This window comes from Colletes gigas, unplaced genomic scaffold, assembly GCF_013123115.1.
Source record: "Colletes gigas isolate AHSC1104 unplaced genomic scaffold, ASM1312311v1 Colletes_gigas_Sc00102, whole genome shotgun sequence".
Classification (NCBI taxonomy): domain Eukaryota; kingdom Metazoa; phylum Arthropoda; class Insecta; order Hymenoptera; family Colletidae; genus Colletes; species Colletes gigas.
Genome location: NW_025106728.1, coordinates 70,557 through 142,645, shown reverse-complemented (window position 1 = coordinate 142,645; position 72,089 = coordinate 70,557). Strand labels below are relative to the sequence as shown.

The window sequence follows — 72,089 nt, the reverse complement described above, 5'->3', positions numbered from 1 at the left end:
AGTATTAGTACAAAAAAATTCATATATCAATAGAACACTTTCTCGTCTAAAATATGTAATTTAATCTGTCAATAGATGTAAATATTGTACACAGAGAATTTCGAACTCCAATCGTGCACATCATAAACCTTGTTATCATAATATCCGTAACTATATGCAAAGACTGCATATGTTCTTTTTATTGAAGAAATCTGCTTCCACTGTTCAGAGTTATTAAAGTGTGAGATTTTTAAACTAAGCACGTATATTCATTTAACGTAGAAGAAATAAAACAGTAGGGTATTTAAGCGAATACACAGCTAGAGAAACGATGGAGTAGAAACTATTCCATAATTGCTTTTGTGTATATTTTAAGTGAAAATATTTTGGAAATATATTAAATAGATTTTCATTGTTATATAGTTGAAAATTGGAAAAATATATAATGAATAAAATAAAAAAAAGATGTGCTTTAAACGGGGCGCGAACCAGCATTAAAAAGTTTGCAGCGTATCTACAATCAAGCATCTTACTCACTGCTCCATCGTATCTCTTGCAAATAATGCTCATACTTCTGAATATAACACGCATACCACCTTTAATTTGGCGACATATTTTTGTTTTTCTATTCCATACACCGTTCTACTCAACATAGAATTGTTTAAAACCATAGAATATAGTTATCCATTAAAGGGAATACAAAAATTCAAAGTATAAGTCCGTCGAAAAAATCGAATTTCGATTTTTGCTACTACGGCACACGCTACCAAAAAATCGGAAAAAATTCTTGAACACGTATCTCGATAACCACAATGCACCAGATTTTTAACGTAATTTTCATACTCGATTAAATAGGGGAAATAGGCACAAATTCGCTAATCCGGATTTTCCCTATAACTACCCTTCCGAACAAGATAGAGGGTTGAAACTTGGCACAGAATGTTTTTTTCTGATGCTCTATCGATGGGCCCATCATATGGACCGTTTATTTTGAAAGTGGTGTAAGTCCATTTTCTCTTGTTTCGAGAAAATTAAAGGTTAACATGTTAATTAAAAAATGTAGGCAAATTATATGAAGTCTGACCATGTTTCTACTGTTTTATCAATATGTAATTTGGTTATACAAATTTGTTTTAGGCGTATTTTACTAAACTGATGTATACTTACGGGCTGCAAATGGACTTACACCACTTTCAAAATTAGACAATTGTAAAAATCGATTAATTTCAATTTTGAAAAATCAAGTATCACTTAAAATATACTTCATATTAATCCAATTTTGTTTACAAATAATGACACGACATAAAATTGAAGTAGTATTTTTAATTTTAGACTCTAATTACAGATTATTGCTGTATATATTTGTTTACAATAGTGTTATTGAATTGTTTTTTTTCGTAATATATTAAAACACTTATTGTAGTTAGTAGAAACATAAACTTTATTTATTTCACACACATAGTTTTTTGCAAAATAAGTGATAAAGTCAAGAATGTCGAAATTTAACATCGCAAAAATATTCGGACATAACAGTTTACTGGCTGTAGTAAGTCGTTGGATCCAGTCGGTTATTTTGCTAGTGTACACTGTTTGTAAACATAACGTCTAGCGTGCATCCAACAGTCAGTACTGTTATTGACATCGTTAATAGTAGACGTATTATTAGTGAATATGGGACGAAAAGGCAAAAATACATCCTTTGAAATTCGACAACTGGTTATTTACCACAAAGAAAAGAGAAAATCATATCGAGAAATAGCCAAATTGCTAAATGTAAGCAAGAGTACTGTAGCAGATATTGTACACAGGTATATTCATGAAGATCGAATCGATTCAATTCGGCAAAAGGGACGTCCAAAATTATTAGATTCTCGCGAAGAACGCAAGATTGTTAGAAAAATAAAGAATGATCCTAAAGAAAGTGCTATAAAGTTAGCTGCCGAATTATTCCAAGAATCTGGAAAGAAAGTGCATCCCGACACAGTGCGTCGGGTATTAAAAAACCATGGATACTGTTGAGTATTAAGGTACATTTCCATTCGATACGTTTCATGAGAGTGGTACCATGAGTGAGACAACGCCATCTGGTGTAGGTGTGCGCGCTAGCTAAAGGGGAAGAACCGACGTGAACTAAGAGCGAGAACCGAAGTCGCATAATGTGAAGACGCAATATAATAAACTAGTAAAATAGATCGGTAGAACGTTTATTTTAACCACGCATCTATATTTAAACATGGTAGCAGAGGTCCGTGGTTGATAAAAGTACAAAGGTTGAGAAGTTTAGTAAAGTGGAAAGAAAACGAAAGTTCGAAAAACAGCGACCACGTGTTGAAACAATGGCGAACATGAAAGTTGACGACGTAGTAATTCCGATATTCGATGGGTCGGACTACAACAACTGGAAAATACGAATACTGAAATTCCTGCAATATAAAAAGTGCAAGGAAGTTGTCGTCAGAGAGAGAATAGAAACAGACAAGCAACCAGATTGGGACGACAAAGACATAAAGGCAACAAATTATATCTATAGTGCCATTACTAATAAGCAACTAGAGTACGTGAGCGAACTTGGAACTGCGTACGAAATAATGAAAAAGTTCGATGAAATGTATCTAAAAAAATCAACAGCCTTACAAATAGTGCGACGAAGCAATTTGGAAAATATTAAATTGAAAGATTTCTCTGAGGTTACTAAATTTTTTGATGAATTTGAGAAGGCTGTAAACGAACTAAAAGGAGCAGGGGCTCAAGTGAGTGAACAAGAAAAACTGAATTACATGCTAAAAGCGCTACCGAAAGCATACAGTCATATTGGGGATATTATAGATGTGGTACCCGAAGCAGAGAGGACTGTGGATTATGTGAAGAGTAAAATAAAGTTGAAAGAAGCAGAGGAAAGGAAACCTCAAACAGAAAATATAGAAGAAACGACTACCAAGTCAAACGTATTCAATGCAGCTTCGATACCGACGGTTGGAAATAAGCAAACTTGCTTCAACTGTGGCAAACATGGCCATTTTCAGAAGGAGTGTCGTTCGTTCAAACCTGGATCGTTCCGTGGAAATTATCGACCATTTCGTCGTGGACGTGGAAGACACCAACACAGAGGAAATTATTATAGTGTTCGAAATGAGTATAAAAGACCTCAAGAGAAGGATGCACAAGGAAGCTGTTTTGTAACAGAGGTAAACATGTCAAACATAACCTACAAAAGTGTAGTAAATGGAATGCAGCTGGAGTGGTTGCTGGACAGTGGGTGCACTGACCATATTGTAAATGAAGATATATATTTCGATAAATGCGTTGCACTTAAAACTCCAGTAAACGTGAAGGTCGGCGATGGTCGCATACTGCAAGCAATCAAGCTAGGAAAAATAACAACATTCTTCCCAGTATACAATAAAAGGGTGAAAGTAGTGCTACCAAATGTGTACCTTGTAAAATATCCATTATATAATCCCTTGATAATATCCAAAGGAGACATTACCAAAATTTACAATCAAAATAGGAAATTGGTTGCAATGGCAAAAAAGGAAAATGGACTATATAAAGTTACAAGCTATTGTAATGCAGAAAAGATTGAAAAAAGGGCAAATATAATAAACAAGGTAAGCGAAACACATTTAACATTAAAAGAAAAATGGCATCGCATATTGGGACATGTAAATTTCAAGTATTTGAATATTTTATGTAAAAATGAGTTACTAGAAGGGGCACCAACGGAGCTGGAGTCTGAATATATGAAATGCGCTATATGCATACAAAATAAAATGCATAACTTGCCCTTTGAAAATCGTAGAAACAGAGCAACAGAGATATTGGAAATAGTACACACGGATCTGAATGGGCCACACACAACTACAGGAAATGGTGGAGAAAAGTTTTTTTTGTCATTCATTGATGATTTCAGCAAATTGGCAAAGGTGTACTGTATTAAATCCAAGGAACAAGTGTTTGATTGCTTCATAGAGTATGTAAATGAAGTCCACAATATAACTGGCAAGTTTATTAAAACATTAAGGTGCGACAATGGAAAGGAATATTTAAATTCTAACGTTTATCGTTTTGCACGAGAAAAAGGGATTCGTATAAACCCGTGTCCTCCATATGTCCATGAATTGAATGGCACAGCAGAAAGGTACAATAGATCAATAATGGATATGGCACGATGTTTGCTAGATGAATCAAAGGTAAATAGACGTTATTGGCCAGAAATTGTAAGAGCAGCGGCTTATCTGAAAAACAGAACTCTGGCTAACACAATGGAAAGAAAGACACCATTCGAAATATTCTTTGGTAATAGGCCATGTGTTAATAACCTACGATTATATGGAAGTACAGTATTTGTTCGAGTACCAGAAGCCAAAAGAAAATCAAAGTGGGACCAGAAAGCAGAATCCGGGATTCTCCTAGGATACACGGATGTTGGATACAGGATTCTCATAAAAAATAAAATAGTAACAGCCCGACACGTAGATGTAATTGAAGAAGACATAAAATGTATTGGATTTAAGGATATCAATGAAACTGATGATGAACACCAATGGAACAACAAAGGTGATGAAGAAGAACAAGAAAATAAAAATATAGACTTGAAAGAAAAACAGTGCGACACTGAAGAAGAAGAAAAGGATGAGGAGCTGACACTAAGAAGATCCGTAAGAGAAAGAAGACCACCTACTCGATATGGAAGCGAAGGATCATGTAAATTCGTATACGTAAATTATTGCAATGCAAATGTACCTGTTACCTTTAAGGAGGCGGTCACAAGCAATGAAGCCAAATATTGGATGGAAGCTATGGATCGTGAGATGGACAGTATCTATAGCAACAAAACCTGGACATTGGTGAATAAACCAAAGGACAAAACTGCCTTGGACGTAAAATGGATTTACAAAAGGAAGCCAGAGAATATCTACAAAGCGAGGCTGGTCGTCAGAGGATTCCAGCAGAAAGAAGAAGTCCAAGACACATACTCACCAGTAGCGAAGATGCAAACATTAAGAATCGTACTGTCATTTTGCTGTCAACATGGTTTGGAAATTTAGCAGATGGATGTAGAAACGGCATTTCTGAATGGTAAGGTGTATTCAGAGGTCTATGTGAAACAACCGCTTGGCTATGAAGGTGATAGCAACAAAGTCTACAAACTGGCTAAATCATTATATGGACTGAAGGAAAGCCCTCGCTTATGGTATGAATGTTTTAACAAATGTGTTTCGAGATTGGGTTTTCATAGGAGTGAGTATGATTATTGTCTCTATACAAAATTTCATAACAATGAACCAATATATATTTTAGTTTTTGTTGATGACCTATTAATTTGTGGTAAAAATAAGCAGGAAATAACTAATGTAAAAAATAAATTGTCAAGCAAATTTAAAATGAAAGATATGGGTAGAATCAAGAATTATATTGGAATAGATGTTGAATATAAGTATAGCAAAAATGAAAATGTAATGACCTTAAGTCAAAAAACATATATAGAGTCATTAGCACGCAAATATGCTATAGAAAATGCGAAACTATATAACACACCAATGGAGATGAACCTAAAACTAGAACCGGCAAAAACATTAAATGGAAATGTGAAGTATAGAAATTTGATAGGTGCACTGTCGTATGTAAGCTCTGGTACCAGACCAGACATAGCGTTCAGCGTAAATTACCTTAGTAGATTTCAGAATAGTTATGGAGAAGAACATTTCAAATATGCGATGAGGATTTTAAAATATCTATTTCTGACTAGAAATCTAAAACTAACTTACAAAAATAATTACAATGTAGACACAATGGATTGTTTTGTGGATGCCGATTGGGCAGGAGATGTCACCGACAGGAAGTCAACATCGGGTTTTGTAATAAGGTTATTTGGAAATGCAGTGTTTTGGAAAACGCGAAAACAGAGTACAGTAACCAAGTCGTCTACATTTGCGGAATACGTAGCGTTGTCAGAAGCTGTAACGGAAATAAACTTTATGCGCGGAATATTAAAATCATTTGAAATAATAATAAATAAACCAATTAAAGTGTACGAAGATAATTCGGGTGCACTGTGTATAGCTAAATATGGAAACTATACTAAAAGGTCCAAGCATATCGAAGTGCAATATCACTATGTAAATGAAAACTATTTGGATGGTATCGTTGATATAGTGAAAATAGAGTCGGAAAATAATGTCGCTGATGTATTCACGAAACCGTTAGGTAAAACAAAGTTCGAAATGTTTAGAGGTAGATTAAGGATAAAATAAAAACGTCAAAATTGATAGAAAAATAGAGTTGAATGTAAATGTAAGGAGGCGTGTTGAGTATTAAGGTACATTTCCATTCGATACGTTTCATGAGAGTGGTACCATGAGTGAGACAACGCCATCTGGTGTAGGTGTGCGCGCTAGCTAAAGGGGAAGAACAGACGTGAGCTAAGAGCGAGAACCGAAGTCGCATAATGTGAAGACGCAATATAATAAACTAGTAAAATAGATCGGTAGAACGTTTATTTTAACCACGCATCTATATTTAAACAGATACAACGGCAGGGTTCCACGGAGAAAACCATACATAAACGAAGTGAATCGTAAGAAACGATTAAATTTTGCTAAAGACTACGTTTCTAAAGACCAAACATGGTGGAACAATGTAATATTTACGGATGAAAGCAAATTTAATCTTTTTGGGTCAGATGGACGAAGAACGATATGGCGTAAAGTCAACGAAGAATTGAAATTAAAAAATTTGAGAGCAACAGTGAAACACGGCGGCGGCAGTGTAATGGTGTGGGGTTGCGTCTCAACTGCAGGTGTTGGTGAACTAGTTTTTATCGACGGCATTTTAGATAAGATGAAATATTTAGACTTATTGAAACAAAATGTAATCAAAAGTGCTGTTAATATGAACATTCGCAATAGTTTAAAGTTTTATCAGGAAAACGATCCTAAGCACAAATCGAGAATCGTACAGGAATACTTACTATATAACTATCCTAAAGTGTTACACCCTCCGCCTCAACCGCCAGATTTAAATCCTGTTGAGAATTTATGGGATCAATTGGATCGTAAAATTCGAACAACGCCCATAAAAACAATAAAAGAATTAAAAGAACGTTTTTTACAAGAATGGAAATGTATAACACAGGTATATTTAAATAAAATTATATCCAATATGCCCAAACGATTACAGGAAGTAATAAGACAAAAGGGTCAACCTACGAAATATTAACACTGTTCAAAAACTATGTATATTTTATATAAAATTTATGTAAGTTATTCCCTGTCCGAATATTTTTGCGCTGTTGAATTTCGACATTCTTGACTTTATCACTTATTTTGCAAAAAACTATGTGTGTGAAATAAATAATGTTTACGTTTCTACTAACTACAATAAGTGTTTTAATATATTACGAAAAAAACAATTCAATAACACTATTGTAAACAAATATATAGAGCAATAATCTCGCACACAGCATGATGTCCGAATATTAATGCGAGTTACTGTACGGAAGAGAAAGAAGATAACTATTTCGTCGAGCCACTGGTAGATTCTGGTAGTGCCATGAACCTTATGACTTATAAGACATTTAAGCATTTTTTCAGTGAGTATGAATTGGTGCAAGGTAAGCACAACTTTAATTATGGAGGTGTGAACCAATCACCATTGTCAATTATGGGTTATGTTAACGTTGGAATTGAATTACAATTATTGCCGAATGATATTTTTGACGTCAGATTTATGGTTGTACCTGACACGACAACGACGTACAGCGCTTTATTAGGACGCGAATTTATGACCAGACTCGGGATGATAATCGTTCTCAGCAAAGTAGTACGTATTTATTACGATAGAGAATATAGAGACGAGATATTAGGTATCGAAGCCATAGAAACGAAAGAGAAATTAGATATAGTTCCGGAAAATTTAGATGAATCACTTTTCATTGTAGTTAAAGAAATTTTGATGAAATCATTAGATAATTATGTGAATTTAGATAACAAGGCTGAACCGATTGATTATAAATTTAAAATTAATCTTACCGAAAGTAGTAAACCATTTTACTTTTCACCTAGGAGATTGTCGTGGCATGAGAAAACAGAAGTTCGGAAAATTATTAATGAGCAATTCTGATTTTAGCAGTCCGATTGTTTTAGTAAAGAAAAAGGATAACGCTTACAGACTTTGTGTTGGCTATAGAACATTAAACAAAATTACGGTGAAAGATAGGTACCCTCTTCTCTTGATAGAGGATCAAATTGATAGGCTATCTAACAATATTTATTTTACAAGTTTAGATTTAATAGAGTGGATTTCATCAGATTCCCATTTCTGAAGATTCGATAAACTTTACTTCTTTCGTTACGCCTGACCATTATTAGAATCAGGAAAAATTGTACTATATTTAGATGATATTTTAACCCTTTGCGGTCGTATGTCTACTCTCAGCCACCAAAGCCTTTTTACCGTTCCGGTCGTATGTCTGCTCTGAGCCACCACAGCAAGTATCGCGATAATCGCAAATCGACCTTCCCTTAGACGAATGGATTTCCCTTGTCCGGACCCAACGAGATGGGTCCAGTTGATGGAATCCGACCATCTAGTAGGAAAAGGTTCATTCCAAGAGTCGCCAAGATGGTTATCCATCTTGACAATAAATCCTTTAGAACAATACGCTGGTTTTCCGAGCAGCCCTCTTTCCAAATTCCAAGTGTCGCCAAGATGGCTCCTCCTGATAGCAGATTTCCCAAACACCCCCTTTCTCAAAATTCCTTAGGCGGCTCTCCTACCCTAGCTCCCACCCCTTCAGTAGGCTTAAGTTAAATACCGGTCCCAAACAGGAGAACGGGCAGTCTTGAACATCAGACCAGAGGGTCACGTTGTCATTCCGGGCATCCATTGTAAAATTTAACAATTGTACAAAAAGTCCAATAAACAATCTAACATTCTTTAATTCGGAGTTACCTCGACGACATAATTGGTGGCAGCGGTAAGGGATATCACCTTCGGGCTTATTCAGAAGAAAATATCCTAATTGTGCTAGTTATTCCATTAGTGGAAACTTCTGAAGGTATCCCACTACGAACACGAGAACTTCGAAGATCGACATAACCTGGATTCCAACTGGACGCAGTGGAGAAAAAGCAGCAGCAACGTAAGTCTCTCTACTGACACACTATCCGATACTGTGCACGACTTCGTAACTGCTCCTTCTAACAACATGTCGAGAACACAAAGCCCGACTCGTACCCAAATTGACATGAGCCTGCTGGCCGAAAAATTACTGCAAGTATGTGACAGACTGAAAGCTATAGAAGACAAAACGGAACCTAGACAGACTGTGCAAACATCGAGTGATCCGTTACGCAACACGGAAACGCATTCATTTGGTACGATTGAAAAATACGATAAATGTCTGCAACTAATCCCAGACTTCGACGGAACGAACACCGAGATTTTTATCAGCACGCTCATTAAAGTCTCGACTATGCTAAACCAGGATCAACACCCATTATTTCTATTAGCTCTCATGTCACAAAAACTAAAAGGCCGTGCATCATTAACAATTCGACCAGACACAATTACGACAATCCCAAAATTAATAGAGAAAATTCGTTTTCTCTACGGGAAAACAATCGACACAGCATCCGTAAAAACTAAACGGGACTCGTGCAAACAAAGGCCACACGAGCCCATTAACGACTTTATACATCGCTTTTCACAAATACAAGACGAATTGTTGACTGCCGTAAACTCTGAAAGAAGACTCCAGACCTACATCGACATTAAGGAAATCATCTGCAACGAAGAGGGTATCCAAACATTCAGACGCAATGTAAAGCCTGAAATCTCGCAATACTTGTTTAGCCAACAACTCGACACTCTAAACCAAGCATTCGAAGCCGCACGCATGTATGACACAGAACTCCAATACATGCAACAATCAAGGATGTGGACTCAACCAAGGGACCACAAGGCGCATAGAGACTTTACCAATCAAAGAAACCAACCTCGAAGAAACCCTGACACGAGATGGGACAACAAAAAGTGCAATTTCTGCAAACGACGAGGACACACGGAAAACGAATGCAGGACGAAGCAATGGAAAGAACAAGAAGGAAGGCGAGCCGAACAAACAGCGAAATTTTCAACGGGCCCAGCCGAACTCAACACCGCCAGGAGCACTATCATCATCGGAAACGCTAGGTCCGCAGCAACAGAGGACCATCGTGTGGACCACTCCCCGTTTGTTCAACTAGAACTACCAGGGCTCCAACCTACTACATTCCTCATCGACACAGGTAGCGAAATTTCAGCAATTAAAGAAAAGCAAATCATCGACCAAAGCTTACCCAGAGGAGAACCAATAACGCTCAGAGGCATCACGAACAATACCACGGATACATTATACTTTGTACTCGTGCCGTTTAATGATAAATGTAACGAATTTCAAGTCGTTGATGATAATTCTCCAATTTTACAAGACGGGATACTAGGGTCAGACTTCCTATTCAACCACGACTTCTCCCTTTCTTGTAACTCATTCATAATCGGCAATATCATTAAACGACGCGCAAACACCAAGAGCAATTGTCAAAACGAAACGGTGCTGGTCAATTTTATAACCGGAATCGGAGCAATTACGAAGGTCGATGCAAATGGTCACCCCATACTCCCAGATTCCCTTAAGGATCAAATCGAATCAGTAGAGGCTATTAACGAAAAATCGGTTTACCGTATACAAGGTAGCAGTAAAAGTAATGAGAGGATCGATCTCTTAAGAGAGAATACTCGGTTAGATCACCTAACAGAGGGCAGAGATCAGATTTGGGAAATCGTTTCAAACTCCCACGATATTTTCATATTGCCCGGGGACCCTCTTCCTAAATCCGCAATCCTCGAACACGAAATTAAAACTACCGTTGAGATTCCAATACACACCAAACAATACAGATATCCCCCAATACACCAAGACGAAATTAATCGACAGGTGATGGAGATGTTACAGAAAGGTATCATTAGGGATAGCAATAGCCCACACAACAGTCCTCTATGGATCGTTCCGAAAAAACAAGACGCGTCCGGTAAACAAAAGTGGCGATTAGTCATAGATTATCGGAAACTAAATGAAAAAACTATAAAAGATTCATATCCAATATCCAACATCGACGAAATTTTGGACAGACTAGGTAACGCGAAATACTTTTCCGCTTTCGATCTAGCCTCAGGTTTTCATCAGATCGGAGTTAAGGAAACCGATATTCAAAAAACCGCTTTTTCGACTGGCGACGGCCATTACGAATTTCTGCGAATGCCTTTCGGATTGAAAAACGCACCACCGACATTCCAAAGACTCATGAATCGCGGTTTGCAAGGACTGATCGGTAACAACTGCTTCGTCTACATCAACGATATCGTAGTTTTCGGAAGGACCTTAGAAGAACACAACAACAACTTAAGGGGCTATACCAGTGTAGTACTTTTGAAAAATGGATTTTTTTTTTTGCATTTTTTCAAAGTTTATACTCTCTAGAATATCGTATTAAAATTCCAAGGTCGAATCTCAAATAGTTTAAAAATGGCAGCCTTCTAAAGAGTAGTTGCTGGCGTATCAGAAACGCGCTTATCGTCGCGAGAAAGAAACTTAGTCAACGCGTATTTACGAGGACTGTATACGTTTAGATTGTCATTATCTCCCTTGTTTAGTTCACTTGTAGCCACACCAGAAACCATATTGCAGCGTACTTATATCTCGTTTTGGCGTTACAACTCTTGCAGGTAAATACTGCAAAAAGATTATTGATACAGTTGTGAAATCATCCTACTGTAAGAGTTGTGAAGTATGGAAGAAGAAAAAAGAAAATAATCCCGAGGAATACGAAGAATGGCTCGCAGAGCACAATAATTGTGATCTAAATCACTCAGGGCCAGCTGCAAAAATGGAGGTTGATAGCGTAAAAGAAATGTTCAATCACTCGATTGATAAATATGGAATACAATATACGCGGTATATTGGCGATGGCGATAGTGCCACATATAAAGGCATATTAAATTTAGACCCATACGATATCCCAGTGGAAAAACTAGAGTGCTACTTACACGTACAAAAAAGAATGGGAACGCGATGCCGCAATTTAAAAAAGCAAACCAAGGGCTTAGGAGGAAAAAGTAAGAGTACGGTGAAACTAACCGAAAAATTAATTAATAAATTACAAAAATACTATGGATTGGCGATTACCAGACACCAAGATAATGTTGACGAAATGTATAAGGAAATTTGGGCCACATTTTTTCATTTGTGTTCGACTGACAAGAATCCAAACCATGGAAACTGCCCAGCAGGCGCGGAGAGCTGGTGCACATATCGCAGAGCAGAGGCTCAAGGATTAGACATGTCGATATTCCAACACAACTATCGTCCTTTAGACCCACAGGTTGAAGAAGCTCTGAAGCCAATTTATACGGACCTAAGTAGACGTGATTTATTAGACAGGTGCAAGGGTCGAAACACCCAAAATAACAATGAAAGTTACAATGCCTTGCTTTGGCACTTTGCTCCAAAGCACCTCCACAATGGTTTAAAAACCATTGAACTTGCCAATTTTCTGGCTGTTGGAATCTTTAATGATGGTTTTCAATCTATATTGAAAATTTTCCAAATAATGAAAGTTATTATTGGTCCCATTGCAAAGGAGTATGCCGACGAGAGAGATAGGAATAGAATTTACCGAGCGCAGTTACGACATCAGGCTGCTTCAAAAGAGAGTCGAGCAGCTCGAAGGAAAGCTACAGCGGCCCAGCAGGTACTTTTTGAGGAAGAGGAAGGTCCATTATATGGATACGGAATAGCAGATTAACTTTTACTATGGTAAATATCGTTTTGTCACAATGAAATCAGTAACTTTAACTTTATACGCGTTTTTCTCCAAACGGTATATTTCAAATTTGCTGCAGCTCTAACTTGAATACAAATTATTGTATCGACTCGAAACTTTTTGCAGTGTATTCAGTATATGTTGTGTCATACCATGAACTAGGATTTTTTTGATTGGATGAAAAATATCAATTTGGCATTAAAAAAACCATCATTTTTTTAGGTTAAATTCACAATTTTTTTTAAAACTTCGCCATTTTGTCAAATTTTGATATTTTTCAAAAATCCTAGTTCATGGTACGGAGAATACTTTCTAGTTTAACAGCGTTTTTGTTATTTTTCATTTTAGGTACTCAGGCGGCGGCAATCGCTGCAGCAGCGGAGCTACTTTTTTTTTTTGAACCTCTGGGAGATAGCGCACAAGTCGCTTGTTTTTTATTATTTTTGTACCAAAAAATTATTCTAAATATTTGATTTGTTACTAAATACATACCTAAAGTTTAAAAACATTGAATGTAATATTTCTTTTAAAAAAAATTCCCGAAAATCATCTAATTTTAGAGCGATCACACTGGTATAGCCCCTTAAAGATCTTGTTCGAACGACTGCGACAGTGCGGTTTAAAACTACAACCTGACAAATGTGAATATCTAAAGCCGGAACTAGAATACTTAGGTCATGTTATTCCGTCTAACGGTGTACAACCCAATCCGAAACGCATCGACAAGGTGAAAAACTATCCGGTTCCCAAAAACCCCAAAGAAATTAAGCAATTCTTAGGACTGTGCGGGTACTATAGGAAATTCATACAAAACTTCGCCAGAATCGCGAAACCCCTTAATCAGCTCTTAAGAAAAGATAAAAGGTTTGAATGGACGAACGACCAACAGGTAGCTTTCGAGACCCTATGCAACGCACTGACGACGCAACCCCTTTTACAATACCCGAACTGGACGGAACCTTTCGTGTTAACGACCGACGCGAGCAATTACGCCCTAGGTGCGGTATTATCGCAAGGGACTATCGGCCAAGACAAACCGATCGCGTACGCTTCGAGAACCTTAAATAACGCAGAGACCCGATACACAACGACTGAAAAGGAGTTACTAGCGATTGTTTGGGCAACCAAACATTTCCACCAATATCTATAGGGACGAAAGTTCACCATTGTGACTGATCACAGACCACTCGTCTGGTTGATGAACGTGAAGGACCCAAATTCGCGTTTAGTGCGATGGCGACTAAAACTATTAGAATACGACTACGAAATAGTCTACAAACAAGGGAAAATCAATACGAACGCAGACGCACTTTCACGATGTACGGTTAGAATCATCGAAGACAATCTTATAGGCGACGAATTAGAAAAGTATATAACGTTTTATTCAAAGAACCCCCAGACATCGAAAGAGGACGAAAAATTCATTAGCGAACTAGTAGGGCATTCAAAACCTACTACATCCCAAAACCACAGCGGTCCCTCATTACAGTCTCAGGTAACAATCCGCCAAGGTCTCCGGAAAGAGCTCCTGACTATTATTTACACGGAGACACCTCCCGAAATAACTGAAAAGGACAAAACCTATCTATCCCCGCATGAAACTGACAAATCAAAACTAGAGACCATAACCAAAATTTTAAACGACGGTTCTAAGATCAACATAATACAAGATCGAAATTATAACTCTGAACTTGCTACGCTTTTTTCAACCTTAAATAGAGACATAGAAATTTATGTTTCTAAACCAATCCCCTCAGACAAACAAGAAATCATTGGGTTGGCACACGATTCGATCTTCGGAGGCCATTACGCTTATGATAAAACATTACAAAAGATTCGTAAACAATACGAATGGCCAAACATCACGAGGGACGTAAAGACCTATGTCGAAAACTGCGAAACTTGTCAACGGCAGAAAGACACGAAACGACAAACATACATACCGCAAGCAACTGACATTCCCTCAAAACCGACTGACAAAATTTCCCTCGATCTAGTAGGACCTTTGGACGCGACTCCTCGCAATAACAAATATATTCTAGTCATACAGGACTATCTAACTAGATATATCATTTGCGAACCGTTAATCGATAAATCTACGGCAGCCATCATACAAGCCGTTTGGGCTTCGTGGCTACGCATTTTTGGCAAACCTAAAGAGATCCTGACAGATAACGCAAAAGAATTTACTTCTCAAGAATTCACCGAATTCTGCAATCTTATGAGATCGAGACACGTCCTCACTTCCGTATACCACCCACAATCTAATGGTAAAAACGAAAGATCTCACACCATTCTAAAGGAGTACATTCGGTGCTACCAAACAGCAGAAAAACCTTGGGATCTCCTACTCCCTCAGGCAATGCTTAACTATAATTACACGACTAACCGTTCCACTGGATATACACCATTCGAACTGCAACTGGGCTATGAACCCAATAGTATCTTCGACGAACAGGACGAATTACTGACTCTGAGACAGCAAATAGGGAACCTTAAATTCCAACACGAGAATAAAATAATCGAGACCCTCGAAAATCTCCAGTCACAGCAACCTTCCACGTCCTACGATCACCTTGAAACGATTTCCGAAGGTAACCAAGTTCTTATACGTAACTACACCGCCAAATCATTGGAGGAACGATGGCGAGGACCTTTCGGGGTTGTAGAAGCAATTGATGGTCATTCGATCAAAGTAAATGAAAATGGACGAGTAACCGCGCATCATAGGACTAACGTCAAACTTTTTAAACGAGCGTCACCTACCATTTCAGACGATGAAACCTAGCAGAAACTTCGTAATCGCTCCGAACCTTATGACGACCATGGCCATAATATGGATTACGATTAGTATCTCAACGACTCAAACCAGCGATGAAAAATATTCCATGACCGCACTCAGCGATCAAGAATCCATCTTTCTCGAGCACCTAAGTAGGGTGAGGATTTTTCATGAACAATGGAAAATAGTCGTCGGTTACGATTTTGCTCATATCGAAACTGATCTGCGGACTATCGAGGATTTGTACCAGCGTGTCCTAACCGGGCTGTGCCTTCGAGACATATCAGGGGAAAAATTCACGTGTTCATCACGCAACCGACTAGTGAAACGAGTAGCAGCTTTCAGCCACGTTCGGGGAGAGCTTCGCAATGCTTTTTATACTGCAGGAATTGATAGCAGCTCCTCGCGCGCTCGGCGTGGAATTTTCGATTTCGTCGGAGAAGTAAGCAAAACCCTCTTTGGTACACTCGGCGCATCGGACGCACAATATTATAATAACGAACTCGATAAACTCTACGCGGATCAGAAAACCGTCATTAATTACATACGTAACCAGACGAGTATAATCCTTAATGCTGTGAAAACAAAAATGAGCCAGAAAATTGTGAAACGCGGTATATGCAAATACAAAACACTGTATGGATACAGCTCCATACAGGAAACCAATGGCTGGGTATAGCACCAAAATCAGAAACCTTGCATATACTGTGTTCGGACAAAAGGCCTAGACACCTAGAAGTTAATCATAAGTTTGTACTAACCCTAGCACCCGACTGCACCGGAATTTCACTTTCGGCTACTCTAAAGCCAACCAATATTTTGTACCATAATAATACGATCAATAACGATCAAATAGTGCTTGTAAGAACCAGAACCCCTAAAATCAATATATCGGAAACCGATATCCCTCTGAACCTTGTACAAGAGGTGCATATCGACCCTGAAAAGTTGCAATCCGTCGGACGAACACTAAGCGAACTGCAAGAAGCATCCGAACAAAGGGTATAGCCGAATAAGGGGGTTAAATGTGCCCTTGAACGAAATGTGACATACGATAGATCCATCGATAGAGCATCAAGAAAAAACGTTCTGTGCCAAATTTTAACCCTCTATCTTGTTTGGAAGGGTAGTTATTGAGAAAATTCGGATTAACGAATTTCTGCCTATTTCCCCTATTTAATCGAGTAGAAAAATTATGAAAAAAATCTGGTGCATTGCGACTATTGAGATACGTGTTTGAGAATTTTTTCCGATTTTTCAATTTCAAATCCTAGGTGTGAAAAATTAAAAACGCAAAAAAACGCAGAAAAATACCGATTTCGTATTGAAGCTTTCGAGACACTAGATTTATATAATTACTGTAAATGCATATTGTCATTGGTTATGTCCCTGAATTTTTTCAGATTTTTTGGCAGGGTGCGCCGTAGTAGCAAAAATGAAAAACTGATTTTTTCGGCGTTTTTCGCGTGAAAAAGCAACTTATACTTTGAATTTTTGTATTCCCTTTAATAGATAACTATATTCTGTGGTTTTAAATATTTCCATGTTGAGTAAAACAGTGTATACAAGAAGAAAAGCAAAAATAAGTCAAGAAAAAAAACGTGCTATGCGCGTTGTATTCAGAAGTATCAGCATTATTTCCAAGAGCTGCGATGGTGCAGTGAGTAAGATGCTTGGCTGCGAGACTGCTGCAAACTTTTTGACGCGCGTTCGCGCCCTGCTACGGTACATTTTTTTTTATTATATTAATTTTTTTTTTTTCAATTTCTAACTAAACGACAATGAAAAACTATTAGTTTATTAATATTTAAAAAATATTTTTACCTAAAATATACGCAAAAACAATTATGGAGCAGTTTCTATTCCATCATTTCTCTAGTCGTATATTTGCTTAAATACCCTACTGTTTCATTTTTTCTACGTTAAATGAATATACGTACTTAGTTTTAAAATCGCATACCTTTAATAACTTTGAATAGTGGAAGAAGATTTCTTCAATAAAAAGAACATTAGCAGTCTTTGCATATAGTTACGGATATCATGATGACAAGATTTATGATGTGCAAGGTTTATGAATGTTTACGTCTATTGGCAGTCTAAATTACTTATTTTAGACGAGAAATTGTTCTCTTATTATCCATTTCCGTTACACATGTCCACATTTCAACAAAGGCGAATATATGTACCGTCAAAAATAAGTGCTAGCTGGTCTGTTATATTATACAACTGTTTAGCAATAATGGACGTTTCATTTTCTATTAAATGTTGACGAGAAAAAGCCGCGACTCCGAAATGATATGGTAAAATATCTATTTCAAACGAGTTCCTAACTGCTTTACAAAAATCGGATACCTGTTGTTCGCGCTCTAACCCAAAAATTGAAGCTATCATACTATTCGAATTTCCAGTACGCAATTTAAATAAAAAGACAACAATAGCCTGTGTCACAGCTCGTTTTTCCGTATTTCTCATGGACTTCATCATTTCTCTAAGTTGAATTAGATTTTCCCAAGTTAATCCCGTGAATATTTTAAGACGTTCTTCTGATAATATAAAATCACCTATTTTATCTTTAATACTAGAATCACTACTAACTGCAAGGTATTCGAGTAAGAGAAATAAGTAATTTAGACTGCCAATAGACGTAAACATTCATAAACCTTGCACATCATAAACCTTGCACATCATAAATCTTGTCATCATGATATCCGTAACTATATGCAAAGACTGCTAATGTTCTTTTTATTGAAGAAATCTTCTTCCACTATTCAAAGTTATTAAAGGTATGCGATTTTAAAACTAAGTACGTATATTCATTTAACGTAGAAAAAATGAAACAGTAGGGTATTTAAGCAAATATACGACTAGAGAAATGATGGAATAGAAACTGCTCCATAATTGTTTTTGCGTATATTTTAGGTAAAAATATTTTTTAAATATTAATAAACTAATAGTTTTTCATTGTCGTTTAGTTAGAAATTGAAAAAAAAAAAATTAATATAATAAAAAAAAATGTACCGTAGCAGGGCGCGAACGCGCGTCAAAAAGTTTGCAGCAGTCTCGCAGCCAAGCATCTTACTCACTGCACCATCGCAGCTCTTGGAAATAATGCTGATACTTCTGAATACAACGCGCATAGCACGTTTTTTTTCTTGACTTATTTTTGCTTTTCTTCTTGTATACACTGTTTTACTCAACATGGAAATATTTAAAACCACAGAATATAGTTATCTATTAAAGGGAATACAAAAATTCAAAGTATAAGTTGCTTTTTCACGCGAAAAACGCCGAAAAAATCAGTTTTTCATTTTTGCTACTACGGCGCACCCTGCCAAAAAATCTGAAAAAATTCAGGGACATAACCAATGACAATATGCATTTACAGTAATTATATAAATCTAGTGTCTCGAAAGCTTCAATACGAAATCGGTATTTTTCTGCGTTTTTTTGCGTTTTTAATTTTTCACACCTAGGATTTGAAATTGAAAAATCGGAAAAAATTCTCAAACACGTATCTCAATAGTCGCAATGCACCAGATTTTTTTCATAATTTTTCTACTCGATTAAATAGGGGAAATAGGCAGAAATTCGTTAATCCGAATTTTCTCAATAACTACCCTTCCAAACAAGATAGAGGGTTAAAATTTGGCACAGAACGTTTTTTTCTTGATGCTCTATCGATGGATCTATCGTATGTCACATTTCGTTCAAGGGCACATTTGACCCCCTTATTCGGCTATACCCTTTCTCATCACCAGCGCATGAAAACTTGGAAAGAAAATTTTTGATTACCTGTCCTATGCAGGATACACAGCCCTTGCATGCCTACTGTTCGTCTTCCTCGTCAAAAATAGGATTCTTTAGAGCACTAGTTAATGTATTAACCCTTTTAGTGCCAGGCATTTTACGGAGTACATGCGAAGAATGCCACCGGCCGATTTGATATGCGCGCTTATAAAATTCACTTTCGGATGACAATATTCTTCGTCTTCTTGATGAAGTAAGTCCAACAGGATGGATGAGCGAGTCATCACTATTCGATGATGCATTGCCGTTGTCAAAATGTGATGGCACCAAACTTTCTGCAGTATCTTTCTGAACTTGCTCTGCCATTATTGACCGAGGTATTATTTCAAAATAATATATGAACTGACTAAAACCAAATATTGGAATAGAAGAAATCAGGAAAACGCTTCGACTTTCACTAACAGACGCCAGAGAAAGACTGAAGAAAAACCAAATGAACTGAAGCATGGTGTGGTGTGGTCTATACTATTGGCATCGGAGATAAAGATCAAGTGTAAACGAATGCCACTTGACACTCAGAGAAATAATGATCTGAACGTAAACAAGCGAGGGCCTCCAAACGAGGCACAGAAAAAGTCCCTCAGCATGTAAGCGCGCTGGGCGGTCGGCCCGCCACAACGCATCGGCCCTTGGCAGTTTTCGCATAAGGACCGCGGGCCGATAGATCGGCCCGCTGGCACTAAAAGGGTTAAGAACGCTCATCGGCAACTGCTATACGCACTGCAGTTTCAACAACCGTACGCCTACGCACCACGTCACGTATTCCTCTGTCCCCCGAGCAACAGAAACACGTTCCTTAGATCCAACACTTATGGACCGTCTGTCTAGATCATAGACAAAGGTTCCCCATAAGGGGGAAGGTATCGCGATAATCGCAAATCGACCTTCCCTTAGACGAATGGATTTCCCTTGTCCGGACCCAACAAAAACAATCCAGCACAGCTTCTACGTCACAGAGCACTTCTGAAGTGATCCGACTAAATGGGAAGCTGCATGTTATTTCGATGGGACAAAAAAAGGATTGCAAGGTTTGTTCCCAAAGAACGTCCGGCCAAAGGCGACAAACTGTGTACTACTGTGACACATGCCCCGACAAGCCAAGAATGTGCATTGGAGATTGTTTTATAAAATATCATAAGAAGCAAAATTATAGAACGTAATTTTTAATAAATGTCTTTCATTAAGTTAAAAAAATATGTATAATGTTAAAATATTATAAGAGTTTAAAGTGTTTTATTGTGTCTAAAATTATTTTAAGTTAACAATAACGAACTCATGAAATAAGCGGGAGCGGCTGATTACTCTCGAGTTGCTGGTTCACACGACAGAAAAGCGCCTCGAGCGCAAAGGGTTAATATCTGTGCTTTCTCATCGCGAGATTTCTAAGAAGGTACTGTGCTCTGTTGGTACTATGTCATCAGTACGTAAAACTTTAAAAGAAAACATACTAAAAAATAAAGCAGGACGAAAATCAAAGTTATCCACTACCACAAAGCGATTAATCATACGATCAATCCGTAATGGTAGCGTTGATAATGCTGTACAGATGCAAACAAATTTAGTCACACACCATAGTATTAACGTAAGCGCTGAAACAGTGCGTAATGCACTGCGAGAAGTGAATTTAAGAGGACGTGCAAAAATAAAGAAACCTCTTCTTACAAAGCGGCATAAGAAGCTTCGACTGCAGTTTGCCGAAAAATATAAAAATTATACAGATCTCGATTGGGCACGAGTAATATGGTCAGACGAGACGAAAATTAATCGTTGCGATGGACGGGAATGGACATGGCGAGGAAATAAAGAACAAATACGGTCGCATCACGTTCATCCAACACTGAAATTTGGAGGAGGCCATATCATGGTTTGGGGTTGTATGACCAGTGAGGGCGTCGGATGCGTTGAAAAAATTGAAGGTCGAATGACTGCAACATCATACACATCCATCCTGCAGAAAAGTTTAATTGGAAGTTTGGAAAAATGGAATAAGAACGCAGAAGAAGTCATTTTTCAGCACGATAATGACCCTAAACACACGGCAAAAATCATCAAAGAATGGTTAACAGCTCATGGTTTTACTGTTTTAGACTGGCCCCCACAGTCTCCTGATCTAAACCCAATAGAACACCTATGGGGTTTACTAAAAAGAACAGTTGCCAACTTCGATCACAATTCAAGAAGTATTATTGAATTGTGGTCTGAAGTTAAAACTGCTTGGGAAAATATTAAGGCTGAACAGTGTAAAAGTTTAGTAGATAGTATGCCAAGACGCATAGAAGCCGTATTGAAAGCGAAAGGAGGGTATACGAAGTACTGATATTTCATTTTTTCAAACTCAAAAATTTGATCATTACATCATTTGTTAATGTTATTTAATTTTTTTTAAAAAAGTGTAACATATTTAAGTTAATTCTGTATTATATGAACTATGAAAACTATGTATGTAATTATAATAAAATATTTTGTTACATATCTTATTAACATGTGTTCAATTAAATAAAAATTTAAACAAAATTAAACATTTGATCAATTGTTTGAGTCAGTGTATGTATGATTTTGTGGCTTTCTGGCTAATCTGCTATTCCAGTACCGTATAATAATCCTACTGCTTCCTCAAAATAGTCATTTTGCTCCGCCAATTGTTTTCTACGTGCTGTACGGGCCTCTTTTGTTGACAACGAGCTGCGCCTTTCTTGCCTCTGAATCCGGCGCTGATTAGTTTTCTCGGCATAATCCATTGCTTGTTTTCCAATTGTCAGTTATGGTTCCTGCATTATTCTTAGGATTGAAAAATACCCTTCATTAAAAATGCTGCCTGCTATAAATTCAGCAATTTCCACTATTTTCAATCCAGAATGGAGGTACTTCGGAGACAAACACCAGAGGGTTGAGTCGAAGCTCTCACTCGCGTCTTGCGTATGACCGTCTAAACATTTCTGCAGCAAAGCTTCATTTGATAATTCTTCGAAAACCGGAAGAATATGCTTCTGCACATCAGAGTGAAGAGGTGGAGGATGATTCAAATTATCAGTGCTCGTTTCGAGGGCTTTGGGTTTTTTCCATTTGCTTCTTTGAAATATTAAGCTTTTTGCTCTGAGGTCTGCCATTTTTCCAATTTTTAATTTTCTTTCAATATCTTCGGTTCATCCATTTGCTATTGTTATATACTAATCATATTTCGGTGCTTAGCAGATTCGCATAATAAAACCGACACTAGAGTGTACACCGTTTTAGAGGACGTCTTGCGACGCTTCTAGCAAATCATGCTGTATCTCCGCCATTTTGCATTTTATTTGAACAAACAAAATTGCAAAATGAAATTGAAGTATATTCTAAATAGTCCTCAGAACCTTACAAATATTTATTAATTCTTTATCTTTCGAAATAATTCTTGAAAATCGGCTTAATTTCGTATTTCTACATAGAGGTCCCCCCTTAAATCGACCGATATTAGCTTTATAATCCGACCGCGGTTACAGAATTGCATACTGATGCAAGTGCGTATGGGTATTTTAGCAGACGTACGACAGACACCGAAAATTGTTACCATAGTTACGAGTTAGAGACACTGGCCATAATTTATGCGTTAGAACGATTTCCTATATATCTTCAAGGTATGCATTTTACTATAGTAACGGACTGTATCGTGGTGAAATTAGCATTAAGTAAAAAGAACATTAATAATTTTGCAAAATTATGATTATGAGATAGAGCATCACACAGATAGAGCATGCGTCACGTGAATGCATTAAGTCGGAACGTATTAGTAATCGAACCCTTATCCTTTGAACAGATATTAGTTTATAAACAATTGAAAGACTCTACAATTAAAAAATTACATAGGGAACTTGAGGTTTCCGAAAGCGTGAAGTTTGAATTACGAAATGGGGTTATTTATAAGAAGTCTGAAGATAAAATATTATTTTTTGTACCTGAAGCAATGATTGATAATGTAATTCAAATCTGTCATGACGACGCTGGTCATGTAGGTGTAGAAAAAACAATAGAATTGATTACTAAAACATACTGGTTTCCAAACATGCGCTCCTTAGTTAAGGATTATATTACTAATTGTATTAGATGTTTAACTTATTCGGTTCCAACCGGGAAAGCAGAAGGTGAACTTCATATTTATGATAAGGAAACTAAGCCTCTTCAGACAATACATATTGATCATTATGGTCCGCTCGAGAAGATTGAACATGGTTATAAATATATTTTTATTATTGTAGACGCATTTACCAAATATGTTATGTTACATGCTGTAAAATCAACCGCTGTAAAAGAAGTTGTCATTTGTTTGAAGCAATATTTTCATCATTTTGGGCCTTATACACTGCGGAACATAACTATAGCACAACTAATATTTTTAACATTTCCGACCTGTAAGAAAATAATTTGAAACAATCAATTATATGGTATGAAAAAGCATTGTAAATAATGGATTTTAGGTGAAATTCATTGAAGTTGTCTACTTATATGTCAAGATTTAATCGATAAACGTTTGACGATTGGTGCAAAACAATAGAACCAGTTCATTTTTAACGCACTTCAAGGGTTTCTGTTGGAATTTTTTTAGTAAACCCAGGAATTCTTAGTTAATTAATACAATGCCACGTGGCAGCTACTTTAATGAACAAGAGCAAGGTGCAATTTCAGCGTACAGAGAGCAAAAAATGGGGATACGTGAAATCGCACGTAAACGCGGGCGATCTCATAAAGTTGTACTGAATTTTTTACGCGATCCTACTAAGTACGGGAAAAATAAGAAAGGTGGGCCTAAGAAGAAGTTATCCCCTCGTACTGAAAGGCAAATTGCTAAAGTTGCGAGCAATACGTTAAAAAGCTGTAAACAAATTGTGAAGGAATGTGATCTCGGCGTTTCTCGTTGGACTGTCCAACGCGTCCTTAAACATAATTCAAACATTACAAGACAAAAAATGATGTCTGCACCTACACTTCTGAAGCGTCACAAAATAGCCAGGCTTGAATATGCAGGAGAAAACATGAGCAGAAATTGAAATAATCTAAGTTAAGTTTAGACATTCATAAATCGAGATTTTAGCTTCATATTCAATATTTTTTACTCAACTTAGGTTATTTTCTCTGACGAAAAAAAATTCAATTTGGACGGTCCAGATGGATTTAATTCATATTGGAGGGACCTTCGTAAAGAACAAAAATACTTATCGAAACGTAATTTCGGTGGAGGGACACTTATCGTGTGGGGTGCATTCTGCTCCTGTGGCAAGCTCAGATTAGCTTTTCTAACTACATGAATGAATAGTGCGGAGTATATTGGAATACTCGAAAATCATTTATTGCGTTTTATTCATGCAAACAATCACATTTCATGGACTTATCAACAAGATAATACTCCAATCCATAAAAGCCGACAAACCACAGCATGGTTTGAAACGTTTGATGTCAATGTATTGAAATGACATACATGCTCCCCAGACCAAAATCCAAATGAAAACCTATGGGGTATCATGGTACGGCATATTTATGGAAATAATCTACAATTTTCGATCCTTTCGAAGCTAAAAACAGCAGTTATTGAAGCGTGGAATCAAATTAGTGAAGAAACTTTGAAAAAACTCATTACAAGTATGAACAATCGTATTTTTGAATTAATACATAAAAAGGAGGTCCTACTCATTATTGAAACTGCTCACTTTAATAAACTGAATTAGAAATTTAACACTTTATAGCCATTTAACCTTATTATTACATTCAAAATACATTGGTGCTATAGTTATACACCATTGCAATATTTCATTTATTATCATACTTCATGTTAAATAAATGTTATTTTTGTATTTTTTCCATTAATTATAATTTTTTTCTAGACCTTTTCACGTGGTATTATTAATATTTAGAAATCATTAGTTACAACTACAAAACTCTTGAAAATTATAGTGGTGCTATAGTTATGCTCCACAGTGTATGCGCATTGTCGGATTTTAACGAGTTTTTGTCGGAATTAAAAGTTCAACATGTTAAAGTAGCAATAGCCACACTTAGAAATAATGGGCGGGTAGAACGCGTTAATAGATTTTTAAGATCCATTTTAGCTAAGTTATCTGCAGGAGAATCATGGCTGAAAGCATTAAGTAAAGCTCAATTTACATTGAATAATACGTATCATAAAGCGATAGGAACCGAACCAAGTTCACTTTTATTTGGTTATTTGCAGTATGGATTTGCGGATGACGATATCCGAGAATATTTTCGTATTTATAATGAATCCGACGAAGATCGAGATAAGCTTAGGGAAGCAGCCTTTGTACAAAAACGTAGGTTACAAGACTATAATAAGAGTATAATAAGTCATCAAACGATGACCCAGTACAGTGAAAACTCGATAAATGTCCTCAAGAGCTGTTCCGTAAATGATACATTTTTATCCCCACCACTAGGGGGATCCCCCTTGAACCAGTGAGGCGAAGTGTAACCGGAAACGTAGCGGCTTTCTTTAAAAATTTTTATTGCCTTCATCATCTTCGTTTAAATGCCCCTGTCAGTGTGACCACACTACTGTACAAGAAGAAAGGTGGTTTTACTATCATGTGGGGGAGATTTTTCTAATTAAAATAAAACTAAATACGATATAAATCGGTCAATATTTGTTAGCATAACATTGAATTAAATATTGTACTTGAGAGTATTTCTCTCTTTGTTTATCCTTCTTGTGATGCCCTTTTCTATCTTCGGAAACATCAAAGAACGTCGCACAGTGGTCCGCGACGCGAAATAACCTTGACTGTCAAAAATTACAAGATTTTTTATTTTGTTTCTAGAATGTTAACAACTGGCAAACAATGATACATGAATAATAATCTGTAAAAAGTTGTTTATTAAATTTTGTAAACACACGTTAAAATAGTCACGGTTTGAAAAGTTTACGACGTTATAAGTATTGAGCTCCATCATGCTCTAAGTTCTACTTTGTTCACCAACACTTATCAGAATCCTATGTAAACAATGTGATCTTATTCAACTGCGTAAGCCTGCTACACTTGTTCATATTGTTGCCGTGGTTATACGAAACAATCGTAGTTAATTCTTCTATTTTCAAACACGCCACTTTTGTCTATACTGTTGCTGTTCCATAGTACACGGATTAGCGGCAATTCGAGCCTGTAAGTAGTTTGCTACGAAATTTCGGCAAATATCTTAACCCCTTAACCTACGATTTATGTTTCAACAGCCTGGGCCCAAAGCGTCAACAAGATCGCGCAGCCTTCGAGTCATTTCGCGGTTCGGCAAATCGGTCCTAAGTTGTACTAAACGCGCACGATGTACCACGAGCTATGCCCGTAGTATTTACATTTGGCCCGACCGATGTACTACGAGCCAGGCCCGTGGTAATCAGTTTTGGTCCGAATAGAAGACTACGTGTCTCACACGTAGTTGTAGGTTAAGGGGTTAAATCGGTTTATTTTTATATTACTTATAATCTGGAAATAGCTTAAATTATTTTAGCTTTATAGTACCTATAATTTGTAAAAACCCTGGAGATAAGTTTAGTACGATAAAACATAAAAACATAAAACTATAAACGGTCCATACAGAAACGGACCTGAATTGAGGGGCCTGACAGTGTACGCGACCCTCGGAACGCCAAGGGTTGCCAGGTATCGTCGCCGGTCGCGTACTCCGCGATCTTGGGTTCTACCTGAAAGACTTCCCCTCGACGAGTGGATGGCACTTCTTCGTGCAGTCAAGTGGCCAATCAGTAATTGACAAAACTAAACAAATTGCTGATTGATCTTCGACCACGAACTAGGCCCAACAAAGGCCCGCCCTTCAAGACATGCCCACTCGCGGGGGAGGAGCAACTAACCGGAGCCGGCGATATAAAAATCGTCGTCACGAGGAAAACAGACAATCTCAATAAGTATTTTCACGAGTACGCGTTCAGAGATTAATATCTTCAACGTTCGCGATCATTCACTCACTGTTGCCTTTAAGTGTGCTAGACGCTTTCAAAGATGAAAAATTTCGATCTGTCATATGACAGTATAGTTGATATAATTTTAAACTGTGATCGTAATATTGGCAAATGTGTATACGCAATAAAAAGAGAGCATTCTTATTTAACACCAACTAACTTGGAGGCGGTAAGAAAGTACCTACGTAAAGTATTTGTGCCGCACTTTACTAAAAGATGGAATGATGCTCGTCGGAATAAAAAAGTTTTCTTCAAGAAAAATGCGGATTGGTTAAAAAACAAGTACTCCATACCTAACAGTGATGCGAGCAGTGATACAGTCGATCATTGTAATCCACACTCTTCTAAAGGTGGACGTCCTGAAAAACCTTTCGAAGAATGTTCTGATCGTGGCAAACAACAAAAAGTGAAAAAACTTCGTGAGAGTTATTCTGAAGAATTAATAATAGCAGCAGGTAAGAAAATTGAAAGTAATGAGGAGAGAGTGTTACGTTTCAGTCCAGAAAAAGCTTTGGCTCTGATAATTGACGCATTTTTGTCAAAATATTAATATCAGATAATAAGAAAGTTAGCAAAGGAAATAGGTTATTATATCTTTCCTCCGTACAACCAGTTATTGGAAACGAAACAGCAGTGTTACCCATCCGGCTTGAAAACAACGGAAAGTTATGCTATGACAAGCCTGCAAGGTTTGCTTGATCATACCACGAAGCGAATCCTCCAGACTAAAACCGATGCGGAATTATTAAGTATTAGCGATGAGCTCACACTTATTTCCAAATGGGGGTGTGATGGCTCTTCAGGACACAGTGAGTTCAAACAGACATTTATAGATGAAGATGTGTCCGATGCAAATATGTTTCTTACATCTATTGTACCCCTGCATTTGACGAGAAAAAATGACGTTTCTCAAGTTTACTGGCAAAATCCAAGACCAGCTTCTACCAGATTTTGCAGGCCCTTAAAATTCGAATTTATCAAAGAGACACCTGACATCATTAGAAAAGAAGTTCGAAGAGTGGAACAAGAAATTTTACATTTAAACGAAACAAAACTGGACATTAACAATAAAACCTTACGAATTAATCACAAATTGGTCTTCACAAATTGGTCTTCACAATGATCGACGGAAAAGTCGCACAGGCAATAACCGAAACATCATCAATGTCAGTTTGTTGTATATGTAAGGCGAAACCATCTGAAATGAATAATCTTCAACTTTTACTTACCAAACCTGAGTCAGATGAAGCAATTCAACTTGGTATGTCACCGTTACATGCTCGTATCAAATTTATGGAGTGTATTTTGCACATTGCCTATAACAGATCCTTCGAAGCATGGCGGACGTGTAAGGACACGAAAAAACAAAAAGAAGATGCGAAAACGGAAATCCAGAAGAAATTTAAGAGAATGTTGGGGCTAAATATTGATATGGTGAAGCAAGGTGTAGGCACTACAAATGATGGGAACACATCAGGGAGATTTTTTAAGAATCCTGACATCACAGCTGAAATTACTGGGGTAAACGAAAATGTAATTCATCGTTTTGGAGTAATCTTGGATGCAATTAACAGTGGTGCAGCCATTGACCCAGCAAAATTTGGACATTACTGCCATGAAACCGCATATTTATTTGTTGACCTATATAAATGGTACAATATGCCTAATTCTGTACACAGAATTCTTTGGCACGGAAATAAAATAATTTCAGCTGCGATTTTGCCTATCGGGATGTTGACAGAAGAAGCCCAGGAAGCACGCAATAAAGATTATCGGCAATATATTGGGTGCTTGCATGTATTCTGATCATTTTTTCACTTTGAAAAGGCATTTATTGTGAAAAATTGGTACAATGTATTTTAATCAAAATATTTTCCATCATTTTCTACAATTTTTTTCCATCTTTCTGGCAACATGGCGATACCGTGTCGAAAGAACGATGTTGGTTTGGTAGCGATCCAATCATCGATCCATTTTCGCACTTCTTCGGCATTCCGAAATCGTGTACCAGCCAAGCCATGCTGCATCGATCTGAATAAGTGGTAATCAGAAGGTGCTATGTCTGACGAGTACGCTGGGTGCGGCAGAACTTCCCATTCGAGCTGTAACAGTGTATCATTCACAACTCTTTCAACGTGTGGCCGGGCGTTGTCATGCAAGAGGATGACTTTGCGTCTGTTACTCGCTATTGCTGGTCTTTTTTGCAACAATACGTCGTTCAATTTGGTCAATTGCCGTCGGTAGACATCTGCAGTAACAGTTTCATTTGGCTTTAGCAGTTCGTAATACACTACACCTTGTTGATCCCACCATATGCACAGCAAGACTTTATGGCCATGAATATTCCGCTTTGGTGTCGATGTGGATGACTCTCCTGGACTAACCCATGACTTTTTGCGCTTGGGATTGTCGTAGTAGATCCACTTTTCATCCCCAGTCACAATACGCCACAGAAAACTTTTCTTGTTTTGCCTGGCAAGCAATGAAACCGCGATGTTGAAACGGTTCGAAATGGCATTTTCAGTCAATTCGTGTGGTAACCATTTTCCCTCTTTTTGGATCTTTCCCATTACATGTAATCGCCTGGAAACAGTTGATTCATCAACTGCTAAGCTCTCTGAAAGTTCTTTCAGAGTTTGAGCTGGGTTTTCGTCCAATAAGACTTGCAATTCATTGTCTTCGAACTTTTTTGGCCCTCCAGGCCTTTCTTTGTCATTGACATTAAAATCACCACGTTTAAATCGCTGAAACCAAAACCGACAATTGGGATATGACGGAGCAGCATCACCATAAGTTTTGAAAAGTGTTTGATGGGCCTCGGCAGCAGATTTCTTCAAATCAAACAACAAAAGTAAGGAATGTCGAAAATGCAATTTTGAGCGTTCCATGATAAGCGTCTGCATACACTGAATAACTCAATATAACTAAATGGAAAACTGTTATTTTAGTAGAGAAATGTCGAAACCATCGACTTTAACAGTTAAGTTAAGTTATTTGCATTAATACTTTGCATTTTCACCAACAGATGTCGCTGATCAAAATACATGCAAGCACCTAATAGATTAAGGCATTCTAGAAAGAACAGCAGAATTTATACGAACGACGATGTCAACCACATGCTTCTAATTAGTTCTGATCCCTACATAAATGCATTTCGTACTGAACCTAAGACAAAACTGTTTATTGATTTTAACGATGATGTTAAAAAACTTCGTATTCCAAAATAATTATCAGCATACATTTATATATCTATATATAATTATTAATATACACTGGTGGACAAAATGATAAGGCACCGTTGTACACATAAGAAATTCCAGATGTATTTCGTAAAATCTTAAAGTTATTAGCAGTAAACTATGTTATAAGTGAGAAACTTCCTTTCAAGGCCACGTACTAGTCTAGACAAACAAAACACGGTGCATTGTGGTCTTTGAGTTTCATTGTTTCGAAATTTCAGGTGGACAAAATGTTAAGGCACTTGAAGTAGTCTGTTAGAAAACGTTGAAGTGTGCAGTTCTCTGCAAGTTTATCTTGTAGAAATTATTTATTAATAGTTAGTTTATAAGTGTTTAAATACTTTTTAACCCAAAATTAAATTATGGGACGAGGAACAGCATTAAACGAAGATGAGAAGATTAAAATACTCCAGTTAAAGTCTAATGGAGAAAATCAAGTACAGATTGCAAAAAAACTAAAAAGAAGTCGGTGTGTTATACAGAATTTTTTACAAAACCCCGAAAAATATGGGAAACAGAAGTCAAAGGGAAGACCTGCAGCCCTTTCTTCAAGAGAAAAAAGATTAATTTTGAAAAAAGCATCGAATTCTGGACTTACGCCTCGACAAATTGCAGTGGATTCGTGGAGTTAACGTATCGACTAAAACAGTGAAAAGAGTAATTCAAAAAAACAAGCTATTTAAAACGGAAGAAATTTACTATAAAGCCGCCGTTAACAGACAAACATAAGACCGCCCGATTAAGTTTTGCAATAGAGCACATTCAATGGAAAAACCAGTGGAAACGAATTATATTCACGGATGAAAAAAAACTGAATTTGGATGGCCCAGATGGATATAAATACTATTTCCACGATTTAAGAAAGGAGCAAAGGGTATTAAGTCGCAGACAATGTGGTGGTGGTGGAGTAATGATATGGGCAGGTATCGGCTATAGAGGAAAAACGGAAATAGAATTCATTCAAGGCCGTATGAATAGTGCTGGTTACTTAAATTTAATTAAGAGACACATAGACACTTACGCTCGCAGAATTGCTGGGACAAAATATATATTTCAGCAAGATAATGCAGCTGTGCATACCGCTCGCATAGTAAAAAATTATTTTGAAACGGAAAATGTAAATGTTTTAAATTGGCCCGCAAGATCTCCTGACCTAAGTATTATCGAGAATGTTTGGGGAAAACTCAGCCGAACATTATATGAAGGTGGAAAACAGTATAATACAGTGTCCGAATTAAAATCTGCAATTTTAGAAGCTTGGAAAAGCTTGGATCAAAATTATATAAAGGATCTGTACAGAAGTTTACCAAGAAGAATGATTGAAGTGGTACATCGTCAAGGACAGTCGACACATTATTAAAACTTAAAAAAACTATGTAATCTTATTTCATTTTAATACTTTTGTAATTTTATATTGAAAGTGCCTTATAATTTTGTCCACACTCAATTTCATTTTCTTGGTATAAATAATAAATGGATTTAACGATTTATTTAATTTTTTCATATATTATGTCAAAACTAGTACCTTATTTTGTTGTGTATTCATATTCCACGTATATGTACAAATAGATGTTCATTTCCAAAAATTTTGAGGTGCCTTATCATTTTGTCCACCAGTGTATATGTGTAAATAAAAATTTGATTACAAAACATTAGTTGTAAATATGAATAAAACTTCTTTACGTATTAATATTACACTTCAATTTATTTTATCTACGTAATATCTAACAAAATTATAATATAAGAACTACAGTTGTATTATATTTGAACGTTATATCTCGAAGCGCTTAAAAGTTATGGAGTTTATTCGCATTTTTCGTTGACCGGAACGACTGTGCGTCGGGTTGAGGTGCTGGGTACATTTATCGAATAGGAGGTAGCTATTTTCAAACGGAACGCTTCAGTTGTCCCGTAAGTGATCAGAAACTGCAACACTTATAAGATAGGAGGCTTCGTTAGCTACCATTGTTCGATAAATGTACTATCCACTGACCTTGCGAAGATACCAGTACGTACATGTTTTGGAGGTATTATTAAATACCTTTCCCTAACTCCACTGAGACATTTCACTCGAAATTGAACACGTTTTGGTACACAATTTCAGATTTTGTGCAAACTGAAACATTTTCAGAAATGTAATGTGTAACGGATATTTAAACTGGGGCGATAAATCTGGTTCTCAGTTCATCTTTCTTCTATAGCTACTGACCCTTTCTATGTTCGAGGCGTCGGCAAACTACAATCAAATTCGAAAAACGATTCTTCTATTCCATAAATGTTCCTGACCGGACCCGGAGTAGTGACATTTATCGAGTTTTCACTTTACATTGAAGAATTTACACATAAAACCGATCAACTTGAGGAATCTGGAATAATATTGCCAGAAAACGTGCTACCGATGATTCTGCTCAACTCCCTACCCAGTGAGTATGAAACGTTCTGCGTAGCCATAGAATCTCGGGAAAGTTTGCCAAACATGGAGGAATTAAAAGTAAAATTAATTGAAGAACAAATTAGAAGAGAAGAAAGTGACCATGCTTATACTCATGAGAAAGCGGATGCTCTGGTTCATGTATAAGAAGACACCTTACAATAAGAGAGTAACGAAAGAAAATTTTAACAAACAAAAGGCTGACAATAAATGCTCTTTTTGTGGTAGGAAAGGGCATATTTCTAAATTTTGCAGGAACAGGTCACGGGCCCCCTTCAGAGGAAGCAGAACAGAGGATGCAATGACAGCGGTTGCGCAATAATGCTTGGTGCTTGGACAGCGGGGCAACCATGCATATGTGCAATGCAATAGTAGAGTTTGAGTCCACTAACAAAGAATTAAAAAGCAGAATCTGCACTGCGACAGATAGCAGTGTCGAATGACTGGGTAAGGGAAACATTAAAATGAAAGTGCGCTCTGGAGGCTTAATGGAGAATGATGTAAACTTAACACTATACCTACCAGGACCGGTCAAATGACCGTTTTTAAATTTTCAATTGGAATTTCCTACATTCAACGTAAGTGAATCGCCTTTAAACTTTACGACTTTTCCTCATATATATGTATGATACATTTTTCAATATTCACTTATTTTTTTATTGTTTATTTTCTGAGAAAAATTTGTAGTCTGTCTTACCTACCACGACCGGTCATTTGACCGGTAGTACGATTTATACATTTTTGTAATAGTTTCTCTCTAAGACTCAATGCCAAAACTATAAAGTCGTTACAAACGAAAGGTAATGTAGTTGTGGCACGATTTTATCCGAGAAGTGCCTTCCAGAAAATGGTTTACGGCACTTCCAAGTGTTTACAGTTCTCGCTCGACTATCGGGTTAGCGGTGTTTATTTGCTTGATTGATATCCGAAACGGTCCAGATCCTCGAATGTTCTTACGCCATCTTATCTACTATGACGTAAAATAAATAAACTTGTAACTGAAGGAAATGTATAGACGTCTTCTCACGAATTCAAATCAGTATAGTCTTGCGACACGAACAGAGTGCATCGAAACGTGAAAGTCACAAAGAGCATACTTGGCAGTCTTTTATCATTATTTTGTAATATTTTATATCGTATTACGTGTTATAAGTGCAATTTTCAAAATAGTGAACAAGTCTAACAATACGTCGCAGTAAGTTTCACATTTTATCTTTTATTCATTTTTTTATCTATTTTGATTTACATTTTCATATTTTAGTTTTTATTTTCTCCGTTGAATATTTACCCCAAAATGTCAAGACGTTTGAGGAGTGCGAATGTATTATTAGAGAGAATAAATGATATCGATGCAGAATGTTCTGAAGATGATCAGGAAATTCTGGATATGGAAAATGACAATACGGAAAATTATGATCCACTTGAAACCGACTCGAACACCGATGAGAACGAAGAGAATATTTCGAACGTACGTAGACGACGAAAGAGAAGGAGATTTTTAGTTAGTTTCGATAGTGAGAATGAGGAAGAGGCAAGCGAAATTGCGATGGACGGAACTGTTTGGCAGGAAGTAAAAATAGGGTCTAATCCTGGAAGAGCGCCTGGTCATAATATTTTTAGGGAAACATCAGGCCCGACTGGGTACAGTAAACGCACTATTATGAAAGGCGAAGTTAGGACGGCATTTTCTGTGATAATTGATAAGAATATAATCGAACTTATAAGAAAGTGCAGAGAGGCAGAGGCATTTAGAGTGTTGGGATATAAATGGGAACTGTCTACTGCAAAGTTATATGCATTTTTTGCAATTCTGTATGCACGCGGCGCATATGAGGCTAAGAATATAGATATAGCACTTCTATGGAATAAAAAGTGGGGCCCGCCTTTTTTCTTAAATACTATGAGTAGACATGACTTATATTGAGTTATACTGGGTCCGCCATCTAACGTTTTTTTTTCAAGTACAGTATTGTCTCTATAGAAGCGACGCTCTCGGGGCTCAACGCTCGGCTATATCGTGGACGAGAAACGATTCTTGATACTTTGTTGACGCCTACTGGAGGCGGCGAGTATAGAAAAGAACAGCGAGCATATGACAAAGAGGGACTGAGCGGCCGAGCATCGCCGAATTTGCTATCGCTTCCTTCGCTTCGGGTCGGCTGTAACGAAACACAGGCGATGTTTATGCGAGCCTATACGAAATCGGTGTTCTAATTCTGACCTCTACCTCTCTTGGTAGAGGTCGCAGAATGAAATACTGATTCTGTATAGGCTCGCGTAAACATCGCCTGTGTTTCGATACAGCCGACGTGGAGCCACTTGAGCGATGCATGCCTTTGATTTCTTATTGCGTTAGTAAATAGGACCTAAATTGTATATCGTATTTGGTGTCATTTTAATTAGAAAAGTGTCACGAATATGTTGATGAAGTTCGAAAAAAGGAAGAACAAAAATAAAGATAAATTTCGTTGTTGATTTAATATTGTATATGTACTAGTTAAATCGTGTCATAACTAAAGTACATATATGTATGTATCGCTCATTTACTGCAATAGTGATATTACTCAAAAAGATACAAACTTGCGAATTTGAACTGTTTAACCAACTTATTTTACTCTGAGTTCTCTCACGATTTCAGCAAATAAATGATAGGTCAATTAAATTACAATTCCTTTTTTCAGACGAGGATACACTTTAAAGAAAGGACAAATGTATATTATAATTTATGAAAAACAATAATAAAAATTATATTGTACTTGATCTTAGTTAAATCAGAAAACTGTCACAGACATGTTAAAAGTTTTAAAACAAGAAAAGGAAAAATAAAAAATTTGACAATGCTCGACGACCGACCGTCAAACGGGCCGCTATCCTGGGGAACCGCCCATAGGAAGGCACACTCGCCGGTTCAGCGAGTGCTGGGTTCTAACGGTACGCAGTGGGGATAAGTAGAGGGGATACGATATTTGTCTATATCGTGGACGAGTTCTGAGCTTATATAGAGAAAATACTGTAGTGCTTATTTCGTGAATGGTAACACTTAGCTCATGTCTGATTTGACAGATAATTAGTTTTATCCTTCCGCTGAACGAATATGGTTGTGTATACGCTTGAACAACGCTGGGAAATATTGCGACATTACTTTGAAAATCATGGTAATGTTGCAGAATGTGTGCGAAAATTGCGTACGGATTTTGGAAGAAGAGAAGCACCGTCAGCTCCGTATGTTCGTTATCTTGTGAAAAAAGTGAAAGAAACTGGCATCCTCATCGATAAACCAAAGCGTGAAAAGCCAAAAACAGTGCGTACAACCGAGAATATTGCTGCTGCGGCAGAAAGTGTGCGTGAAGCGCCATCAACATCAATTCACCGTCGTTCTCAACAATTGAACATTTCGGAGACATCATTGAGACGAATTTTGCATAAAGACCTTGGTATGACGCCATACAAAGTCCAATTGGTTCAGGAGTTGAAGCCAACTGACCATCCAATGCGTTTTCGCTTCGCTAAGTGGGCCTGCGATCGGCTTACAGAAGATGCCGATTTTGCCAAAAAAATCATCTTTTCAGATGAAGCTCATTTCGATCTTGGCGGGTATGTAAACAAGCAAAATTGTCGCATTTGGGGCACAGAAAACCCGCACGCATACATTGAAAAGCCGGTGCACTCAAAACGAGCCACTGTTTGGTGCGGATTTTGATCCAGAGGCATAATTGGGCCATTTTTCTTCGAAAATGGGCAAGGAGTGGCCGTTACAGTCAATGGCGATCGTTATCGGGCCATGTTGAACGAAATTTTTTTCACAAAAATTGAAGAGGAGGATATTGGGCAACATTTGGTTTCAACAGGACGGCGCTACGTGCCACACAGCCGAAGCTACACTCGATGTTTTGCGCCCTGTTTTTGAAGATCGCATTATCAGCCGCAGAGCTGATGTCGTTTGGCCACCTCGGAGCTGCGATTTGACACCGTTGGACTATTATTTGTGGGGTGCCGTCAAAGATAAGTGTTACGCCGACAAGCCAGAGACAATTGACGCTTTAAAGGACAATATTCGTGAAGCCATTGGTGAAATACAGCTGCACACAATCGATAATGTGCTTAAAAATTGGACCGATCGTGTAGGCTACTGCATGGCCAGCCGAGGCAGCCATTTGAATGAAATTATTTTCCATTATTAACCGGAAGGATTGTACTTTCAAATAAAAAAAGAAATTTGAGAAAATATTCAGTAGTTTTTTTTATAGCATTTTCAAAAAAAAAGTTATTTGGCGGACCCGGTATATTCAATGATAATGCGGTGTCACATTTTTATCAAATTTTGAAGGGTCGGCAAAAACAAATGTCTCTAGACAGCTTTCTAGTAAAAATAAATTAGGTATGTTACTAAGAAAAGATGACGATGAATCACGCTTATTAACCATTTATATGTATTTTTCTTTGAATAAATATTATACATAACGTTTTTTTGAGTACTTTTTTGAAAATTTCAAATTTGGAGTATTTTTTTTCGGCATAGAACGCATTATCGTATTTTACATCAATTTATATGGTAAAAATTGTTTCGCTTAACGAGTGTTTCGCGTTACGAGTAAGACTCCGGAACGAATTATGCTCGTTATGCGAGGTTCCACTATATATGAGGATCTTTCTTCGGAAGAACTGCTTCATCGGTGCTTGGGCGGATGCACGCAAAACAATAATGAAAGCTACAACTCTACGCTTTGGCAGTTTGTTCCAAAGCATATATACACGGGTGCTAAAGTGATTCAAATAGCAGCTTTTCTTGCCGTATGTACCTTCAATGATGGGTATTATCCATTATTGAAAATATTGGAACTGTTGGGAGTGAAAATTGGACCGCAGGCAAAGATGTTCGCCGACGCTTCGGACAATCGCCGTATAAATGCAGCAGAGCGTCGTTCCCTTGCTGCCACAAGGGAGGGTAGATTGGAGGAAAAACGACAGAAATTGAAAAATAATGAATTATTTGAAGAAGCAGAAGGACTATTATATGGACCCGGCATAGCAGATTGACCGTAAGATGCCACACTATCCACGTATACATATAAAAACTGGATGTAAAACTTTAAAGCTGTTTTTCTCGAAACTACATTTTTCGGCACTGCGTGCGTGATAACTAAAAAACTATTCAAGATATCAACATCAAATTTATACAGTATCTTCAGAACTGGTCATCCTATAGCATGAACTAGGATAATTGCGATATATGCAATACTTTTTCTTTTATTAACAAAAAAGTGTTGGATTTCCTAACCGTCTTGTTATGTTACAAAAATCATCTCCAGTAACGGATGTATATACTGGAGTTTCCGGTAGTTTTGGCCATGGGTTCTTAGAACTCATGGGTGTTTATTACAGAAAGATAAGAGTTCGTCGCTAGGGCGAACTGCGCTTCACTCTCGCCTTTCTTCTGCGGGTGAAGTCACAGTCTTCCAACAGATCTCTTAGAGAACAGAACTGAACTCTTAGATATACAGTATTGTCTCTCTATAGCCGCGCGTTTTCGGATTCTCTATAGACGCGAAGCTATCCCCACTACTTCGTTTGTAATCACCGCGACGCGACATCGGGTATCGGATATCAAAGAGAAAGCCGAAGAAAAGTCGACGAGCCCCATCCCCCTTGAACGCTCGAGCGTGAAATCAAAGAAAGCCGAATAGACTACTCGTCTCTCAAGTTGCGTGCGCCCGGTCCCGACACGCGCGGCTATAGAGAGACAATACTGTACCTTCTACATATCATTTAAGGGGTTACGCCACCCTGAGGCGGCCGAAATAACATCAAAGTTTACGAATTTTTTTCTACGAAACTATGAATGTGACAATTACTTCATTATTATTTATGGTTAGGGCATACATTAAAGGACATATTGTGTAAATTTGACAAAAAAATATTAAAAAATGGCCGAGCTATCCGTTATCCGGCAAAACTCCTCCGTCAGGACGCGCGCAGACGGTGTAACGGATTGTGATGCCCAGGATTATCTGAAACTAAAAAACCCATAGTTTTATTGTTCATTGATAAAATATCTATCGTGTAGCATAGGGATTGAGAGAAAAAAGCATTTTTGTACAAATGCGAGCAAAGTGAAAATGAACATTAAATTTTTACCAAAAAGGCAAAATTCAAACAATTACTATAAACAATTGGGATATGGTATCAAAAAAATCCTATGCTACATGATAGATAATGTTGTTAGAATTATGTGTATCAAATTTGAAGTAAATCGGACGTACAGTTTCGGAGATTTTTGATACACCAGTTGTAAAAATGTAGTTTTGAGAAAAACGGAAAAGAAGGAAAAGTGTGACTTTAACAGATGTTAGAGAAAAAGATTTTAGTGTTACCTTCAATCGGCAATGCCTGGGCCATACAGTGTCTCTTCGGCAGCAAAAGTAATGTCTTCAGATTCTTTTTGAGCTGCTCGTTTTAGTTTCCTAGCCTCTTTTGTTGCTTGCTGCGCTCTTAGATTCGCAATTGTGATGCGATCCGTGTCCCACTTTTGACAGGCTTGTTGCGCGCTCGGTCCAATTGTTAAATTCATAATTTGCATGATAAGTAATATATTGTTATATCCATCGTTGAATATATTTATTGCAATGTTTGTTGCGATTTCGACAATTTTCGCACCGCTGGAAGTGACTTTCGGTGCCATAGACCAAATGAGAGCGTTCACGCTTTCATTGTTATTTTGCGTGAAACCTCCCAAACAACGTTCTAATAATTCATTGTTACTCAATCTTTCGTACACTGGTCGAATAGCTTTTTGAACATCTTTTGAAATTGGGTCCAAGTGTTTGTAATTGTCCAGAGATTCGTGAGCCTGCGCTTTCTGCCATGAGCACCAGGAATCTTTCCCAGTAGGGCACTTCTCATGTTGGGGATTCTTATCAGTGGAAATTTTATGATAGAAGGTGGCCCAAATTGCATTCTTCATTTCTTCTATTGAATTTGAATTCCTTCTGATGGCTAGGCCATAATAAACGGTTAATTCGTCAATAAGTTTGGCAGTTAGTTTACCTCTACCACCAAGGCCTTTATTTTCCTTCCTTACTTTACGGAGTTGCGCAACCATTCGTTTTTGGACGTGGCCAATACATTCTTTTTTTTTCACAATAACGTCACCATAAGGTTTTGAGTCTAGAATCCCTTTGTATGTTTTACTATCTCCGTCGCCGATGTAATTTGTGTATCTTATACCATACTTTTCCTCCGATGCTGCAAACATTTCTGTTACCGCATCAACTTCCATCTTTCCTGCAGATCCTGTATGATTGGCTGAACATTGTTCGCTGTGTTTTTCTTTCCATTCTTGATACTCCTCAGTATCGTCATACTTTTTCCAAAATTCGCATGCTTTGCAATAGCGTGATTTTATTACCGCATTTATTACTTTGCCGGTATAATGTGCAATAATAGTTGCTACTCCGACAAGAGAAGAAAATCCCCGTTTTCTCCAAGTTCCGTCTCCTGAAACAGTTAGTCCTTCCGGGTTTCCCTTTTGTAAATTCATTTCTTTTTCTGCATTCACAGCATTTTTCATTGATAGTTCACACGCACTTTTTGCGGCGGTATGAATATTTTGAACTATTTTGTCGTAAAATGAATGAAACACAGGTTTCGGCATGTCCATTATTCCACAGAATTTATCTATTCCCGCCAAACCAAGTCCAAGTAATCGAAAAGCAAAGACAATTCTTCTGTTCACATCGTATGCTTTCGCATCGATGAGAGGACTTGAGTTTACACACACAGGTTGGCACGATTTACAAGTCATATTGATTTTAAAACCAAGTCCACGAATAGCAGATTCTGTGAATTTCACTTTGCCATTACACACGTTACATTTCACTGCCTCACTAATAGCCGAGAAAACTGCTACAAAATTTATTATGCGGTAGCCAAACGTTGCGTCAACTACTATATCGACATCTTCAGTCGCTTTTAATTTTTTCGCTGACGTACTCGTGCTAGCTTCCTCACTTTCCATCAAATAGCGATTTGCAGGATGATGTTTCCTTTTATGGCTCGTAGAAGCACGTCCAGAATGTTTTCTCGAACCCTTCTGATCAAGATATACACGTTTTGACATTATGAAAATAAAACTAAGACTTTTTCGAAACTTCTAAGCACGACGTTCACTCTGACGATGCGATCGAAAGACTGAGTCAATCTTTCCGAACATTTGCCTTACACCAATGCAATTAACCCCCTAAAGCTTTAAAATGACCCTACTATGTCCAAAGGCACCCTGCCGTAGCCTGGAAATAAAACAATAAAAAAAGGCCTAGGTAATCCTCCCGCGAAGCGGATGGTCGCTACCTATTCCGAAACGGCAACTGCCGCACGACCTTCCAAGCACTGTAACTTGGCTATTTTTGGGAGCTGTTGCATCCACCATGGCTTAAATTATTCCCTGAACTCCAAATTAAAGGAAAATAACAACAACAAAAAATCGATTTTTTTTAAATCGCAGGGTAGCGTAACCCCTTAATAAAAAGTACATTCGATTAATAATTATTGTCGTTTTATTCGAATCACACGTCCCATAGCCCTACCTTTTCCAATAAAAAGCAACCAAATATATGAAAATATTCAGTATTTTTTCGTAAAATAGCTGCCATTTTGCCATTTTTTGTTTTTTTGAAAAGATCCTAGTTCATGCTATAACCACACTCATCTATATTAAGAATATCGTTGGTTTTAGGATTTCGAATAACTTGTTCGCAAGATATCACGTACGCAGTCGGGTGCCGTTCGTAAAAACTGTTGTTTGATGATCAACAAAAACAGCGTAATCAGTAGATATTATGCGTTGCAAAAATTCGTAAATATAGCTAAATATTAGGCGTACAAATAAGTTTCCGCGGTTTGTCAAAAGATGGCCAAACCAGAAGGTTATGGAGAAATTGTCAGATGTAAAACGTAATATCCCAAGTTTCGTCATCCGGCAACACCATAACCTTAAAGTACTAGTGATTCCGTATCAGCATCACGTAATTTTTTTCCTGCAAAAATGTCAAGTTTTGTGCCGAATAAGCATCATTTGCGGGAACTTTTGATTTACTTCTTTAATTTGAAAAAATCTGCAGCTGAGGCGCATCGATTGCTTCTAGAAGCATATGGTGAAGCTGCTTTAAGTGAGAGAAGTTGTCAGGAATGGTTTCAAAAGTTTAAGAACGGTGAGTTTGACGTGAAGGCAAAGAACGCAGTGGAAGGCCGAAAGTGTACGAAGACATGGAATTAGAAGTATTATTGGAGGAAGATTCGTCCCAAACGCAAAAAGAACTTGCACTTACATTACAAGTGACTCAACAAGCAATTTCACATCGTTTAAAATCGTTGGGAATGATTCAAAAACAAGGAACTTGGGTTCCATATGAACTAAAGCCGAGAGACGTTGAACGCCGATTATGCATGAGTGAAATGCTGCTTGCCAGGAATAAAAAAAAGAGTTTTTTGCATCGTATAGTCACTGGTGACGAAAAATGGATTCACTACGATAATCCAAAGAAGAGAAAGTCATGGGTTAAGCCCGGCGAACCATCAACATCGACAGTTAAGCCGAATATTCATGGAAAAAACCTCATGCTGTGTATTTGGTGGGATCAGCTTGGTGTCGTGTATTATGAATTGCTCAAACCAAGCGAAACCATTACTGGAGCTCTCTACCGAACACAATTGATGAGATTGAGTCGGGCACTTAAGGAAAAACGCGCCTATTACTACTCCAGACACGACAAAATTATTCTTTTACACGATAATGCTCGTCCACATGTTGCGGCGCCGGTAAAAACATACTTGGAAACACTCAACTGGGAAGTTTTACCCCATCCGCCGTATTCACCAGACTTAGCCCCTTCTGATTATCACCTGTTCCGGTCGATGGCACATGGTCTGTCTGAGCAGCGCTTCACATCATATGAAGACACCAAAAATTGGGTAGATTTGTGGATAGCGTCAAAAGATGAAGAGTTTTTTCGACGGGGTATCCGAATGTTGCCAGAAAGATGGGGAAAAGTAGTGGCAAATGATGGAAAATACTTTCAATAAAACGTAATGTACTGTTCCTTCACAATAAATTCCTAACTTTTTATAAAAAACCGAGGAAACTTATTTGTACGCCTAATATAATAAATGTATCTACAAAATCCGGAATTAATCGCTCTTTAATAACCCGCAAAAAAAAATCACAAAGAAACACGTATTTTTCATGCCTACAAGGTAGAATGGCCCCTTAAGATTGAAGATTTAATGTCTAAGTTAAAACAAATGGGTCAGTTCAACGAAATAAAAAGAGAGACTCAAAAGCTTTCAACTACAAAAACACCATGTGCATTTTGTGAAAAACTAGGCTATGCAAACAGGTTTCCTCCTGAAAGTCTATGCAGATTGAAAACTCAAAAAGTGAATAAACAAAAAAATGAAAACATTAAAATTGTTAACAACACAGAAATTCAAGAAATCATAGCTAACTCTGCAGAAGCAAAAAACGCATAGTCACCCCACTTATCAAACTTAAAGTATTAATAAATAAAAACCCTGCAATTGGTCTTTATGATTCAGGATCTAATATATCTCTAATAAACTTGTTAGATATTTTCTATGAACAACTCTCCTCAGTCCCGGTGCTGGGGTAAGTGCCAAGAGGTCAAACTTAGTCCTCTTACCAGAAGGCACCCTTGCCTTCCCCACTCCGTGGCCAGATCCTCAAAGAACAGAGTTCCTATTCTTTAACCCTTTTAGTATATATCGTCGTTCGGTGCACTTGCCAAAAATACCAACGACGATATATCGTTGCGCCTTTGTTGGGGCCTTATTGTACTCATCACAAGAGGTCTGTGTTTCAAAATAACTTTATAAAATGTTAAAATGGTTCATATTCGATGCAACACAAGTGAAAAAATGGTTATTAGATTTAACTTTTTGTTATATTTTATGCTGATTAGTGCCGCGGGTCTGTATATGTTAGAGCGATAAGATAGAAACGGGACCCGGGATAGTTTCTCTGGACCGTAATCGCAATCTTTATGATGTTTATGATAGTTATCGGAGTATTCAAGTGGCATGCGTGCATCGACTCGGCAAGCCTAAAATCTTTTTCAGTCTTTCTTGATCCTTCTAACGTGCAGTCAGTATTCAAAAACCGTCAAAGTTTTCATAGAGACACAATTAGCAGTAGAAAATTTTGTCAGTTTTGTTGATACCTTTTTGAAAAAATTATACCCTGTTACGAACATGGATGACGCAGAATTAGTGCGAATTATTGACGAGTTGGATGTAACTGAAGAACATGGTGACAGTGATGAGGATGAGCAATTATTTGCGCCAAGCCGTCGGTGCCATCGCAGAATATATAGCGACAGTGAGTCTGGCGAAGAAGAATCGCAAGATGAAGATAACGAGAGTGATAGTGACGAATCTCTGACGAATTTCAGAGAAGTAAATGTGGAAAACGATATCCAATATAACCCGCGCCCACAATTTTTGGAAATGACTGGCCCTAAACATATGCCACCGAACATATCGAAACCAATAGAGTATTTCAATTTATTTTTTACACTAGAATTTCTGGACATGTTGAGAATTGAAACAAATCGGTATGCACAACAGTTTTTCGAGAATGCTGGAGCAGCAAATACATCCACAACACTGACCTGGAAGAAAACAACAATCAAAGAGTTGAGAGCTTTTATAGCCGTTTTACTCGAAATGGGAATAACCCGTAGGCCAACAATTTTTAGTTACTGGTCACAAAATCATCGACAGATCCCATGGTTTGGCCAAATGTTTAGCCGGAATAGATTCCAGTTGCTTTGTAAATTTTTTCATACCGTGGACAATAGCACATTACCAGCACGAGATAACAGTGAATACGACCCAACAGCAAAGTTTGAACCTGTCGTTGCTCATGCAAATAGAATATTCAAAGGGTATAGCCGAATAAGGGGGTCAAATGTGCCCCCAAACCGAATGGAACGAGCCACGGGTCATTCGATAGCAAAAAAAAAATAACCCCTGTGTGCAAATTTTTAACTTGAAATCTCGACCGTGGGGGTAGTAATGGGGTGAAAACGAAAATCATGTTTTTGAATTATTTCTCTTGACCTATTGAGTAAAAAAATGTAAAAAAATTCAGAGACATTTCGGGTACCGGGGCACATACTTTGGGAGATTTTCAGATTTTTTGATTGAAGAACCAGGTAGTGAAAAATAAAAAACAGCAAAAAATGCCGAAAAATGCCGATTACGTATTGAAGGAGGCCCGGAACTACTTTTATACTTTTACAGTAAACAGGTATTACTATTACTATTACTCTCAATTTTTTTCAGATTTTTCATTTTGGTGCGCCGCAGTGAAAAAAAATAAAAACCGAATTTTTCCTCATTTTCTGCGTATTAGAGTAACTTACACGTTGAATTTTTATGCGTCCTTCAATATATAAGTGTTTTGTAGACTGTTTAATGTTTCTACACTAAGCAGAATTACATAACAATTGAAACAAATAAAATAAAGCCAACCGTTGAGCGCAATATATCCTAGAAAATCAACGATATTTTCAACGGCGTCGATGGCGCAGTTGTTAGAGTGTCCGACTGCTGAACCGCTGCAAGTTTTTTTACCATAGGTTCGAGTCTCTCTTCTGGACTTAGGATTTTTTTTCCTTCATTATTTTTTTTTTCAAATTCTAACTATATAACAATGCTTTATATTTATTTATAAATGTTCTGAAAGCATTTTACAAATATTTTAACCTGAAATATGTATAAATATAGTTTTGGAGTGTTTTTTTTGCGTTTTTATTTTTTTTGTCAACCACGATTATTGTTTAACATCTCTTACACTGAAATTAATGTGAAATGTTAGTTTTCAAATCTCTTACCTTTGACTATTGTGAATGGATCGGCGCAGAAGATTGTATATTGGCTTACTATTACTTCTTCTCGCCCTTCGATCAAGCAGATCTTTCCTTCTTTTTCTCTTTCTTTGATAAATATGAATGTTTGCTACGGCTTCAGTATCTAACGTAGACATGTAAGGGCCATTCCACGCCAAATCTATTAACCCACTCTCTGCCAATGATACTTTTTTCTAATAAACCCATTTTTAAGTACCAGTTTGATCGTTTCATGCTTATTTTTGAATGAAGTATCATTGCTCGATGGAAACCACGGGAAGGTGGTGGGCTTCTTCCATCAGGAGAGGCGAAGGATGGGTTAGAAGTGATTACATGGATCGGATGAGAGTAAATGGCGGACATAAGTGTTGGAAATAAAAAAAAGCATGGCTCAATCTTGGTCGCTGTCGACGCTAATTACGGGATTTACTTGTTCGATATTAAATAATTTACTCAGAATTTCTGCAGGACGTACAATTCGTGAAAGGTACCGAGCATGCGATAAATAATAAATTATTGCTGCGACATGTGAACAGCAACCGACAGTACGGTTACCATTCGCACATTCGCAACAATAGCGTTTAATCCCGGAGTAACCAATTGAATTTGGTACGTAGTTAATGTAACATCTATATGTTTTACTATTGATGTGACGCGATCTCACTTCACATTTAATAATATTTTTTGTCTGCTTAAGGCAACGAACAATTATATTATTATCTTCATCCATAACTTCCGCTAAGTAAGATATGGCTTGTGATAATTGGTATGTTCCCGTAAATAGAATTTTTTCCCCGTGGTTTCCATCGAGCAATGATACTTCATTCAAAAATAAGCATGAAACGATCAAACTGGTACTTAAAAATGGGTTTATTAGAAAAAAGTATCATTGACAGAGAGTGGGTTAATAGATTTGGCGTGGAATGGCCCTTACATGTCTACGTTAGATACTGAAGCCGTAGCAAACATTCATATTTATCAAAGAAAGAGAAAAAGAAGGAAAGATCTGCTTGATCGAAGGGCGAGAAGAAGTAATAGTAAGCCAATATACAATCTTCTGCGCCGATCCATTCACAATAGTCAAAGGTAAGAGATTTGAAAACTAACATTTCACATTAATTTCAGTGTAAGAGATGTTAAACAATAATCGTGGTTGACAAAAAAAATAAAAACGCAAAAAACACTCCAAAACTATATTTATACATATTTCAGGTTAAAATATTTGTAAAATGCTTTCAGAACATTTATAAATAAATATAAAGCATTGTTATATAGTTAGAATTTGAAAAAAAAAATAATGAAGGAAAAAAAATCCTAAGTCCAGAAGAGAGACTCGAACCTATGGTAAAAAAACTTGCAGCGGTTCAGCAGTCGGACACTCTAACAACTGCGCCATCGACGCCGTTGAAAATATCGTTGATTTTCTAGGATATATTGCGCTCAACGGTTGGCTTTATTTTATTTGTTTCAATTGTTATGTAATTCTGCTTAGTGTAGAAACATTAAACAGTCTACAAAACACTTATATATTGAAGGACGCATAAAAATTCAACGTGTAAGTTACTCTAATACGCAGAAAATGAGGAAAAATTCGGTTTTTATTTTTTTCACTGCGGCGCACCAAAATGAAAAATCTGAAAAAAATTGAGAGTAATAGTAATAGTAATACCTGTTTACTGTAAAAGTATAAAAGTAGTTCCGGGCCTCCTTCAATACGTAATCGGCATTTTTCGGCATTTTTTGCTGTTTTTTATTTTTCACTACCTGGTTCTTCAATCAAAAAATCTGAAAATCTCCCAAAGTATGTGCCCCGGTACCCGAAATGTCTCTGAATTTTTTTACATTTTTTTACTCAATAGGTCAAGAGAAATAATTCAAAAACATGATTTTCGTTTTCACCCCATTACTACCCCCACGGTCGAGATTTCAAGTTAAAAATTTGCACACAGGGGTTATTTTTTTTTGCTATCGAATGACCCGTGGCTCGTTCCATTCGGTTTGGGGGCACATTTGACCCCCTTATTCGGCTATACCCTTTCATTATTCACCACACCAGCACTTGAGCGTGGACGAATCATTAGTAGGAACAAAAAGCAGATCAGCACTCACCCAGTATTTGCCAAATAAGAAGCACCACAAATGGGGCATAAAATTTTGGATGCTAGCCGATGGGATCTCCCATTATTGTCTGTCATTCTTTTGCTATCGGGGAGCCAAGGACCAACGGGACAAGAGAGAAATAAAAGAAAAAGGCCTCGCTCAAGTAGTAATAGATAAATTACTCAGTATGAGTAACTACTTTATGAAAGGATACCACATAACTGTCGACAATTTTTTTACCAGCATTGCCTTAGCAAGATCTCTGTTTGAGAAGAATACATTTTTATCCGGAACAATACGCAGTAATAGAAAACATATTCCATCGCAGCTCAAATCAAAATTGGAAGTGGGCGAATATAAGTACCAAAGAAATCGGGAAATACTTCTATTAGCGTACAGAGAAAAGAAGTCACAGAAAAAAAAATGTACTACTGTTATCAACGCATGGAACAGCCGCAAATAAAACGACTGTAATTCGTAGACGGAATCAGGAAAGGGAAGTTCAAAAACCAGCACTCATCCACGACTACAATAAATATATGGGAGGCATTGATGTCTCAGATATGATGATCTACTCATATTTGGATGAGAGGAGAACAGTGAAATACTGGAAGAAAGTGGTATTTTCCATTTTTGCTCGCATGGTCTTGAATGCATACATATTATACCAACACAACAGAGAAGGAAAGGTTATGACTCGACTCGAATTTATAACCAGTATCATTCAGTCGATCACAACAGAATGGATGGCGGAAAAAAAATGTGAATCCAGAAAGTTCATTGGGTCACACATCGAGGGATTCAACAGTCCCAGGTATCCGCAAACTTCCTGGAAGAAGGGAAAAGGTTTGCGTAGTTTGCAGTAGGGTGGATGGTGGGCCTGTGCGAAGATCGCGCACAATTTGTAATAATTGCAATAAAGGGTTGCATGGTATATGCATTAGTAAGCATCAATGCTAATAAATTGCTTGTGTAAGTAAAAGTAAGGAAATATTACATATTTTTAGTGGCCAGAAAACTAACTATAAATATCTATAATAACACTTATATTTTTTTAGTGACGTATTACCAGCTGCACGATCCACTTGTGTAGTAGATCTGTCTGACGCTTGCCGTGCATCATAGCGTTATCCTTCCGTTTTATTATCCGACTTCTGTTATTGTATTGCAAATGATTGCAAAATGCAATGTCTATACATTATACTAAAAGATGTATATAGAGCTATGACCAAATGATGACTTTTTTTATGTGCAATTACCATTTGAAAAAGAGAAATCACTTTTGTACGATTTTTGTTATGTCTTATGTTCATGTTATTCTTATGATTTTCAACAAATAATGGAACACAATTCATATCGTTTTATTCTACCTTTATTTCCGAATATGCTGCTTTTTATATTTTGTAAATATCACTTCTACTTTCGTTTTTACGAGCATTTTCGCAAACCTCTGCAAATTCGCCGATTCGGCCCGGTATTCTTCGCTTAGGCACGTTCTTTTCGCCGGTACTAAAAGGGTTAAATCATTGATAGAAGAATTAACTACCAATAACTTAGAGATAGACCTAAACATAGACAATCAGAGTGCAATCAAGTTAATAAACAACGGAGTTGTTAACAAGAGATCTAAACACATAGATGTTAAGTATCATTTTGTGCACGAGCTTGTAAAACAAAAAAAGATTAATATAAGATATAGGAATACGGAAAAACAATATGCAGATATATTCACCAAGGCACTGAATAGTTATAAGTTTAATATCTGTAAAGCAGAAATTATGTTTACGAACAATAATAATTTGAAATGTAAATCTTTGGAAGATTAAGGGAGAGTGTTAGGGAATAATCTTCCTGTAAGTTGGCAATGATGTGTATGTATGTATGGTGAAAGTGTGGTAGTGAGGAGCTGAAAGAGGCGTAAAATGTAGATAGGAACGTGGAAGTAAAAAGTGTTAAAGAGTACTAGAAGAATTCAAACAGAAAGGAGAATATTATTTAAAATTGTTTATGTATTAATCAAGTTTATTGAATTTAATAAAGTATTATTTATGTTAAAAGATTGTAGGAGACGAGTGTTTTCCGTCGTTTCGCATCAATCGTGAAGAACGGCTGAGTGATCTGAATGTGTCGACCCTAATTGAATGATTGAATGTACTAGGTGGGGTGAAAAGTAAAAATCAAACATACACACCGTCTGGCCAACAGGCAGGATGGCGAACCCTACACTCCAACTATAAGAAGGAGAACCCTATCATTATCCGACTCTAAAAGAACTGCATCCCCGGCTGAATCAACAATGGCCGATCAAAGGACAAGCGTGGACGGTTTCACGCTACCACGCCCGAAAAACACCGTGAAGGAGACGGCCATTGCTGCCACTTCAGCCGCCATCGCTCCACCCCCCGTCGTGACTAGGAACAGGTACGGAGCCCTCGCCGACATCTTCGCCGCAGAAGACCCCAGCCCCAGCTGCGCCACCTTCAACGCCGCCAGCACCACCAAGCCCCCCATCATTCAGGTTTCTGCTCCACTAACCCAAACAAACTCAACTTCTGGTAAGCCACCACCAATATTCATACATTCCACCATAGTAAACCACTCTGGCCCGTGTAAACTCCTCGAGGATACAGCCAAAGAAAAATTCGAGGTTAAGTACCTCAAAAACAAAGTACCTCAATCGTCGCTCGTCAGTCGTAAGGAACGGTCGTGTTTACTTATCGCTCTAGTGTTTGAATCGCTACCGGATTTATACTTTGAGTATTAATTGAAGCTTCATTTTTATTCGTACGATAATGGATAAAATTTGTTCTGGCTGTGGCACTCGTGTTGCTAAACCTGTGACATGTGTATCTTGTAACACAATCTCGCATCCTGCTTGTGTTCAACGCTCTGGTCACCCTTATTTAAATGGAAAGCTTCTTGACTGTAAAACGCAAAAGTCATCAACACCTCAACGTCCTATAGATACAGTCCATGATGGCCTTCTTAGAGAGCTTCGTGATTTCAAGGAACTCATTCTCCTGGAGCTTGGGAAGTTCAAGAGTGAAATGCGAGAAATGTTTAAATCAGACCTAGAAAAACTACGTCTTGACCAGCTTGAAATCTTAAATCGTGTCTCGTCTTTGGAGGATAAGGTCAATTCCATCGATAGCCCATTGTGTAATAATTCATCGGAGGAAGAAATTATTACTGAAATATTTGATAGGGAACGCAGATCTTCCAATATTATATTATATAATTTGGAAGATACAAACTCTTCAACCTCTTCTTCGGAGACTGATAATATGGATCTTGATCTTATAAGGGATATTTTTGACAAAATTAGACCATCCGGATTCACAATTATTAAAGCCACGAGACTGGGGAAGAAGTTACAAGAACGTGCGAGGCCAGTTAGAGTCACGCTTGCGTCAAAGCAAGAAGTTTTGTCAATTTTGAAGGGCAAGTCAACGTACTCTGGTCCTGTGAAATTAGTGCAGGATCAAACCATCAAGCAGCGTAAATATTTAAATCACCTAAGAACTGAACTAAACTCGCTTGTGAACAATGGTGAAGTCAATAAGACAATTAGGTACGTTAATGGCATTCCCAAGATTGTAGATGTCAACTCTTCTGTGAGACAAAAAAACCATTAAAATACCCTTTAGTATATTATCAAAATGTTCGTGGATTGCGTACCAAGCTTTGTGATCTGAGATGTGCGATTTCAGTTATGTCTAATAATTATGATATTGTTATTCTTGTCGAAACGTGGTTGTGTGACAATATTTCGAACGCAGAGCTAGGTCTTGACGGTTATGTTATATATAGGATGGATAGGAATTGTAATAATAGTATGTTTAAGCGTGGTGGAGGTGTTCTTATTGCTGTTCGGGAGCGAATCTTTAGCCATTGTATTAATGTATCTGTAGCTCATATTGAACAGCTGTTTGTCAAAGTATATTACGGATTTAAATCTATTGTTATTGGTGCTGTTTACATGCCGCCGGGCAACGTTCCATCTATTTACGAGGCTCATGGCTTGACGGTTGAGGAAGTTATTCTTTCAAATAATAACTCGGATATTATTATTGCTGGCGATTATAATTTATCTCGTTCGCGAATATTTAATGATCAGGATGGACTATTGACTCACTCTTCTATAGGTTTTTGTCCCTCTGAAAAGCAATCTGAAGTTATCTGTAACTATTTTAATCTTTTTAATTTATATCAAATTAATCCCTCCTCCTCATCCGAATATCTACTTGACCTCGTCTTTTCGTCATCAAATAGTGCTGTGATTTCACCAGCATCTGAACCTTTCGTACCTCCTGACTCTTATCATCCTCCTCTGGATATTGCTCTTCCCTTACCTCGCTCTTTTCAATCCGCTTCTTCATTCATTGTCAAAAAACTTTTTCATAAAGCTAATTACCAGGAAATAAATTATTATCTCTCCACAATAGACTGGGATGGTATCATAAGTGGTTTATCCGTAGATGATTCTGTAGATTTTTTATATCAACAGCTCAAATTTGTGATTGATAATTTTGTTCCATCTACCACATACCAAACTTCTTTATATCCTTCCTGGTTTTCTAGTGAACTTATCTCCCTTATTAAACGTAAAAAAGCATTTCACAGACGTTTTAAATTCACCAAATCCTACGAAGACTACCTAATGTTTTCCAATGTTAGATCGAAATGTAAAAGTCTTTCGATATACTGCTGGAATAAACACGTTACGCGCGCCGAATCATTCATTCCCCTAAATCTAAAATCGTTTTGGAATTTTATCAATTCATTAAAGAGATCTAAATCACCTGCCTCTTGTTATATTTATAAGGATAATATATTGAAGGACAATTTATCGGTGGCGAATGCCTTTGCTGAATTTTTTGAATCAGTATACACACGGGATACTGTCCGCAGTAATTCTACTGATTTCGAATACCCCTCTAATATAAATATTTCGAACCTTTCACTCGATATTAGTGAAATATTCACATGTATTAATGAACTCAGGAATAATTGTGGTCCAGGATATGATAATATTCCTCCTATATTTTTAAATCATGTGTTTTTATCATGTCTAGGGTCCTATGGTTGATATTTAATAAATCTTTATCTGCTGGCATCTTTCCTAAATTATGGAAGTTATGTTTAATTAAGCCTATTCCTAAATCTAATAACGCAACGTCAATATCAAACTTTAGACCTATTAGTACTCAAAATGTCATGCCTAAGATTATGGAAAACTTAATTAGTCGTAAACTATCATTTCTTTGCAAAGACATCATCATTGATGAGCAGCATGGATTCGTAAGCGGTAGATCGACTGTGACTAACCTTGTGGAGTACCATTACTATTTAACTAACTGTATTTATAAAGGCATGCAGGTTGATACTGTTTATACTGATTTTTCTAAAGCTTTTGATTCTATTAATCACTCAATCTTAATGTCCAAATTAAAGGCATTAGGAATAAACAGCTGTATGCTCTCTTGGCTATCCAGCTTTTTATCAGACAGAGTTCAAATAGTTAAATTCAATAATAACTACTCTAGAGAAATTAATGTTACATCTGGTGTTCCACAAGGTTCACATTTGGGGCCTCTTCTATTTATAATATATATTAATGACATCACAAAAGGTATTCCATCAGTCTAAATTTTTATTATATGCTGATGACCTTAAGATATTTAAATGCATTTATAATCAGCAAAGTGCTCAATCACTTCAAGATGACCTTTACAGGCTTCAGAATTGGTGCTCATTAAATAAATTGTCCCTCAATTTAGATAAGTGTCATACTGTTAAGTTTAGTAATAAGAAAAATAATATCGTTTATAATTATACTTTAAATGGAACCGTGCTAACCTCTCTTAATCATGTCAAAGATCTTGGAATAACTTTATCCTCTAATTTATCCTTTAAAATTCATTACGAAAAAATTACTTCGCAAAGTCTCCGCTCTTTGGGACTGATTCATAGAGTTTCCAAATATTTTATCAAAACCAAAACACTTAAAATTTTATATTGTGTCTTGACGAGACCTATTCTAGAATATGGCAGCATAATTTGGTCTCCTTATCACAAAACATACATAAACAGCATTGAGGGAGTTCAACACAAATTTCTTCGTCTTGTTGCTAGACATAGTGGGAGTCCCATGCCTCTTGAGTCTCATAATTACGATGGCTTACTTATTAATACTAATCTCCAAACACTGCATAATAGAAGAAGAATCGCAGATATTTTATTTGTAAGTAAGCTAATCAAAGGTCATATTTCGTCTTCAACAATTATTCAATTGTTTCCGTTGTATGTACCGTCTAGATATTTAAGAAATCACTTTCTTTTTTACCCTGAAACTTACCGCACAACGTTTGGATCTCAGAATTGTGTAAACAGAATGATTAGTAATGTAAATTTCGCACACACAAAAACAGATTTAATTGAACAATCATTAGAAAGTCTAAAACTATCCTTGCAACGTATTGTAAATTAATTTATTCTTGTTACGTTCACTAAGCGATAATGTTTGACTATGTAAAATCCACATCTGTAGTTCCTTAGATATTACATCGTTGTACTAAAGGGTTTAATTACCCGTTAATAAATGAATAATAATAATAATAATAAAAACCAGGTGAAAATCACCACGACCACCACCTCCGACTTCCAGGCAATTAGATCTATCCTAACCTCCAATAACATACAGCTACATACATACACACTCTCCAACGAAAAAACTATGGCAGTCGTCCTCAAAGGCCTACCCAAGCTCCCCCCGTCCCAAATAATCCAAGAAATTCAAGCCAAAGGCCTCAACCCTCTCTCCTGCACGGAGCTCAAGAGGAAAGAAACCAGCTACCTGGCAACCTATAAATTAGTCTTCTCCAAGGGCACCACCCTTCAGCAAATAAACCAAGTCAGGTCCCTAGGGCACACCCGCGCCTACTGGGAAAAATACAACAGTTCCAGACCCTACATTCAATGCTACCGTTGCCAAGCCTTCGGGCACTCCTCAGTAAATTGCACAAAGAACCCCGCTTGCGTAAAGTGCGCAGGACCCCACCTCACTAAGGACTGCGTCAAACCCCCAACCACCCCAGCCACCTGCTGCAACTGCAAGGGCGCCCACCCAGCAAATTACAGCCAGTGTCCCTCCCTTCTAGCCTTCCTACAGAAGAGAGCCGCTAAAGCCCACCCACTCAAAGCTCCCCAAATAACCCCCACAATCGCCAGCCTCCCTACCCCACCCACAATTCTCCTCGAATCAACCAAGCCATCCCAAGCTCCAATATACCAGAGAACGTACGCCAACGTAACCGCTAACTCCACTCCCAACCCGAAAAACCCAAATCAGCCTGACCTCACCAACCTCTTCTCCAAGGCGCAAGCCATTAACGAACTACTAGACATCTCCAGCATGGGAGCCGCCTTAGACTTCCTATACAGTAAACTATCAACATGCCAAACAAAAGTCCAAAAACTTCAAGCCTTCTTAGAAGCCGCCGAGCTTATATAGTATGAGTGGGTTGGCCATAGAGATGGAATGTTTGGAAATGTTAAGAACATTCGGGAAAGATTACCGGATGTGGAACTGGCAAGGATTGAATTGCGTGAATGTGTCGACCCTGAACGATTGCATGATTGGATGTATGAATGTATGAAGCATGGTAACGAAACGTTGATGCGAAACGACGGGAATGTTCTGGAAGCTTCTCCGGATATGGAATCGGCGGATGTTCGGGACGAAAAGGGTTAAAAGGACGCGTCGAGAAGGCAACGGGGTCTTTGGCCGGCCGGTTCGGGGACGGTGCACGAAACGATTGTAACGTGACGGTGTGCTTCCATTTTGTTAACGATTACGATTACAACGATTAAGTCAATGTTATTTGTTTTGGTGTTTTTTTTGTGTTAATAAAGTTTCTTGTTCTCTGTTCTTAATTCGCAAGTGTGTGCTGCAGTGTGAATATTTTCTAAAATTGAATAGTATGTCTTATTTGCTAAGCCTTGGCATAAATCCATAAGACCACAGAAAAGTTTTGCACCTTCTAGGCCTATTCCTAGAAGTCGAATCGTAAAAATGAAACGTCGATTAATCTCAAAAGCATTATTAATCATCGGGCACGAATTAATCAGCTGTTCACTACACTTGCATTTCATCAAAATTTTAAAACCCAAGCCTCGTGTATGTGACGGGTTAAATGTCACTGTACTGTGACACTTATTACAAACAACTGCAGGTGAAATTGCTTGAAACACTGTTGTAAATTCAAGGATGCAGTAGAAAAATGTTGGCGCGAATGCAACTCCAATATCGTATTCTACATGAGTTTTAGATGTTATTCATGTAAAAAAATAAAAATGAATTTTTTTGACCCGACACAGTAGAAGACCCCCTTAATAAATGATAGGTTCACTTGCTAGAAGGACGATTAAACGATTTGTTAGTGTACCAAAATTGAATACATCACAATATTCTTCCGTTGTAATGCATTCATTGTGAATTTGGCTGCTTGACACAGTCATTTTGTTTGCGTGTCGTTTGTTACATATCCTGGTTACAAAGGAAACAAACAGTAAACAATTTCTCATGAATCTTCCCATGCATTTACAATGTAAACGATATGTATTAAAGTATAGAAGTATTGAGTTATTAAGGTGTTAAAGTATTTTTTTTTAAACGGGCAGGGGTAAAGTTTTGAATGAAAAAGAGAAAGGACCAGATATTGGCGTATAAAGACTCTGGAATGTCTCATCGAGAAATTGGTCGTCGCATAGGCAGATCTTGCAATGTGGTGAATCAGTTTATAAAAAATGGGGATGAATATGGTGTGAAAAAATCACCTGGAAGACCAGCAAAATTGACACCGCGCAATAAAAGAGCAATGATCGCGAATGCGTCAAATTCAACAATAGGAAGTCGACGATTACGCAACGAATTCGCGCCAAATGTATCACATGTGACAGTGTGGAATGTTTTAAAAGAATCTTCTAATCTTGTATACAGGAAAATGAAATCTGCCCCAACGCTTAAAAAGTAGCATTGCAAAACACGTGTAACATTTGCAGATTTGCATCAAACGTGGGCCCATCAGTGGCATTCGATGTGTGCACATTTTTTAGCGAGGACTTTGCAATTTATTTTTAAATTTTTAGACTACTTGGTCTGATGAAAAGAATTTCAACTTAGATGGACCAGATGGGTTGGCGAACTATTGGCACAATCTACGCAGAGAACCGCGTTACTTTTCAAAGCGTAACTTTGGTGGAGGTTCTGTGATGATTTGGGCGGCGTTCTCTGGATTTGGCAAGACGACATTAGCCTTCCTCGATACACGACTTGATTCAAAAAAATATCAAGCTGTTTTAGAAGAACACGTTTCACCCTATATTCGCCGTTTTTCGTCTGCAAAATTAACATTTATGCATGATAACGCAACAGTGCACGCTTCATCAAGCACTAAACAATGGTTAAAAACTAAAAATATAGACACATTGACATGGCCATCAAGGTCTCCTGATCTTAACCCGATTGAGAATTTATGGGGGCAACTAGTGCGCGATGTTTACGATGATTGTCGCTAATTCAATAATGTAAAAGAGCTCAAAACGGCAATTACGAACGCTTGGGATCGCCTTATTACTCGGCAACTCGCAGATCTTATCGAATCTATGCCGAAGCGAATCAATTTATTAATTAAAAGTGGTGGAAAACCTATTAAATATTAATTTTAATTTTTACTTTCTTAAGAATTATTTAATGATTATGTATAAATATGTTTTTTAAAGTGAACCTATCATTTATTAACGGTTGAAATATGTTAAAATTATGATATTCTTATGTTACATCATTTTGAAATATTACTCCAAAACGATATTTAGCAATTAGGTTTGTTAATACAAGGACCTTATATCTTGAAAGTTTTAGAGCAGTTGATACATTTCTCTATAAGTTACGATAATAAATGTGAGTGAACTTATCATTTCCTAACACACTGTAAATATAGAGCAAACAGAAATCTTGAGCGAAGAAAAGCCAGAGTGGGTTGAAACGCGAAAAACGCGGACAAAACCTATTTTTCTGACATAAGAAAAAAATGAAAATCTTGTTATTAACTTAAAGGTAAATAAATGAGGTATCGTATCCTGTATTTAATTTTTCAAAATTTAATTCCTGTACCCCATAATCAAGCACGAAATTCCAGATAAAATTCATAAATTGAACTCTTACTTAATTCTTTAAAAAATCGATTACTATAACGGGTTACAAATCGACACGTATATAAGTTAAGATTCTGTGCCTATGTTCTGTTGAAAAGGCGTTTCAGGTAGAAAAAAATAAGTACCTCCTTTGTTTCGTTTCATTATATACATATACAGTTACCGAAAAAAGTATCCATACACCGCAATACGTTCAGTTTGAACAATAATAACTTTGATTATAGAAGGCTACTTACACTCCGCGACAAAACTATAAGACATGTGCGAAATTCGAAGAAAATTCTATGTAAGCCTTGAGTTTTGTCTTCTTTCATTTATAGTGTTATTGTTTACGTTATACACAAGTATATTCTACAGTTCTATGAAATATCGAAGGCTACAATTCCAAGAATTTGGAAAATGTATGTAAACATGCTATTCTCTTCGCGACAAAACTATAAGACAGTAGGCTTTCGTCAGTCGATCTTTTTCTCTAATCGCAGTCACAGTGTTAAAAGTAATTGTGTACTTAAAATTAAACATTTGTAATTTTGTTCTTACATAATATAATTACAATGCCGCGTGGGAAAAAGCTGACAGACAGTGAAATAAGAGTGATCGTAAATTTAAAAGAAAAGAATACTTCCATTTCAGAAATTTCAAGAGTGATTGGGCGAAGTCGATGTGCCGTGTTCAATTATTTAAAAAATAGAGGGAATTATGGAAAGAAACATCCTGGAGGACGTCCAAAAGCGGCAACCGAACGACAACGGCGAGCAATTCTGAGGGTAGCGTCGAATTCTAGCTTGACAGCACGGCAAATTGCAGCAGAAGCTGGCGTTCATACTTAATATTCGTAATGTGCAACGGATAATTAAACAAGCTAAGCATTTAAAAAGACGAAAATTGCAGAAAAAACCACCACTTACGAATCGACACAAAGCAGCCAGGGAAGATTTTGCTGAAAGACATATCGAGTGGGGAAAAAAGTGGAAAAAAGTTATCTTTTCAGATGAAAAACGTTTCAATTTAGATGGACCGGATGGTCTTTCATATTATTTTCATGATTTGCGGAAAGGAGAATTGCATTTGTCAAGGAGGCAAATTGGCGGAGGCGGCATCATGGTATGGGCCGCAATAGGGTACCACGGGAGAACCGATATAAAATTTATTAACACCAGCATGAATGCAATTAAATATATAGAAATATTAGAGGAGCAATTAACGCGACATGCCAGTACTATTGCATGTGAAAATTATATTTTTCAACATGATAATGCCCCTGTGCATACAGCGAAACGTGTAAAAAAATATTTTGAAGACCGTGATATACAAATTTTACCATGGCCTGCGAGGTCTCCAGATTTAAATATAATCGAAAACATCTGGGGAATGTTAGCACGTGCTGTGTATGGAAATGGGAAACAGTATTTGACGGTGGAAGAGTTAAAAGCTCGTATCGAAGAAGAATGGACCAAATTAAATGAAGATCACATAAAAAATTTATATAAATCGATACCACGGCGATTAATTGAAACTATAAAAAATAAAGGTGGTACAACACATTATTAATAAATAGAAAAAAATTTGTTTCCATTAACTTTCACCCACTTTTTCGTACTTATAATATACATTGTCTTATAGTTTTGTCGCACCTTATTTTATCAAAAATTGGAAATTTTAATGAAACTTTTTTCAATCTAATTTAATAATAATACCGCTATGGAAATGTATGTATTTTAGTTGATTCTTCGGATTAATAACGAAAACTTCACGAAAAAATTAGTATTAATAAAATATTAGCTAAAATCACAGGTGTCTTATAGTTTTGTCGCGGAGTGTAGCTATGAAAGACACATATGCAGTTGGGAAATTAATTCAGCTTTCAAATACACTGTGGAGCATAACTATAGCACCACTATAATTTTCAAGAGTTTTGTAGTTGTAACTAATGATTTCTAAATGTTAATAATACCACGTGAAAAGGACTAGAAAAAAATTATAATTAATGGAAAAAATACAAAAATAACATTTATTTAACATGAAGTATAATAATAAATGAAATATTGCAATGGTGCATAATTATAGCACCAATGTATTTGGAACGTAATAATAAGGTTAAATGGCTATAAAGTGTTAAATTTCTAATTCAGTTTATTAAAGTGAGCAGTTTCAATAATGAGTAGGACCTCCTTTTTATGTATTAATTCAAAAATACGATTGTTCATACTTGTAATGAGTTTTTTCAAAGTTTCTTCACTAATTTGCATTCCACGCTTCAATAACTGCTGTTTTTAGCTGCGAAATGTTTGAAAATTGTCGATTATTTCCATAAATATGCCGTACCATGATACCCCATAGGTTTTCAATTGGATTTTGGTCTGGGGAGCATGCAGGCCATTTCAATACATTGACATCAAACGTTTCAAACCATGCTGTGGTTTGTCGGCTTTTATGGATTGGAGCATTATCTTGTTGATAAGTCCATGAAATGTGACTGTTTGCATGAATAAAACGCAATAAATGATTTTCGAGTATTCCAATATACTCCGCACTATTCATTCGTCTAGTTGGAAAAGCTAATCTGAGCTTGCCACAGGAACAGAATGCACCCCACACGATAAGTGTCCCTCCACCGAAATTACGTTTCGATAAGTATTTTTGTTCTTTACGAAGGTCCCTCCAATATGAATTAAATCCATCTGGACCGTCCAAATTGAATTTTTTTTCGTCAGAGAAAATAACCTAAGTTGAGTAAAAAATATTGAATATGAAGCTAAAATCTCGATTTATGAATGTCTAAACTTAACTTAGATTATTTCAATTTCTGCTCATGTTTTCTCCTGCATATTCAAGCCTGGCTATTTTGTGACGCTTCAGAAGTGTAGGTGCAGACATCATTTTTTGTCTTGTAATGTTTGAATTATGTTTAAGGACGCGTTGGACAGTCCAACGAGAAACGCCGAGATCACATTCCTTCACAATTTGTTTACAGCTTTTTAACGTATTGCTCGCAACTTTAGCAATTTGCCTTTCAGTACGAGGGGATAACTTCTTGTTGGAAATGCGGCCAATGTCGGCATTGTTGGCGCGCCTGTAGCCGGTGATAGCGAGGGGTTTCCCCGTTTGTGAGCGCGCTTTACTTTACTTTCCCCGGCCATGTGGCGGCACGTAGTATTTTGTAATCTCTGGTGTTGGTTTTGTTCAGTTTTATTATAACTTAATATAAATAAGCTTTGTACATGTATTCACTTATAAATATGATATATTATACTCTGATATAAATAAACTTTATATATATGTATCCATTCATAACCTCTAATACTTCTTCTTAGGTCCCCCTTTCTTATTTTTCCCATACTTACAAGGAACAATCGCGAACGGTCCGGCTTCGATTTTGATGAAACTTTGTACACTTATAAAGCAGCCAAAAATAATCGACACGTATTTTTTTTTAGCTGCGGTAACTCGAGTTTAAGGGGTGAAACCACCCCTTGAAGTTTTGGCTCGAAACGGCTATCTCGAAAACGGAAAGACATACAAAGAAATTGTTAATGGGCGAGGTTGATGGTTTCTTATGTACAATAACATGGTGTTAAAAAATTTAAAAAAATACAATTTGTTTATAACTAAAAAAAATTTATTAACCTAATTTTTCATTTTATTGAAATTTTCATAATGACAAAAAATGACGAGCATTTTATTCCAAATCCATTGGTATGCGATTTTTTAAAATTGCCTCCTACAGTTTTGCAGATTTTGATGATTTACATCTTGCGCGCACATCCATTATGGTAGTAGCCGTTCTAACTTTGATTTTAATGAAGCACTGTAGGCTTGCACTACTTCTAGAGGACAAAATCGGGAAAAATACAAGAATACCAATTTGTTGATGGAGACTTCGTTAAGAAATTATTAAAAAATTAAATTAAAAAATTTCAAATCCTCCAGGAAAAAATTATTTACGGTTGCGGGGGCCAATTACAATCATTTTTGGTCAATACATATACCCACGAAATCCTACGCACTTTCAAGAAAAAAATTCCTAATCGCAAATGTAATTTATGGCCAGAATGTTGTCCGAAAACGGATATTTAAAATGACATAACTTCTGAACGGATTGAAGGATTTTAATTTTCAAAAATGCAAACGACACGTATTTTAATCAAGAATACGTAGAAATCGCAAAAATATGCAAAAAGTTGATCCTTGACCCTGCAAAATGAGAAAAACCCCATAAAAATGGTCCAATCTTCAAACAGCCATAATTCCTACAATAGTGAATATATTTCAATGAAACTTTTTTCTGAAGTAGAGCTCATAGGTACCTACAAAAAAGTATTGGCCAACTTTTTTGTAGGGCGTCAAACAAAATTATTAAAAATGAAAAACGAATTTTTAAGAAAAATCGACAGGGCGTAGGTGCCTAAATTTTTCAGCGAAAAAAAAAAATTTCAAATCGTTCTAAAAAAATTATTTTCAGTTGCGGGGGTCAATTTCAATCATTTTTGGTCAATATATATACCCCTGAAATCCTACGCACTTTTGAGAAAAAAATTCGAGAATATGTGAAATTGTTCAACAAAATTAAAAAATTTCAAACCATTCTGAAAAAATTATTTTCGGTTGCAGGGGTCGATTACAATCATTTTTTATCATTACACATTACCCCGAAATCTTGGGCATTTCGGAGAAAAAAATTCAGTACGGGCGGAACTTTAAACGTTAATAATTTCTTAACGAAGCCTCCATCAACAAATTGGTATTCTTGTATTTTTCCCGATTTTGTCCTCTAGAAGTAGTGCAAGCCTACAGTGCTTCATTAAAATCAAAGTTAGAACGGCTACTACCATAATGGATGTGCGCGCAAGATGTAAATCATCAAAATCTGCAAGACTGTAGGAGGCAATTTTAAAAAATCGCATACCAATGGATTTGGAATAAAATGCTCGTCATTTTTTGTCATTATGAAAATTTCAATAAAATGAAAAATTAGGTTAATAAATTTTTTTTAGTTATAAACAAATTGTATTTTTTTAAATTTTTTAACACCATGTTATTGTACATAAGAAACCATCAACCTCGCCCATTAACAATTTTTTTGTGTCTTTCCGTTTTCGAGATAGCCGTTTCGAGCCAAAACTTCAAGGGGTGGTTTCACCCCTTAAACTCGAGTTACCGCAGCTAAAAAAAAAGACGTGTCGATTATTTTTGGCTGCTTTATAAGTGTACAAAGTTTCATCAAAATCGAAGCCGGACCGTTCGCGATGGTTCCTTGTTAGTAGGATCGCGTAAAAAATTCAGTACAACTTGATGAGATCGCCCGAGTTTACGTGCGATTTCACGTATCCCCATTTTTTGCTCTCTGTACGCTGAAATTGCACGTTGCTCTTGTTCATTAAGGTAGCTGTCACGTGGCATTGTATTAATTAACTAAGAATTCCCGGGTTTACTAAAAAAATTCCAACAGAAACCCTTGAAGTGCGTTAAAAATGAACTGGTTCTATTGTTTTGCACCAATCGTCAAACGTTTATCGATTAAATCTTGACATATAAGTAGACAACTTCAATGAATTTCACCTAAAATCCATTATTTACAATGCTTTTTCATACCATATAATTGGTTGTTGCAAATTATTTTCTTACAGGTCGGAAATGTTAAAAATATTAGTGGTGCTATTGTTATGCTCCGCAGTGTAGTATGAATTTGATTATGACTTAAATAAAAATACAACAGACAAATCTCAAATGCCGAATGAAGTAAGAAAATCAGCGTGAAAAAAGTATTCATACGTGACATCTATTGACGAAATATACCAATAAAACTCAAAATCTTGGGAGAATCTCGTCTTTCTTTTATTTCTGTTTCTTTTGTTTCATAGCATTTCGTCAATTCTTAGCGTGGTTTGTTAAAGAATCATAATTTTTATCATAATGACTGCTAAAAATAAACTACAATAGAGGAAAGAAAAATTGTAATTGAATTATGGAAAAGTGGGAAATCACTTCGCGAGATTGGTGAAATGGTAAAAAGGAGTCATGCTAGTGTACAATATATAGTTAATAAGTACAAAAGTACAGGATTAATTGAAAATATGCGTCGTTCCGGGAAACCAAGTTAGGTAACTGAAACGGATGAAAGATTTATTACAAAGAAAATAAAACAAAATCCATTTGAAAGTGCACCTAAAATCGCAGCAGAATTAGAAGCAAATATTAGAGATCCTTAAAAATTACGGATTCTATGGCAATATATTTTCCTTTATTGAAAATTTTTTAAAAACGCGACGTATCAGAGTACGAATCAATAATTGTTTTTCACATCCAATAGTGCTACAGAATGGGGTCCCTCAAGGATCTGTTCTGGGTGTCACCTTATTCTTAATTGCAATCAACCAAGTTATATCTATAGTAGATCTGCCGGTAAAAGCGTTTCTCTATGCTGACGATCTCTCAATTCTATGCAAAGGAAGAAATCCTGAAACAACTTAACGTATACTACAAACAACGCTAAATAAACTGTATGAGTGGTCAAAAGTGTCCGGTTTTAAATTCTCAAATTCCAAAACAGCAGTAATAACCTTCTCCAAACAGCGTGAATCACCAGAAATTAAACTCTACCTAGGAAACACAGAAATTCAACAAGTTAACACTGTTAAAATCCTCGGATTAACCTTTGACAGCAGAATAACATGGAAAGCTCACATAATGAACCTCAAAAATGACTGCACTAAACGTTTAAACTTTCTGAAGGTTCTTGCAACCAATAATTGGGGTGCTGACAAAGAAATTCTAATGAAGACATATAAAGCTACCATTAGATCAAAATTAGATTATGGTACAATTATATATTGCTCAGCAAAACAATCTGTTCTTAAGAAACTTGATGCAATTCACCATACAGCACTAAGAATATCTGTTGGAGCGTACATAACGAGCCCTATCCTAAGTATATTAAAGGAAGCAAATGAACCTTGTCTCAGTTTCAGAAGGAAATTACTTAGCATTTCTCATGCCATAAAATCTGCTGCCTCTCCTACCAAGCCGCTTTATCAGAATGCCTTCTCAAATCGAAATTATGCCAAATTTTTACTGCAAGTGCTCCAAAACCTCTTTATCACAAAATCCGTAGTTATGAAAATGAACTAAATATCAAATTAGCCCACCCAAACCTCAGAAGATTGCCTAAATATCCTCCCTGGATCTTGCCTCCCCTCAAAATTCGTAATGACCACGAGATGTACAAAAAGTCGGAAACCAACCCAGATATCTTTTTATCTCTAGCCAACGAGCTTATAAATGAGTATGATGGCTACCTACATATATATACTGACGGAACAAAATTTTAATTCAGGAACGGGTTGTGCAATTTTCACCTCCTCTTCCACCCTCAAGATCAAACTACCAGCTTTCACATCAGGATACACAGCAGAATTGTTAGCAATCAGGAGAACAGTCCAATTCGCTTATGAGGCACCGAATAAAAAAATAGCCATCTTTACAGATTCTAAAAGTGTCTTAACAGCGATTCAAAACCGGTCACACACGGAAAGACACATGTTATATACAGGGTATTTCACCTAACTTGACCACCTTAAATATATCGCTTATTTTGTATGATAGAAAAAAATGTCAAGGGGAGAAAGTATTCTGTTCGAAGGCGCCAATACGGTGATGGATCGAATTTTTTTTTCAAGGTCATTTTTTTCGAGATTTCAAGGTCATCGTATTTTTTTTAAATGGGACCACATATTTTCGCTACAACAGTCTTATAGCTTATAAAAAGACGAATCCAACGATGTGCGATATGTTGACCTTCACGTGACCTTTAGCGAAGGAATTATGAATTGTTTGTCAGTAACTTCAGTACGCGTTCGGAGACGGTAAATGAAGGAATTTCAATTTCATTGAAACAGTCTTAAATTAAATGTTTATTTTAGAAGGTGTTCAAAATGTGCACCATGAACCTGGATACATTTTTGGAGGCGGTAAATAAATTCTTGCTGAACATTTTTCAGTTGTTCTACAGTAATTGATCTACATGCATGTAGAATCCTTTGTCGTATGTTTTCTGCTGTTGTGGGAATATCATTGTAAACTGTATTTTTTAGATGCCCCCACAGAAAGAAATCAAGTGGCGTAAGATCCGGCGATCGAGCTGGCCAACAAATTCGTGCACCACGTCCTATCCAACGATGGGGAAAAATTCTGTTTAATACATTGCGTGCGACGAGTGCATTATGAGCTGGACAGCCGTCATGTTGATACCACATCCTTGACCGATATTGTAATGGAACTTCTTCTAGCAATATGAATAATTCATTTGTTAAAAAATCTTCATACTTTCGGCCATTTAATGTTCCTTCGATAAAGAATGGTTCAATAACTCGGTGGTTGATTATACCGCACCACACATTCACACTCCATGGACGCTGATTCTGAATTTGCCTCAGCCAATGTGGGTTTTCCGCAGGCCAATAGTGCATATTGTGCTTATTTATTTGCCCGTTATTCGTGAATGTGGCCTCATCGGTAAATAATACATAATCAAAAAAATGTTGGTTATGGTTCTGCACTTGATTCAATGCCCAGTTGCAGAAGACACGTCGTTTTTCAAAATCGCTATCATCAAGTGCTTGATGCAACGAAACATGATATGGATGGAACTGGTTGCGATTCGAAATTCGCCACACGCTTGTACGAGGCATGGCAGACTCGGACGCAATCTGTGAGCAGCTGATATGCGGGTTTGCTTGTACTGCAGCTAAAACTGCGATTTCAGCTTGTTCGTTAGTTTTAATTTTAGTACGATTACGTTTACGTAAAACGACACTGCCTGATTCAGTAAATAATTTTACTATGCGGTCAAAATGTCGTCTGAAAGGAACGCGACGATCAGGATGTCTTTCTTCATACAACCGTTGTGCATACGTTGAGTTCCTTCCTGCTTCTCCGTCGATTAAAATCATTTCCACTTTTTCTGCTGTAGTGTACATGATGGAGAATCTTATTACACCGCTATCGATACCGCAACTTGTTGTGTACGTCGCGGCCTTTTGACAACGCGCTATTGACCCGCTTCGGTCATTCCCCTCTTACAATAATAATGCTTGTAAACATACTTCAACCGTTGAAAGGAGAATATGAATATCTATTTATAAGCACCAGAGACAATTACACGGTACACTGTTTCAATGAAATTGAAATTCCTTCATTTACCGTCTCCGAACGCGTACTGAAGTTACTGACAAACATTTCATAATTCCTTCGCTAAAGGTCACGTGAAGGTCAACATATCGCACATCGTTGGATTCGTCTTTTTATAAGCTATAAGACTGTTGTAGCGAAAATATGTGGTCCCATTTAAAAAAAATACGATGACCTTGAAATCTCGAAAAAAATGACCTTGAAAAAAAAATTCGATCCATCACCGTATTGGCGCCTTCGAACAGAATACTTTCTCCCCTTGACATTTTTTTCTATCATACAAAATAAGCGATATATTTAAGGTGGTCAAGTTAGGTGAAATACCCTGTATAATAGAAACCCATGCAGAAGCAGTCAAACAAAACAAAGAAATAGTATTCATATGGATTCCATCACATGTTGGAATACAAGGTAATGACTCGGCTGATGCTGCAGCTAAGGAGGTGGCCACCAATTCAACAGCAGAAATCCAAAATATTTTCACCCTGGATGACCTTCTAAAAGAAATTAAAATGAAACTAAAAATGAAATGGGAAGAGGAATGGATATGTAAAGCTCCTTCTCATATTAAAAGATTTACTGTGAGTTTTTTTGATCACTCTACTGAAGAAAGGAAATTAATGACACCAAGAAGGGAACAAGTGATATTTACGCGCATACGGATTGGACATTCTAGAATGACTCACTCTTACTTATTGTCACGAGACCCTGCACCTATATGTGATAAGTGCTCTGAGAGAATGGCGATTGAACACCTCATGATAAACTGCTCCAAATACAACAGGACCCGTATACAACATAGTTTGGAACCTGAGCTCGAAGACAACCTCGTCGGTCATAAAATGCGGAGCGTACTCTCATTTCTTAGAGAAACTGGACTTTTCAATAAGTTATTATAAGTATTATCAATTGTGCCGATGTCGCTAATAACCATGTAGTTGATGCGACGTTAAACTATTAATAAAAAAAAAAAGAACTGGTAACAAAAGGGTATAGCCGAATAAGGGGGTCAAATGTGCCCTTGAACCAAATTTGACATACGATGGATCCATCGATAGAGCATCAAAAAAAAACATTCTGTACCAAATTTGAACCCTCTATCATGTTCGGAAGGGTAGTTATTGGGAAAATTCGGATTAGCGAATTTGTGCCTATTTCCCCTATTTAATCGAGTATGAAAATTATGAAAAAAAATCTGGTGCATTGCTACTATTGAGATACGTGTTTGAGAATTTTTTCCGTATTTTCGATTTCAAATCCTAGGTGTGAAAAATTAAAAACGCAAAAAAACGCAGAAAAATACCGATTTCGTATTGAAGCTTTCGAGACACTAGATTTATATAATTACTGTAAATGCATATTGTCATTGGTTATGTCCCTGAATTTTTTCAGATTTTTTGGCAGGGTGCGCCGTAGTAGCAAAAATGAAAAACCGATTTTTTCGGCGTTTTTCGCGTGAAAAAGCAACTTATACTTTGAATTTTTGTATTCCCTTTAATAGATAACTATATTCTGTGGTTCTAAACATTTCCATGTTGAGTAAAACAGTGTATACAAGAAGAAAAGCAAAAATAAGTCAAGAAAAAAAACGTGCTATGCGCGTTGTATTCAGAAGTATCAGCATTATTTCCAAGAGCTGCGAAGGTGCAGTGAGTAAGATGCTTGGCTGCGAGACTGCTGCAAACTTTTTGACGCGCGTTCGCGCCCTGCTACGGTACATTTTTTTTTATTATATTAATTTTTTTTTTTTCAATTTCTAACTAAACGACAATGAAAAACTATTAGTTTATTAATATTTAAAAAATATTTTTACCTAAAATATACGCAAAAACAATTATGGAGCAGTTTCTATTCCATCATTTCTCTAGTCGTATATTTGCTTAAATACCCTACTGTTTCATTTTTTCTACGTTAAATGAATATACGTACTTAGTTTTAAAATCGCATACCTTTAATAACTTTGAATAGTGGAAGAAGATTTCTTCAATAAAAAGAATATTAGCAGTCTTTGCATATAGTTACGGATATCATGATGACAAGATTTATGAAGTGCAAAGTTTATGAATGGTTACGTCTATTGGCAGTCTAAATTACTTATTTCTCTTACTCGAATACCTTGCAGTTAGTAGTGATTCTAGTATTAAAGATAAAATAGGTGATTTTACATTATCAGAAGAACGTCTTAAAATATTCACGGGATTAACTTGGGAAAATCTAATTCAACTTAGAGAAATGATGAAGTCCATGAGAAATACGGAAAAACGAGCTGTGACACAGGCTATTGTTGTCTTTTTATTTAAATTGCGTACTGGAAATTCGAATAGTATGATAGCTTCAATTTTTGGGTTAGAGCGCGAGCAACAGGTATCCGATTTTTGTAAAGCAGTTAGGAACTCGTTTGAAAAAGATATTTTACCATATCATTTCGGAGTCGCGGCTTTTTCTCGTCAACATTTAATAGAAAATGAAACGTCCATTATTGCTAAACAGTTATATAATATAACAGACCAGTTAGCACTTATTTTTGACGGTACATATATTCGCCTTTGTTGAAATGTGGACATGTGTAACGGAAATGGATAATAAGAGAACAATTTCTCGTCTAAAATAAGTAATTTAGACTGCCAATAGACGTAAACATTCATAAACCTTGCACTTCATAAATCTTGTCATCATGATATCCGTAACTATATGCAAAGACTGCTAATATTCTTTTTATTGAAGAAATCTTCTTCCACTATTCAAAGTTATTAAAGGTATGCGATTTTAAAACTAAGTACGTATATTCATTTAACGTAGAAAAAATGAAACAGTAGGGTATTTAAGCAAATATACGACTAGAGAAATGATGGAATAGAAACTGCTCCATAATTGTTTTTGCGTATATTTTAGGTAAAAATATTTTTTAAATATTAATAAACTAATAGTTTTTCATTGTCGTTTAGTTAGAAATTGAAAAAAAAAAAATTAATATAATAAAAAAAAATGTACCATAGCAGGGCGCGAACGCGCGTCAAAAAGTTTGCAGCAGTCTCGCAGCCAAGCATCTTACTCACTGCACCATCGCAGCTCTTGGAAATAATGCTGATACTTCTGAATACAACGCGCATAGCACGTTTTTTTTCTTGACTTATTTTTGCTTTTCTTCTTGTATACACTGTTTTACTCAACATGGAAATGTTTAGAACCACAGAATATAGTTATCTATTAAAGGGAATACAAAAATTCAAAGTATAAGTTGCTTTTTCACGCGAAAAACGCCGAAAAAATCGGTTTTTCATTTTTGCTACTACGGCGCACCCTGCCAAAAAATCTGAAAAAATTCAGTGACATAACCAATGACAATATGCATTTACAGTAATTATATAAATCTAGTGTCTCGAAAGCTTCAATACGAAATCGGTATTTTTCTGCGTTTTTTTGCGTTTTTAATTTTTCACACCTAGGATTTGAAATCGAAAAATCGGAAAAAAATTCTCAAACACGTATCTCGATAACCATAATGTACCAGATTTTTTTCATAATTTTTGTACTCGATTAAATAGGGGAAATAGGCACAAACTCGTTAATCCGAATTTTCTCAATAACTACCCTTCCAAACAAGATAGAGGGTTAAAATTTGGCACAGAACGTTTTTTCTTGATGCTCTATCGATGGATCCATCGTATGTCACATTTCGTTCAAGGGCACATTTGACCCCCTTATTCGGCTATACCCTTTGTCCAAAAACGATATCAAACAAACTTAAAGAATCAGGGTATTTTATACGAGTAGCGAGGAGAAAACCCTACATTAATAAGGTGAATAGAAGAAAAAAAACTTAATTTCGCAAAAATTTACATAAATGAGCCGTTTATTTTGAAAGTGGCCTAACTCCATTTTTCAATTTTTTCCGGTTACCATGGTTACATGTACAATTTCATGATATTTATCAGTAAAGCATTTCAGGTTGCTTATATTCCGAGCAAATACGATCATTCTTGACACATAAGTTTTCAGAGTTAGTTCAATAATTGAACCGTGTAGTTTGAAAGTGGCCTAACTCCATTTATACTTAAATCAAGATATTTAATGTTTACATGTACGTTCGGGATGAAACTATTGCATCCAGAGGTGCTCAAGAAATTGTTTCATGCATCCTAAAACATGTTAAAAATTTAAGAAGTGAAAGACACATTATACATTACAGTGACATGTGCGCCGGGCAAAATAGAAACATTAAAGTAGCTTTAATGTGGTTAAAAATTGTCCAAACTTTGGAAAATAATGTGGAAATCATAGATCACATATTTTTAATATCAGGACATTCGTTTTTACCAAATGATAGAGATTTTCGCGTGGTAGAAATGTCATTAAAAAATAATAATTTACTGTTCGTTCCCCGAGATTATTACAAGATTATTAAAAAGTGTCGGAAAGGTAATAATTTTATTGTAAATGAAATGAGACAAGAAGATTTTCTATCAACAAAATTATTCAAAGACGCAATTTTTAAAGGGGTGAAGAATTCTGATGGAGAATCAATAAACTGGTTAAAAATATGTTGGATGCGTTTTGTCAGAAATGAACCGTATAAAATTTTCTATAAGACATAAAATAAGACATAA

General features: G+C 36.7%; 2 protein-coding genes across 2 annotated transcripts; both read left to right on the top strand.

Moving 5' to 3' along the window:
• Positions 1 to 11,917: 11,917 nt before the first annotated feature.
• LOC122404095 lies at positions 11,918 to 13,150 on the top strand. The gene has a single exon (XM_043407989.1). It carries the CDS (start codon positions 11,931 to 11,933, stop codon positions 12,822 to 12,824), a length of 894 nt encoding a protein of 297 aa, XP_043263924.1. The 5' UTR covers positions 11,918 to 11,930; the 3' UTR covers positions 12,825 to 13,150.
• Positions 13,151 to 33,265: 20,115 nt separating this feature from the next.
• On the top strand, positions 33,266 to 35,079 carry LOC122404099. Its single transcript, XM_043407994.1, has one exon. It carries the CDS (start codon positions 34,353 to 34,355, stop codon positions 34,980 to 34,982), a length of 630 nt encoding a protein of 209 aa, XP_043263929.1. The 5' UTR covers positions 33,266 to 34,352; the 3' UTR covers positions 34,983 to 35,079.
• The last annotated feature ends 37,010 nt before the right edge of the window (positions 35,080 to 72,089 follow it).

Excerpts from the sequence above, each read along its gene's own strand:
- LOC122404095 (XM_043407989.1), top strand. The coding sequence starts at position 11,931 with ATGTTCAATCACTCGATTGATAAATATGGAATACAATATACGCGGTAT.
- LOC122404099 (XM_043407994.1), top strand. The coding sequence starts at position 34,353 with ATGTCAAGACGTTTGAGGAGTGCGAATGTATTATTAGAGAGAATAAAT.